A 72,089-nucleotide genomic window follows, 5' to 3' on the forward strand; every position below is an offset into this window, starting at 1 on the left:
CGGATGCCAAGCGATGTGATGTGGAATTCAAAGTTGAATCATTTGAAAAATAAACATATTCGTTCTGTAGCAGATCTTTTACAAGATCAATTTGGATTGGCCTTGGTTCATTTAGAAAATATGGTTAGATCAAGTCTTCCTGAAGATATCTCCTATGAAAGGCGTGAAGCAATTTGGGAAGAAAGGCAAGCTTAGTCCGCTGTTTATAGGTCCTTTTGAGATATTGGCCACAGTGGGAACAGTTGCATATAGACTAGCCCTACCACCAACCTTAGCAGATATCCACAGTGTGTTCCACATCTCAATGCTATGAAAGTATGTGTCAGACCCATCTCACGTCCTCAAGTACGATACGATAGCACTCCTGAAAGACTTGAGTTACGAGGAACGACTGGTTAGCATCCTAGATAGAGGGATGAATCAGTTACGGTCCAAGAGTATTCTGATAGTCAAATTCCTACAGAGTAATAGTTCTGAACGAGAGGCAACGTGGGAGTTGGAGGAAGACATGATAGCCCGGTATCCGGAATTATTTGGTAAGTAAATTTCGAGGACAAAATTCTTTTTAATAGGGGAGAATTGTAGAGTCCAAGAATTTTACATAGCTAGTTAGATAGTAGTAGTAGTAGTAATAGCTATAGTATGTTTATTACTGTGGATTTTGGTTCAAGCCGGGACTTAGTTGAACACTCGTAGCAATACTTATAGATTTTATAAGTTTAACCTATAGTTTAAGAATATTAATTATACCATAAGGTTTGATTAATATAGCTGATTATAAAGATGTTATTTATTATACTATAAGGTTTAGATAGAACTAATAAGATCATGACACTTGTCATGTGCATGTTTATTGAGAAATTAAGTATTTTTGAGGAATAGTTTTATAAGAGAAATATTTGAAAACTCTAGAATCTGCTAGCAGCTTTAAAATCGTTATATGACTCAGTCAAAACTGTGTACTCAATTCAAATTAGGCTAAAAAAGTACAATTACGTGTATAATATTTCATCATATGCCGATATATCGCAGCTCTAGGGGCGATATATCGTCACCCGGGGAATACGAAAACATGTAACTTCGCACAAATGCTTCGACGAGCCTCGGGAATATAATCCCAGGGGATATATCTGCCCTAGGGCAAGATTTTCAAACATTTTTGAAACCGAGCTCATTTTAATCGTTAACCTCTTAGCAAGCCTCTGAATCTTTTGACCGAGTCTTAAGCCTCTCCTGAACGAATATTCAAATGTTTTTCAATTAAATATTCATTATTTTTATTCAAGCTAAAAGAAGATATTTTCATTCTTGAACTCTATAAATAGGACCTAGTACCCAGCCATTTCTTTCATTCTTCAAGCTGAGTTCGGAGCCTTCAAGCTGCTAGGTTTACTTTAGAGTGTTAAACACTTAGGTTGGGGTTATAAGCTTTATCATCTTAAGCTTATTAAACACTTGGGAAGTAAGGTTAATAGTGTGTTTTTCGATATCAAGGTGTAGTTCGGTTATATTGCATTCAAAGGTATTCCTATTCCTAGTTCATTTTTGTATGTTTCATTAGTTTCTTATAGTTTTTCTCTACTCAAATCCTAACTCACTGTTTTCCATTCTTGATTAGGTATTTAAGTTCTTTGAACTTAAGATTTCTTGTCGGTAAGTTTCTTCTCGGTGGTTTAGTTCATTTATTTTCATCTATTTTCTTTTAGAAATACTCATATTCTCATTGTTGGTTTTATGAGTGTTCCAAAATCCCGTCCTTGTTCTCACATCCCGGTATTGGTAAGGAAAATAGGATAGTTTCTATATGCTTATGTGTTATGTATAATATGTTTATGCTATAATACGTTATGTTATGTTTTATCTAGGGCTCATAGTTGCTTAGTGCCCTAGTGTTTATCATTTTTATGTTTATCACATGTATCAAATGCATCACATGTATCACATACTGGGTGTAGTTTTCTTACCTTTGGTCCAAGCACATGTTACCAATAAACGACCCTCGAGCATGATCCTGACTCTGAGCCCCTAGCGATAACCTAGTTGCGACCATAATATAGAATCCCATAAAAAATGAGTAAATAAAGACTTCCAGACCGAGTCCTAGCCTCCGAGATGTCTAATCCTACCACATAGGGTAGTAGGATCGATCCCAAGCCCTTAGGTTTAAGTTCCCACGACTAAAAACCCAACCTGGCCAAAATGCTCAGGCGGGCGGCGACTTGACCCTGGGGGTCGCGGTGCACCTCCCAAACAGATAGCCCTCTACCTGGGCTTTAGGACGTGGGCCATGACTTGCCCCCAAGAGTCATGGTGTGCCCCCCAGGTAGAACCTCTCCTGGGTCGCAGGGCCCAAGAACAAAGTAGCGACCCAACCTTGAACCCAGCCATTTTCTCTATTTTTCCCTTCTCAAAATCCTCCAAAAACCTACCCAAACATAACCAAATCCCAAAAAAAAAGTTCCCAAACATCTCAATGGCCAAAAACCATCAAAACCCAACTCCCAAACCATTCAAAAACTCCTTAAAACATAAAATCCAATCAAAGTTTAAAAACTTGAAAATTCAAACTTAAAACTTGGATGACCTCTAATTGGGTCATTTTCCAGTTAAATCCTCCATCTAATAAGCTTCTAGTCCTCCCTAGAATAGTTATGACTCGATCCTTGCTTGAATCCGAGTCCTAAAACTTGAGTTTCCTTTGAAAATGCTAACGAATGTCAAAAATGGATAACGGAAGAGAGAGAATGTACTGAACGTTCTTTTTTATTTTTATTTTTGACAGGTTACTTCGAGCTTAAGTAACTTCAAAAAAATCCCAAATGCTCGGGGTCCCAAAAATGCCTCCTGGGGTAAAATAGTCCAAATTCTCAGAATTCCCTCCTGATCTCACTAACTCCCAATATATCATCAAACAATCATTCCCACTACCCAATTTCCCGGTAATGTGCTAAATACCCAATATACCCCTTGACTCTCATCAAGTCAAATATTGATCCCGTTGTGACTTTCCCACTAGCTTACTCCCTAGGATCATCTCGTGTCGAGTAACCCAAATATATCCACATAATAATGTGGTCCCACACATATATCACATATATGCCAAATATACCCATAACGAGCCAAATTATGAAAATTGCCCTTTTAATCAGAAATGGGCTCACATGCATATATAATACACCAAACACATGCATATAAAGATATATTATAATATAACTCACAAAATCACATATTGATACACATATATATATCACATAATCACATAATTTCCATAATTTTCCATCCTATCCCCCTAATCAAGGCCCTAAGCCTTGTTAGGAAATTTGGGACGTTACACAGTAGGAGGCATTCCTACAATTAATTTTTGCTTTTGTTTTAATTTTTTATTTGAACAATTTGGTTTGAATTTTTTTTTGAAGTTGTAATGTTTAATTTTTATATAGTTTTAGTGTAGGTTGTATTTGAGAACTGTGCAAATCGTGAAAAGATGAAAAATGGCAGGAAAAATAGCTTTGGGGCCCAAGTCGCGACTTGCTCAAGCTGAGTCGCGACTCCTGGGAGTTACAAAAATCGAAGGGAAAATTAGGAGTCTCGGTAGGAATTAGGGTCGTAACTTGCCCTTATAAGTCATGGCCCTTGAAAAGTCAGAAATCAAAGAAGTTTGTAGGAGTGGAGGCGGGTCACAACTTGGTCTATCAACTCGCACCGCTTGGAAACTAGAGAAGAATCAAGATTTTTGGCTAAAATAGGTGGGCCGCGACTTGCTAAATTTGAGTCGCGGCACCTGCACTTTAAAATTTAGGGTAAAAAGAGGAGGTCCACGAATTGCTTACAACTGAGTCGCGGCGTGCCTATGTCAGGAAGAATAAAAAGGGTTAGAATCACCATTTTACTCAAACATAACCCAAAATTCCTTCTACACTCCAAAAAATTCTCTCCCACAAACCCAACTTTCTCCCACTCTCCCACCTTAATCCTCCCTAAAACAACCATTAATACCAATCCAACCCCTAAACTTCAAAGGTTCATCCTCCATTCCCTTCATTCTTCCAATATCCAAACCCTAGATAGCCTCATATGTGGAATTGAAGGAAAGGGGATTATTTGAAGATTGTGGCACAATATCAAGAACATCAAAGGAAAGTAAGTCTCCTATTTCTTACATTAATCAATTTTTGGAATTGAATTAGTATTGAGATTGGTAGAAAAGAGGATTCATTGGAATTTTAGAAAGAATTGCTTGGATAAATTGTGCTCTTGAATTTGGTATTGTGAATTGTCTATCTCTGGTGTGTTCTTGATTTGTGGGAAGTAAGTAATTTAAGGGGAGGTTCTGCCGGATTTTTATTAGCCAAAAGTGAAAAAATCATTGTCATAGGGCCAAGGAAGATCTTAACTAGAGCCGCCTCATCAAAAAATGCCTCACGACCTTCTTCATCTAGAGCCCCATCACCACAAGCACAACCACCACCACCTCCCCTACAGGAATGTGACCCGACAAAATTCATTAATAAGGATGCTTTTGAGCATTATCAAAGGTTGTGTTTAAGGTCGGTGGTTCAGAAGATAGGGATGGAATACCAGGATACCCCATACCCTCAATATCCATATGATCTCATCCGAGCTAAAATTCAAAGAAGAAATTTGAAAAGTTTTGTGGTTCAGAATATGACGAAGGCCAATTGCTCTTTGGTCTATGAATTCTATGCAAAATTTATGGACCAAGTTGATAGGAAAGTGTTTGTAAGAGGGTGAAGGTGGAATCCGACATTGATAATATCAATGCACTATATGGGTTACCCATGTTGAAAATTTTAGTGAGGTGGATTGGGATGATGTGGATGGGACCTTAGGCATTCTCGGAGCGAGGTTTGTTTATAATGAGGGTGAGCCAAAGCATTTAAGGCGGTATCAGATGAACCAAATGGCTAAGGCTTGGACTCTTTTTGTGAGTTCTCAATTAATGCCTAATACACATTTGTCTGAGGTCGGCCTCGATCGATGTCTTCTAGTCGATGCAATTATGAAAGGTCTTACGATAGACATTGGTCGGGTGATCCATACTAGTATCAAGGTTTTGTGCAAACTCACCACCACCGCAGGCCTGGGGCATGGCTCGATGATCACTGATTTATGTGAGGTGTGGGAGGTGCCTGTATACACTAGTGACATAAATAAGAAAGCAATGAATCCTATATCTTGAGCCACTGTACATAATTTTCATCCACCCTCATTGTTGCCCCCTGTGAGAAGACCCCGTGAGGCAGGAGACGCAGGAGAGAAAGACCGAGGCCATGAGCAAGCGAATGTCCAACAAGAAGAGCCTAGACAAGAAGAGAAAGGGAGGAGAGAAGATTACCCCCAATTTTGGCCATTGAGGCACCACCAAATCCACACATTGCACGGTTGGATCGCAATATCCGACAAAACCAACACACTGATAACTACTTGGACGAACTTCATGATTATCATCGAGCCCAACCTGACCATCAAAATGAGTTGGTTTACCGGTGGTCTAACCAAGAACTACTTTCCGTACCCACCACAATGGCATCCATTCCAAGATCCGCCTCCATTTTGAAATTCATAACAAGGTAAATTTTTTTCCTTAACTTTTATTGTAACATTGGGGACAATGTTTAGTTCCAGTTTGGGGGGAGAGACTTAAAATTTGTACATTTTAGTCGTGTAAGTTTAATTTGTTTTGTGTTTGTGAGTCTAATGTGAATCTATTTTGACAATGACTGTTGGCGAAGATAAAATGAATGTGAGGTTGTATAATTTAAAGAAAATGAATTTATAAAACTTGTGTGCTTGATTAGAGTACTTTTATATTTCACATTAGTTAGTCAACATCTTTGAATACCTTTTCATGATCTTTAAGCATTGCACTTGAGTTGTTTATGCATATTGAATGGGTTTGTGGATTGTTTTGGTGGAAATTTATAAATTCTAGAACTTGCTTACTTGTTTTTTGAAGAGAAATAATATATCATGCTTTCTTAGAAAAATGATTTAGGCCATCAATTGGATCCTTTGAGCCTTTCTAGTCGACCTTGAATCTGTTTATCCTTTGATTACCCTTTTTAGCCGAAAAATTAAGACCTTTTTGTTATTTGCCATGATTTAAGCCTAAATGAAAACCTTGTTAATATATTCATCCCCAGTATATTATAAACATATGATTAAAATTTTTTTGGGCTGAATTGTAATGAGGTTTATTGATTTGAAAATAGTGGGTTGACAAAAAGGAATGAAAAGAGTATAAAAAGAAAGAAAGAAAAGAGTTCAATCAAGAACTACACTCCCAATTTGAATATCGAAAAGAAATAAGTTTTGTGGAGTTTAGTTACTAATATTAAAAAAATATGTATCTCTCTCTCTAAAATAAAGAATAAAACGGGGGATTATTGGGTTGCATATTTCAGGATTGAAGTCGGGATTAGATTGGTCATGTGCTTATGGAATTCTTGAGCCTAAAAATTTTCTTCTCATCTACCCTTACCTAAGCCTAACGTTACAAGCTTATAAATTCCTATTGATTTCTAAGAATGTTTTGATTTATAATAGTGGAGAATGACAAGTGAGTGAGCATATGGAATAATTGGTCAGTTTGGTTTGTTTGACGAAAATTTGGTATGCATAAATGAGTAAACTGTTCTATTTGTTGAGCGTGACTAGGTAATCTTGGATGTGATTAGTCTAAAGTGTTTTAGAGGAGTAGTTTCACTGAAATTCTTGGTTGTGCATAATGTTTAGTAATTTTCTGAGAATTATGTGACATACATTCATGATTTGGAGGCATTAAAAAAAATAAAAAAATAAAAAAATTTGTTGTTCATTGGGTTCACATTAAAAGTGTTGTGTTGTTTCTATTTGTTTGTCATATGAGTTTGTGTCCTTTGCATGAGGGAGAGAAAAGATTGAGTTTGGGGGAATTCGATAAGTCAAGTTTAGGGTAGTTTTAGAGTGTGTTTAGTCTTAGTTTCGAGTCAAATTGTGGGTTTTGTGCGATATTATGCTTTTGTTTGTTTTGTTTTCAGGTTTTTGCAATGAATTTCGGAATGGACAGGAAAGGAGCGGACTTAGTGATCAAATTGGGTATTTTGGGAGCTTTTGGCCATTTTGTGTGAGTTCGGGAGAACAGGGAACATTCAGAATGAATTTGGTGCTAAACGAAGGTCGAAAAGGCGTGAAATCAAGAAATCTGGAACATGGGCCGTGACTTGGCCCATTGAGTCATGGCTGTGAAAGGACAGAGGCATTAAGGACAAAGGATCCCAGGAGCTGTGACTTGGACACTTGGGTCGCGGCGCGCATAGAGGCAGAGGCAAATCAACACAAGGGACAAAAAAGACACGGGCCGCGACTTGGTCTATCAAGTCGGGCACTTGAACTTCCAGAGACAGAGTGAAGCTGCACAAAAATACACAGGTTGCAACTCAAGAATGAGTAAGTCGCGACCCGCCTCACCAAAAGGGAAAACATGTTTTGTTTAAGTGCAAATTTTAGGTCATTTGTCAGGAGGTTTTTCTCATTAAGGGATTAACAACTGTTTAACTCTAATACTCTATTTTTCTTCATTTATCTCAGTTTTTAGAAGCTTAATTCTATGTTTCTGAACATCTATTTTATTGTGTAAGTCATATTTGTTATGAACTAAACATCTTTTCTAGGGTTTGATGTAGTCACTTGGATATTGGTTAATTTTCTATGAAGTTCATATAATTTATTCTTCTTCTGTCCTCTCTCTATATGATTTGTGCTCAATGCGTGTGGATAATTGATCACTATTTACATGATTTATGATTTTGATTCAAGATCGGAGAGGGGAGAGTTGAATATTTTATAATCATATAGACATAAATTGCATATAGGACGAGAGTACCTGTATGGTTTGTGTACCGTTTAGGGTTTCTATGCTTCATGCCTGCTATATGTTAAAACTTATCACTAATACGTAGAAAGTTTTCATGTAGGTTGAGATCTTTTTGTTTTGAAAAATAATTAGGATTGTTTTAGTTAACCCGCCATTATGACAGAAATTGATGAATTATATGTCCTGATCAGTAAAATGAAAGGTTGCAAAGTTGATAAAGTTAATACCCTAGGATTTTAATTATTGAATCAATCTTTATAATTGCACAATTTATTTCAATTTTAAGTTTTAGTTTAAAAATCACTTTATTTTCGATAGCCAAATAGAAAGCTAGAATTGGTTATTGGTACTTGACTGTTAGTCTCCGTGGGAACGATTCTTATTCACTATCTATATTACTTGAATCGATTGCGTATACTTGCACATTATATTTTCGCTATCAATGGGGATTTGGTTATATCTCGAATACCCATCAAGAAAGCAATAATATGCATGACCAGATAAATGCTCAAGCATTTGATCAATAAAAGGTAATGGAAAGTGGTCTTTTCTAGTAACATTGTTTAACTTTCTATAGTCTATGCACACTTTCCACCCTGTTTGTACTCGAGTTGGGATTAATTTATTTTTCTCGTTTTCAACAACAGTGATCCCTGACTTTTTAGGAACTACTTGGACTGGACTAATCCATTGACTGTCAGAAATAAGGTAAATGATACCCACATCTAATAATTTAATGACCTATTCTCTAACTACTTCTTTCATATTTGGATTTAACCTTCTTTGACATTCCCAGGAGGTTTTAGTATTCTCTCTAGATGGATTCTATGCATACATATCGATGGGATAACCCATCTCTTAAAATTACCAATAGGGTACCAAATTCTCATCACATCATAACATAGCCATGTAATCCACATACCAAGTATGTGTCTCTACAAAATGCAACAAGACAAAGAGCAACTTGGCACAAAAACCAATCAGTACAATAAAAGAATCAGAGCTAGGAAGCTGACCTGCCACCACTGAGGAACAAGCCTCAGTCTCAGTCTCTGACTCTGACTGCATCAGAGCTAACACTTAAGTTGGAGTCGAGCTATCTTCCCCCTTTGGTTCATCCTTCCTTAGCCCCGGGAAATCCCCCCTGAGGTGCCCAACCATCTCACATAAGAAACATGCCTTTGCTCAGCATTCCCCTAGATGGCGTCTCTTACACCGAGTGCATTTCACTTATAGTTTCCAATCCTCGTCCTCGGCCTAAAGGCCTATCTGAGCACTTCAAAACCCTTTTCTAATCCAGAGGTATCGAATACATTGAAAATTTTTCCTTTCGGATCACTGGAGCCTCTACCCCTGCCTGATCCAGTAAACGGAGGCATCACTGCCTGAACTCTGCACTCTCTGGCACTCTCCCTCCAAATCTCATTTCCTATGCCCTCAACAACAAGGTCCCTCATGTACTACGGTGATTCCAATGCCCTGAGCTATTCTGGGATTCAATCCCTGGATAAATCTCTCCTTCTGAGCCACATTCGTGGGTACCATATCAAAAGCAAACTTCGCCAACCCATCGAATTTGTTAACATACTATGTTACTGTTGTATTTCCCTGAACCAGGTTCATAAATTCATTTGTCTTAGCACTCTTAATTGCATCACAATAATATCTCTCATTAAACAACTTCCTAAATTCTTTCCAGTTCATTGTAGTTGTATCTCGTGTCTGGGACACCACCTCACCCCATGTCCGGACATCTTCCTACAACATATATGTAGCACAGATCACCCTATCATGACCTACCTATTGGGGTTTTATGCCCTAATTAAAACCCAAATTCTTTGTAATCTCATTTTATTATCAATAAAAGAATAGAAATCATTTTTTGACTTGGTCAATCACTTTGCTCACATGTTTTATTTTCATGATTATTTGTTTAATATAAACTTCTATTAAATCCCAAGCATATAGCTAATCTTATTTATAGTGACGTAATCACAGTGGAATATAAATATGATTATATATTCAAAATAAGTTAGTCCTAAGATTAGTCAGTGCACCGGATTTACACTGACTTGCCAATCTACGATATGATCTACTTACACATTACAATGTTATGTTCTTTCCAGAACATTAGCAAAGTAGATAAGATCGGATGTATTTGTTACATCGGACAGGACCGTTATTGACAGTTGATAAGATAAGTAAACATATCGTTATTATCTATTCTAGTCATATCATATAGTTGACCATAGGTCAATTCAATCTCAATTCTGAGTGGTTAGTATTCTAACTGATTGTATTATTTGAGTTCTTTGACTTGTTCGTTACCAGCTTACCCTACGGACTAGCCCATACTTACATCTTGGGAACTCGGTAGTATAATTGAGTGGGAGTGTTAATCATAGATATGAACATCTATAGCTTCTGATGAAGAAGTGAAATGATGGTTTCCTTTTAGTTTGGTTCAAGGTGTTAAATGATAGAGATCTCATTTCAGTAATTAAATTAGTTTACTGAAATATCATTTACAAGGAACTAAGTGTTTTAAGGATAAAATACAATGAGGGGTAAAACGGTATTTTAGTCTTATCTCATTGTAGACCGTCTATAGAGGATTGAGTGACAATTATGGTTGTAACAATGGATAATTAATAGCGTATCTATATTTGTTATAGAGCATTCTATGAATTCAAGAGTGCAATTCCAAGTCTATAGTGGAGTCACGAGGAATTAATAAGTTAGTAAATTTATTTGTTAGATTTATGATAACTTATTGGAGATTGATTTCATAGGCCCATGGTCCCCATTGTACCTTGGATAAAATCATCTAGATAGTCTCAATTAATTGATTTAATCATCAATTAGAATTATCAAAGTTGACCAGGTCAATTTTGGATAGTTTCACAGAGTTGTGTAATTTTGAGAAGAAAAGAGAAATTATGGCAGATTTATTAATTAAGATAAATTGGTATCTAAATTAATAAATAAGTTTAAATCAAGGTTCAAATTATAAATAATTAATTTGATAAAGGATTTAAATAATTATTTAATTAATTAAATCAGTAGAAAATAATACAGGCCTTGATTTTAAGTCCAATGGGCTTATAATCAAATGGGAAATTTCACGGGCCTATAGCCCATGATAATTTCGACCTAGGGCTTCAAAATAGCTATTATTTTATTGATTTTTTAATTAAATTAAATGGCCTAATTGAGTCTATAAAAGGAGTGCTTATAGAGAAGTCAAAACAAGAAGTTTGATAAGTCACAAGTCAAATTTTCTGATAGTTTTAGATTCTCTCTAAATACAAGTCCTTTTCTAAGCCTCTTTGTTATTTTCTCTTCTTCTCTCTATATCTATCTCATGTGTTGAGAATTGCCCACACTAGTCTAGGTGGTTCTAAGGATACATTGGAAGATCGTGAAGAAAATAGAAGATCGGTTCAGTTTCTTGATAATACTCTGCGACAGAGAGGATACAAGAGTTAGAGAAACTGAAGGAATGACTCTTTAATTCTGCTGCGTATACTGTAAGTATTCTATTTTTTGTTTCTCTTTGAATTCAATTTTAGAAACATGTTTTAGTCTATCTCGTATTAATTTGTTTAATATTAGATATACATGAAAATAAATAAAGATCCTGTATAAGCTTTTTCCAACACTACCACCCTCATACTGTCGTGGATGGAACTAATCATGCCCATCCATTGCTTAGCTCTGAATGGATCTAGGCCTCCCTAAAAAACTGGAGGGTAATATTCCTAAAATCTCTCACATAGAAATTCCCACCTGTTCTCAACCCTAGGTTGAGCCAAAAATGGTGCCACTCGTGGCATAACAAAGGAAGAGGTGTTCCCTGAAAGAACCTGCTATTTTAAACACTTTATCTCTTCCTCTTGACTCTGCAATCTTAATTGCATATCTGTAAACACCTGCTGCCAACTCTGAGGGGCAGGTGGAGGGCTCAGGCCCTGGCTGTAATTCCCAACCTCAGTATAAAAACTATTGGATCCCATCAATTGCCTTGGGTACATAATCGCTTATTTAGTCTACAGTCAATAACTTGACCCATTAAGCATGATGAGCACATCCAAAATCCTTCCCCACAGGAACAATCACACAACACCACATTCAAATACCATAGTAGTGCTAATATACATGCCCATAAAATTCATGCATCAATCAATAACCCCTGCTCTTTTAGTAGAATCTCATGCTCTCAACTCCAGCATGCATAAAACATATTCATGTATCAACTGAGTAGGTAATCACATAATCATATCAATAGTCAAGGGCTAGGCCCTATCAGAATCTCATGCTTCCTAATAAGGTATGTAGGTAAAACATTTATATCCTATTTAAGCAGTTAAACACATAATCACATAAATAGTTTTCGTACCCTGAGTGGAGCTTGTCTATAGTGACGAGTGTACATGCCCAACTTGTCTTCAGGAACCCTTAACCTTGGCTCACTCTGATACCAAGTTGTAACGCCCTACTACCTAGGGACTGTTACCCTGTGTATTTTAAATAGTGCTAAACTCGCTAAACTAGTCATTTGGCCATAATCGTGTATCTAAACGGAATTAACAGTTTAGGGTTAAAAATTTTGGTCAAAGATGCAAATGTTTCACTAAAACATTTACTGTATACATGGGATCCCAAAATACATTTAAAAGTTTAATTACAATAAAATAAAGTTACAACCAGCCGACTTAAGCGACAAAATAGGGTTTCACCCTAGTTCTTCATTAAACCCTCGGCCATGGTGGTCAAGGAGCCGCATATGTACACATTGTCACCTAAGCTCTCCAACTCAATGATGGTCCAACTTTCTTTTCCCTTTACCTGCACCACATAGCACCCGTGAGTTGATGCTCAACAAGAAAATTTAAACATGCTCATAAGCAGTTAATAACATGTTACCAAATCATAATAAGCATGCCTAGCAATAATAATCCTACTCATGCATGCATACCGTTCATATAAATGACTACAATGTCATATTGGACCAATTGCCCTTGATAAATGATCAATGCATCATACCGGGGTCCAATACCCAAAATACATGATTATGGAATCATACTGAGGCTCAACACCTAAACACGTGATTAATAAATCATACTGGCTCAGTTCCCTAGGATATAGGACTAATGAGTCACCTCGGGGCCCTTTGCCATGTCCTTTGTTTAACCAACCTTGTCTCTAGTTTTCTCACGACCAATAGGTCGGTCAAGTGTGTGATACGCTCCTAGTTAGGCATAACCATATTAACTAGCGCTCAATGCGCTATTGCTATCCTTGACTTATGAGTCAATGCTTTACGACCAACATACAACGTGCTAAGGTCATCCTTGACTAATAAGTCAACGCCTTACGACCATCACACAGTGTGCTAAGGTCGTCCTTGACTAATAAGTCAATGCATTACGACCAGCACTCAACGTGCTAAGGCCGTCCTTGACTAATACGTCAATGCCGTACGACCAGTAGTCACAGGCCATCCTTGACTAATAAGTCAATGCTAGGGCCTAACCCTAGGATATGGGAATAATAAGTCACCATGGGGCCCATTGCATTATTCTCTATATAACTAGCCTTGGAGCTGGCCTAGCGTATCTGGCGTTGAGTTTTCTATAACCAATAGGTCGGTCAAGCATATAATGTGCTCCAGGTTAGACATAACCATAACGACCAGCGCTCAGTGCGGTATTGTCATCCTTGACTCATAAGTCAATGCTTTTTGACCAGCGCTCGATACTATTGTCAACCTTGACTAATAAGTAAATGGTTTTCGACCAGTGCTAGGCACTATTGTTGACCTTGAATAATAAGTCAATGCATTTCTCAATTACATAATGCTAACAGACATTCATCATATATCAAATATCCAGATACAAAGCATTCAACATGCTTAACCAACAATCACAAACATAATCATAATTATGCACATACTCAGGCGTTCATGCCCTATTCATGTTCCTGTTCAACAATTTGGGCAGAGCCATAATCACATGTATCATATAATGGGTGTCGTTTTCTTACCTTTAGTCCAAGCACAGGTTACCAATGAATGACCCTCGAGCATGATCCCAATTCCGAGCCCTAGAGATAACCTAGTCACAACCATAATATAGAATCTCGTCAATAACGAGTAAACACAGGCTTCTGGACCGAGTCCTAGCCTCCAGGACGTCAAATCCTACTAAACCGCGTAGTAGGATCGATCTCGAAACCTTAGGTTTGAGTTCCCATCACTAAAAACCCATTTGGGCCATTTTTCCCATTTCGAGCCATGGCCCCAACACTTGAGCCGCAGCCTGCTCAAGACAGGGGCCCAGCCTCTTCTCTGCCTGCGCCTACCAGGAGCCGTGGCCCTAATTGCCTAGCAACCATCACCTTCTCCTTCGGATAACTTGAGCCGCGGTGCCCAAGAACAGAGTCGCGGAAACCCAGCCATTTCCTCTATTTTCCTCATTTCAAAACCCTCCATAAACCTATCCAAACATATCCAAATCCCAAAAACAAAGTTCCTAATCAACTGCATGGCTCAAAACCATCAAAATCCAAGTTCCAAACAATCCAAAAACTCATCAAAACGTAAAATCCAATCAAAGCTTAAAAACTCAAAAACCTAAAACTTAAAGCTTAGATAACCTCCAATTAAGTCATTTCCCAGCTAAATCATCCGACTATTAAGCTTCTAATATTTTCGAGAATCGTTAAGACTCTAACCTTGCTTGAATCCGAGTCCTAAAACTTGAGTTTCCTTCGAAAAAGCTCATTAACGCCAAATAAAAGAATGAGAGAGAGAGAGAGAGAGAGAGAGAGAGAGAGAGAGAGAGAGAGAGAACGAGACTGAACGTTCTTTCTATTTCTGATAGGTTACTTCGAGTTTAAGTAACCTCAACCACATCCAAATGCTCGGGGTACCTCAAAAACGTCCCCGAGGCCAAATAGTAAAAATCCCAGAATTCCCTCCTGATCTCACTAACTCTCAATATATGATCAAATAATCATCCTCATTACCCAATAACCCGATAATACACTAAATACCCAATATACCACTTGACTCACACCAAGTAAAGTATGGGTCCCATTGTGACTTTCTCACTAGCTTGCTCCCTAGGAACGACTCATGCCGAGTAACCCAAATATATCCACATAATGATGTGGTCCCACACATATATCACATATATGCCAAATATAACCATAATGGGCCAAATTACGAAAATTTCCCTTTTAATCAGAAATGGGCCCACATGCATATTTAATACACCTAAAAATGCATATCAAGTCATATTATAATATAACTCACATAATCATATAATGATACACATATATATATCACATAATCATATAATTTCCATAATTTTCCATCCCGACCTCCTAATCAAGGCCCTAACCCATATTAGGTAATTTGGGATGTTACACTTATGACATTAGCATTGAGGGCTAGAGACCTATTGCAAGGTGGTTGCACAAGATTCCTAGCTAGTGTGGTAGATACCACTAAGGTCGTGCCAGTTGGACCGAAAGAGACCATATTAGTTTGTGAGTTTCTAGATGTGTTCTTAGAAGATTTACCAGGTTTTTCCCTGCACAGAAAGATAGAATTTTTTATTGAGTTGACACCAGGAACAGAACCAGTGTCTAGAGTACCTTACGGAATGGTTCCAACATAATTGAAAGAACTAAAGGTACAGTTACAAGAGCTACTTGATTTGGGTTTTATCAGGCCTAGTTTATTGCCATTGGGTGCGCCAATTTTATTTGTAAAGAAGAAAAATGGTTCTTTTAGGATGTGTATTGATTATAGAGAGCTGAAAAAGCTGACTATCAAGAATAAGTATCCACTACTGAGGATTGATGATTTGTTTGATCAACTATAGGGCAAGGCATTGTTCTTGAAGATTAATCTTGGATCTGGTTATCACCAGTTGAGAATCAGGAAGAAGATATACCAAAGATAGACTTTCGTAACAGATATGGGAATTATGAGTTCTTAGTCATGCCATTTGGATTTACCAATGCCCCAACAACTTTTATAGACCTGATGAATAGAGTGTTCAAGGATTAATTGGATAGGTTTGTGATAGTCTTCAATGATGACATCCTGGTTTACTCTTAGTCAGAGGCAGAACATGAACATCACCTCCAATTGGTATTGCAAAGGTTGAGGGAGCACATATTGTATGTGAAGTTCAAGAAGTGTGAGTTCTAGTTACCTTAGGTGACATTCCTTTGTCACATAGTCAGTAAATGTGAGCACCGTAAATTTGACATGATCTTGAAAGACCCAGGCCTCACGCAAGGCCTTTGCGAGATTGACCTGTCTCACCCTACGCGAGGGTCAAGCTCACTTCGCCTTGCTTACCTCACTGAAGGTCCTATGGAGCAACGCACCATCATCTCGTGAGGCCTCACAGGCGTGCCCACCAGCTGCGCGCGTATCTCGCCCCGTCTCGCGAGGTCACCAAGGCGTGCCCACTAGCCGTGCCACCAAGGCCCCGCGAGGGGATGTCTCGCACACTAGGGGCGCACCACTAAGGGCCTCGCGAGGGAGGCCTCACGCCAAGGGAGTTGCACCATCAAGGGGCCTCGCAAGGGAGGCCTCGTGCTAGGTGAGCCGCGCCACCAAGGCCCCGCGAGGGGGTGTCTTGCACACTAAGGGTGCACCACTAAGGGCCTCGTGAGGGAGGCCTCGGGCCACGGGAGCTGCGCCATCAAGGGGCCTCGCGAGGGAGGCCTCGCGCTAGGGGAGCCACGCCACGAAGGGCCTCGCGAGGGAGGCCTCGCGCCAGGGGAGCCGCGCCACCAAGGGCCTCACGAGGGAGGCCCCTCGCCTCGCACAACCAGACATCTGGTGAGGCCACGTCATCTCGAGCCCCCAGGACCGTCTCGCACACCTATCACCTATGTCCGTGGGTGGCCTTCAGGTGCTTCGGGCATCTCGCGCCAAGGACCCAAGAGCCCCACCTCGCGCCACGACCCTTACATGTATCAAGTGTCTCACTCTCTATACCTCGATGCAGTATCTCTTACGAAGACCTATGGAGACCCCAATGCTTAGAAGCTCAAGTACGAATTGAAAGGATCGTACTAGTACGATATTGTACGAGGTACGATCTTCAGGACCCCGTATGCCTGATCCAAATACTCATGCTAGACAAGTAGTGGGAGTACTAGGAGAGGGGACACGACCTGTATGATTCTCACCAGATGTCAGAGCTGACACCAGCACCAGCACCACTACGCCTGGTGCCTCACCTCTGACACTTGTACTAAATGAGTAGTGGAGGCACAATCAAGTACTAAAGTGGAGGTGCTCCCACCAACCCTGATCATGTACTGGAGCAAACACCACTACCCCTGAGACCACTCACCTGACAGTGTACTTGCGTACTACCTGGTCCCCTGGACCACATTGTATCAGGGGCCATTAGAGCCCACTATAAAAGGAACTCCACTTCCACTTGGAAGGGGGTTGGGAAAAAACACTGTAGCACTACACTATAAGAAATACAAATTCAGTTCACCATTTTTCTTCTGCAAGTGTTCTTTGAGTTTCCAATTAGATCTTTAAAGTTTTTCTTTTGATAATCTCTACGTTTATATTTTTCTAACTTAACTTTGTTGATGAGTTCTCACAGTCAACAGTTTGGCGCCGTCTGTGGGAAGGATAGATTGCAAGTCACTGTTCTTCCGTCGATTCCGATAAGAAAAAATGTCGCCACGTTCGAAACGGTTGAGAGAGCCGCGCAAGGTAGAAGTCCACCTTGATGGAGATCAGCTAAAAGCCTCCATGAGGGATCCTCCTCAACCTGCAAACATGGAGGCCCCAAGGGAGCCTAAGGCGCCCAGAGACAAAAGGGAGGCCTCGTCCCCGGCAGTCCCACCTAAGAAGGATCTCCCAAGGTCGGCGATTGCCCCGGCAAGGGGCGCCGATGAGTTCCTCCTTCCAAAGCCGCCGCAGGTGCCAAACCCTGGTCGATAGGATCCAGGCCCGTCGAAGCGCCGGGCTGACAAGCACCCTCGGGTCCACTCTGTCAGCTCAAGCTCGAAGTCTCAATTATACGAAGACGAGATACGAGAACTTCACTGCAAGAATCAGAGGCTAGAAACCACCTTGGAAAACATGCAAGAGGTGCTAAATGGGCTGTTGCAGGGGAGATCAAACGTGACACTCCCTAAGCGCAAAGAGAGAGACCAGAGGGAGGTAGAAACCACTGTCCCAGTAGATGACAGAAAGACGCAACTCTCCACTAGTAACACCCCCCGAACGAAGCAACGCGAACATCCCGGACCACCGAAACAGCTCCAGAAGCCAGAGTCGAAGACCAATGCTGCCCCTCGCAACGATGACGAGGTCACCTCAAAGAGAGAACCCTCAGATTTACGAGAGGTGCTCAACAAAAAGAGGGTGGGTAAAAGGACCACACCCCCTATGGCGCCCCGAGAAGGCAAAGGAAAGGGGGATCTTAACTCGTCCGCTTTGAGAGACTCCCTAAGCAAGAGGAGGCAGGACCTGGACACAGAAATGAGGAGCCTGCGAAGCAAAATCATCATCGCCTCCGGAGGTCAAGCTTTTGAGGAAGAATTCGATCATGAGTCACCCTTCATCAAGGAGATCCAAGCCATCTGGCTCCCAACCAACTTTAAGGAGCTCCATATGACCCCCTACGAAGGAAGCACAGATCCAAAATACCATCTGGACGCATTTAACGATCTGATGAAACTGAGGGGAATTAGTAGCGGGGCCAGATGCCACTGCTTTGCTGTCACATTGAAAGGACATGCGTACAAATGGTTCAAAAGATTTAGACCGGGGTCCATCAGGTCTTGGCAATAGTTTTTTGATGAATTCCTCCAACAGTACCACGCCGTGCGGGACTACCATGATGACAGACACCAGCCTTGCCAATGTGAAGCAAGGAGAAAACGAGAGTCTAAAGGGCTACATTCACAGGTTCAATATGGAGGCAGCTAAAGTGGGGAGCCTGACCCGCAGAGAGCTGAAAATGGCCATCACAGCTGGAGTGCGCCCATGAAGAAAATTATGGGATAACATGCTCAAGAGGGAGGTCACGGACTTGGATGATTTCTACAAGCGGGCGCAAAAGTATATTCACGTGGAAGATGGTTACGAGAGCCTTAAGGCCAAAAAAGACCAAAATTCACCGAAGCCCTCAATCCGGGAGAACTAAGGCAATGCCAAGAAAAAGAGGGTCTATGAGGGGGCAAGGGATGATCGACCCCGAAAGCATCAGCGCTCTGACGAGCGCAGACAAGGCCCCTACACCTATCATGCAGACCTCACTCATGCGAGAGAGCATATTTTCATTACGAACGAAAATCAGGTCCCTTTCAGAAGGCCCCTGCCAATGAAAAAAGACCGGTCTAAAAGAGACCCCAGCAAGTATTGCAGTATCACAAAGATATAGGCCGCACAACTGTGGAATGCAACCATTTGAAGGTGGAGATTGAGGAGCTCATCAGCAGGGGCATTTGGGCAGATATGTGCGCAAGGAGAACCATAGGCTAGAAGAAGGAGCATCCTTGCCGTGGGCGCGAGAAGTAGCCCCAGAAGTGCAAGGAGAGGTCAGGACCATCTTTGGAGGACCAGGATTCGGGGGCGAATCAAGTAAGGGACGAGATAGATATGCCAGGGAGGCCAGGCGAAGTCCACCACCGTGCATCCTGAGTCTAGAGCAGCTCCCCCCAAAGAGTTGCAAGGGTGAAAATGACTCAATAACTTTCACTGAAAAAGATGCTCGAGGTGTACACTTCCCCCACAATGACCCCCTAGTGTTGACAGTCCAACTTGCTAACATGAGGGTACATCGGGTCTTGGTGGATAACGGAATCTCTGTGGACATCTTGTATCACCCAGCACTGGAGAAGATGGGACTAAGCCTCCGTCACCTAAAGCCTTGCACTACGTCTTTGTATTGATTTACGAGAGATTCGATACAGCCCCTGGGGGCAATCGAGTTAGCCCTTACTATGGGAGAACAGCCCAGACAAACCACCATAATGGCAAACTTCGTTGTGGTGGATTGCGCCTCAGCCTTCAACGTGGTATTAGGGAGACCTTCCCTAAGAGAATTGAAGGCGATAACTTCTGTATACCATTTAGCTATGAAATTCCCAACTCCCGGGGGGATAGCATGCATGAAAGGAGAGCAGAAGCAAGCGAGGGAATGCCATAACACATCCCTCCGCACAGCCACAAAGTCGATAACACCTATGGTGATGGTTGTGCATGAAGGCGCGAACCCAAGCGAGTTGGATCCACGAGTCATAGAAGAGCCCAGAGCTGAACCAGTAGAGGAATTGGAGGAAGTAACGGTCATGAATGAGCCATTGAGGAAGTTGAAAGTATGAAAAAACCTTGCCGATGAAGGAGAAACTAGTAGAGTTATTAAAAGCCAATCTTGATGTATTCGCCTGGAGTCACGAGGATATGGTAGGGATAGACCCAGCGGTCATGTGCCACCACCTGAACATCGACCCGAAAGAAAGGCCGGTGAGGCAGAAAAGGAGAGCACTAGACCAAGAAAGATACGCGGCCCTAAAAGAGGAGGTTGACAAGCTGAAGGAGAACGGGTTCATTCGAGAGGCGTCTTACCCACTATGGGTGTCGAACCCAGTGCTGGTCCCAAAGCCCAATGGAAAATGGAGGACTTGCGTGGATTTTACCAGCCTCAACAAGGCCTGCCCTAAGGATAGCTTCCCGCTCCCTAGGATAGACCAGTTGGTAGATGCCACAGCGGGACACGAGCTACTTAGCTTCATGGACGCATATTCAGGGTATAACCAAATACCCATGAACCCTGCTGACGAGGAGCACACTTCGTTCATAACGGACAAGGGGTTGTACTGCTATAAAGTGATGCCCTTTGGTTTAAAAAACGCAGGTGCCACTTACCAGAGGTTGGTGAACAAAATGTTCGCGAATCAGATAGGAAGGAACATGGAAGTGTACATGGATGATATGCTGGTGAAGACAAAGAAAGTGGAAGAGCTCACCAGCGACCTCATGGAGATGTTCAACACCCTTCGCAGGTATAGAATGAAGTTGAATCCACTCAAATGCACCTTCAAAGTTTCGTCAGGAAAACTCCTGGGTTTCATGGTGAATTCCCGAGGTATTGAGGCTAATATTGAAAAAATCAAGGCATTGCTGGAGATGAGCCCACCACGAAGCAAAAAAGAAGTGCAGTGCCTGGCGGGGAGAGTGGCAGCCCTCAATAGATTCATCTCCAGGTCGACTGACAAATGCCTCCCTTTTTTCAACATCCTAAAAGGGAACAAAAAGTTCGCTTGGGATGACGAATGCCAGGATGCCTTCACCAAGCTGAAGGAGCACCTTGGAAGGCCACCCCTTTTGGCCAAGCCAGAAAAAGGGGAGAAGTTGTACCTGTACCTAGCTGTATCTGAGCATGCCATAACTGCCGCCTTGGTCAAGGGGGAGATGAAGCACCAGCACCCTGTCTACTATATGAGTAAGCGGTTGGTAGACACGGAAACCCGGTACCCAAAAATAGAGAAGTTAGCATATGCCCTGGTAGTGGCTTCTCAAAAATTGAGGCCCTATTTTCATGCTCATGCAATTGAGGTGCTCACCAACACCCCCCTGCGTCAAGTCTTGCACAAGCCAGAAACATCAGGAAGATTGTTAAAGTGGTCAATTGAATTGAGTCAGTTCGACATCACTTACACCCCAAGGACCTCCATCAACGGGCATGTACTTGCAGACTTTATAGTCGAGTTCACATACCGACCCCAAGAGGAGGGGGAAATAGAGGAGAAGGAACCGGAACCTGAAGAGGAGAGGCACTCTGAAGAATGGAGCCTCCATGTAGATGGGGCATCTAACGAAGGGGGAGCCGGTGCTGGCATAGTGATGACGGGACCTGAAGGGCACAAGATGTATTGTGCCTTGAGATTTGGATTCGAGGCTTCCAATAATGAGGCAAAATATGAGGCGCTATTGGCCAGCCTGCGACTAGCTAAGGAATTAAAGGTATCCCACTTGCATGTCTTTAGTGACTCACAGCTGGTAGTGTTTCAGGTGAAGGGCGAATACCAAGCTAGAGGTCCAAAAATGGCTGCATACCTCTCCAAGGTGAAGGAGTATTTGGACCAATTCGAAAAATACACGATAGAACAGATCCCCAGGGAGCAGAACGGGAACACTGATGCACTCACAAAACTCGCCTCCACGCGAGATAAAGATACGCTTGAGTCTATACCGGTCGAATATCTCCCCAAGCCAAGCATATCTGAAGAGAGGATCAACACAGTCGAGAGCTCCGAGGAGCCATGGTTTGCCCCCATTAGGAGATACTTGAATAACGGGATCGCTCCCTTGGACAAGAAGGAGGCCCGCAGATTGGCTTATAGAGCCGCCCAGTGCACCCCAGGAGACGAAATCCTGTATAAGAGAGGCTTCTCTACCCCACTCCTGCGGTGCGTTGATAAGGGAGAAGCGTCAAATTTTTTACAAGAGATACACGAAGGGTAATGTGGGAACCATGCTGGGGGGCAGTCCACGGCAAAAAAGGCTGTCCGCCAGGAGTATTATTGGCCTACCATGGAGAAGGACACGAGTGACTTCGTGAGAAAGTGTGACAAGTGCCAGAGACATGCGACTTACCCACGGCAGTCACCAAATGAGCTGGTGAGCATGACCAGCCCGTGGCCCTTTACTGTGTGGGGGATTGACTTGATAGGGGCACTACCAACAGGAAGAGGAGGAGCTAAGTACGCGGTGGTAGCAGTCGAATATTTCACTAAGTGGGTGGAAGCGGAGCCTTTATTCAATATAACGGCTAAGCAGATCACCACCTTTGTCAACAAATATATTGTTTGCAGATTCAGAGTACCTTACAAGATCATCTCCGACAATGGAACGCAATTTGAAGGAGGAGTGTTCGAGGACTACTGTAAGGCAAAAGGAATCAGGAGGAGTTTCTCCGCAGTAGTACACCCCCAAGCTAATTGGAAAGTAGAGGCCATCAACAAGATCCTGAAAAGGAACTTGAAAACTAAGTTGGAATAGTTGAAAGGGGCCTGGGTCGAAGAACTCCCGAATGTGCTTTGGGCCTACATGACCACCCCCCGTTCCACCACTGGGGAAACACCTTTCGCCTTGGCCTACGGCTGCGAGGCTGTCCTTCCGGTAGAAATGAAGGTTAACTCCTTTCGCACACAAACATACGATGACTAGGCTAACACCACATCATTGGTCGAGAACTTGGACCTGCTAGAAGCCAAGAGAGAAAGGGCACAATTAAGGCTGGCTACGTATCAGCAGTGGACAGCGAGGTATTACAATTCAAGGGTGCGGGAGAGAAAGTTCAGGGTAGGAGACTTAGTGTTGAGGAAAGTACTCCCCAACACGCGAGACCTGGGGGCGGGGGTACTGGGAGCGAATTGGGAAGGACCCTACTAGGTCGCTCAGTGCATACCACCAAACACCTATAAGCTGGCGCGCATGGACGACATTGTCGTGCCTTGGGCATGGAATGCGGAGCACCTCAAGAAGTATTACCAGTGAGACTTCCACATCCAATGCAAGAAATATCCATGCTTAGTTTGTTACGTGTTATGTTAGCTCAGTAGACAAGAATCAAGGAGGGTGCCTAGATAACCTCTCCAGAAGATGTAAACTTTTTATATATAAACATATCATTGTAACCTGCCTACTATGAATGAAAATGTTCACATCTTCTCATGTTATTTTCCTCCTTTATGTGAGCATCAATCAATGTGCCTGCCGAAACAAACTTCACTAGACACTTGGGGGGGAATAGTGGCCCGTGAAGGCAAAGCATACAGCAAACAGGAGGATCCTAAAAAGGACCCTCTATCAGGAGGATCCTAAAAGGACCCTCTATCGAGAGGATACTAAAAGGACCCTCTAACAGGAGGACCCTAAAAAGGACTCATCGTATCAGGAAGATCCTATAAAGGACCCTCTATCAGGAGGATCCTAAAAAGGACCCTCTAATAGGAGGATCCTAAAAAGGACCCTCTATCAGGAGGATCCTAAAAAGAACCCCTTATCAGGAGGATCCTAAAAAGAACCCCTTGTATCAGGGCCTTAAACGAATTCTTTAAAAAAAAATGCATGGTAAACCTTAACAAATAGGGAGGAGACCTTGCAAGGCATCTCCTGAAGTTCACAAGGATTAGCTACCCTTATGAACATCAAGGAGGCCAAAAGGTCCACTAAGCCTAGAGCGGCCACAAAGCCGTCTAGCCAAAAAGGGTCCTAAAAGAGGCCCTTGCAAAAATAGTACTATGAATAATGATGAGAAGGACGCTTCTTGCAAAAAATAATAAGTGCGCGCAAAAATATATAAAAGGATAGCTAGAACCCAAGGGGTCAATATATCCTTATAAAAGTAATCAAGAGGCACCAAAAAATGACCCATTGAACCCTTTCACACGGGCTCCAAAGGACCTCTAGCCTGATAAAAAAAAGAGGGGAACCTACCAAACCCCATCATACGGGCTCAAAAAGACCTCAAACACAGAGGAATAAGAGATGAATAACCGCATATGTATATTAAAAACCCAAGGGGTCAATATATCCTTATAAAAGTAATCAAGAGGCGCCAAAAAAGGACCCACTGAACCCTTTCACACGGGCTCCAAAGGACCTCTAGCCTGATAAATAAAAGAGGGGAACCTACCAAACCCCATCATACGGGCTCAAAAAGACCTCAAACACAGAGGAATAAGAGATGAATAACCACATATGTATATTAAAAAAGAGTCTTAGTAACATGGCAAGATAATAAAAAAATTATTACAAGCACAACAAGGCTCAAATGAGCATACACCCACAGCGGGCTAACTGGCAAAAATTATGAAATATCGATCTCAGGGCCTCCTGCCCCAGGCGTTCCACCCAGTCGCCTGGGCGACGGCGTGCTCGCCAAAGGAGGAGAAATCGAAGTTTGGATCCTGCCTCCATACACCATAGAGGGCGCGCTCTATAGACCTATACTCAATGGCTGCCCTGTCCGCCTCTAAGGAGGCAACCCTCTCCTGCGACACAACTACAACAGCCTTAGCAACCTCAAGTTCGGCCTCTAGGGAAGTGACCCTCTCCTGCGACATAGCCACGGTAGCCTTGGCACCCTGGAGTTCGCCCTCTAGGCTGGTGACCTTTTCCTGCAACATCATGGCCTTGACAACCACCTTCTTCTTCATTTTTGATGTGGCAGAAACTTTTTCCAAGGCCTTTTCTAGCCTATACTTGGTTTCATCAAGCTCTCTCTCGAGCTCCTACACCCGGGCCGCAAGACGGTCCCTCTCGGTACTCGACGCGGAAAGGTTGTGAGCCGAGTCGGCAAACCGCTGAGCCATGGTATAGGCCTGCACAAGAAAGATAACAAAAACAATGATAAGTAACAAAAAATAAAATAATAATAAGGCCGACACAAGATGCATGAACTCACCCAAGTAGTAGTGCGCGACAGAGTCTCCCCAAGGTCCGACATGGAGAAACTCCCAAGACCACTCCAATCAGCTTCGGGGAGGTCTGAGGCGATTTGGACATACCGCCGCCCGTAAGAGGCCACCATGCGACCCACCCAGGGTGCCTATTCAGTGTCAAGGGTACCTAGCTGGGTAAGGACAGATGACCCACTTGCCGAAACAGGAGGGGGCGCAGGAAAATTGGAAAAATGAGCCCCGGGTAGATCAGGAGGGGGTGCAAGAAGATCAGGAAAGTAAGCCCCCGATGGACCGGGGTTGAGGGGAGCCTAAGGAAAAGCGTCAAAGTCCGCGGGGTCGGGGGAAACAAAATGCTCCGGTATGGCCTATTGACCTTGGGATTGGGAAGCCATGTCCGGGTCGAAAGGGACAAAGGGAGGACATCCCCCGGGGGACGAGGATAGCTGGTAAGGTTGCCCGTGTCCAAGGGAGACTCCCTCCGACACATCCTTAACCTCACCTTCACCCGGACAAGGCTCAGCCGAGGCAGCCTTCATCCTCTTTGACCCAGGAATAGTCCACAGCAACCTGGGATCTGAAACCAGGGACAACTTGTGAAGGTTAAGATTTTCCATAGTGAATAGGTATGCAGCCTTTTTCACGGCGGGGTCAGCGTTCATAAGATCGTTCACGGCGTTCGCTTCCGACCCAACAACTACAGGTATGGTGAACTGCTCTGCATGATCCACACCATTGTCGACACAAACATAAGTTATAAAATAATAAGTTTCAACAAAAAAAGAAGAGAAGAAAAGGTGGCTCAAGGTACTTACTTGGAGCGGAACGGAAGTGCTCAAGAACAGAAAGAGGGCCTTTCACAAAGAAAAAGTCCTGCTTCCAGGACCCCGGGTTGGACACTGCGCCATCTATTAGAGGGACTTCATATTGGCTTTTTGCTGGAAATAAAAGCCCTTGGATTTGGGAGAAGGCATGAGATTGTACAGGAAGTGCACCTCTAGGGCCGTAGGAGCATATTCGACAAGTTCCATAAACACGATTAAGAGGCAGCTCAAGGTCAGCCAACTGTTGGGTGCCAGGTGAAGTGGAACGAGGTCAAAATAGTTGAGAACCGCAACAAAGAACAGGTGTAATGGGATGGTACCACCCGCCTTCAGGATATGCTCGCTAAGGGCCACGAAGCCAGGATTAGGGCAATTAGCCCGACACTTGTCCGAAGGGGTGTATAATGCATACTCCGGGGGAACACGGTAGTGCTCTACAATTTCCCTCAATTTATTTTCAAACACGTGGGACACCAGAGTGGATGCCAATAGGGGGGCTTCGTCCCGTTCATTAATGGACACCCGTCGTCCTCCTCCCTTCGGCATATCTACAAAACCAAAAGAAAAAGGTGAGGAAGAGACAGAACACTTGACCCTCCATTTTCTCTTCATAGCAAGAGTCTTCCACCGAGGCACTGGCTGCGGAAGCAATAAGGTAGGGAAGATCGAAAATAAGAGCTGAAGAGAAGCGGAAGCGGCCCCATGACAGTCATCAGGCAAGGATGGGCTAGAAGGCTCAGGCGAAAGATGTCCCTCCATAAACTCCAACTCCCCCTGCAAATATAAAAGGGTCACCCTAAGGCTCGCTACATGGTCACTAAGGTCAGGAGGGAAAGGTGCTCCGTCTCCTCTCAACACCGAGTCAATTTCGCTCTCTACCACCCAAATTTTACGCCTAAGTTCAGCCATGTGCTCAAGATGACGAATACGGGCCTGCCTTAAGGTGTCATGGTCTTGGTAAGGGTTTTCCTCAAGGGACTCTGAGTCTGAAGACAAATCAACAAACTCAACCCCCGGAGGAATGCCGAATAGACCTTCACTTGCCATGAGACCTCGTCCCGAAAGCAAAAAGGGTTCACGTATAAATGAGAGGATTGCTACAAAACATAAAGAAATGGGCTCAAAACCTCTAGGCACAAATGCTCTAAATGACCCGCTACGGGGTGTGAATAAAGGGGCATGCATCAAGGCTAACTCACGACAAGCTCAGGCCAAAGTACCCCATTCCGAGTGGTGCTAATGTGGATCCAATAAACATAAGGGAGAAAGAAAATATACCTCAAGCAAGTAAAATGGGGCGTTGACGTGGTCAAAAGGAGGTCGAGGGCCAGAAGCGCTGTCACGGTCAAATAGAGGCAAGTGGTCAAAAATACGTGTTTGCGAAAATAAACAAAAAAGATGTGTTAGCCTTCAAATATACGAAGGGATATAAACATACCAAAAATTAACTCGAATATATATAAAAAAGGAGGAAACTATAGCAAAAGTGAGGTTGTGGGGGATTGAACCCCTTACCTCTTGAAAGGAGCAAGGATCTAAATACCACTAAGCTAAGGAGATGAAGTGTAAATAATAGGCTTGGCATGGGGGACTATTTATAAGAATTAAAGAGAAGAGTCTACCAGAGCACCTAAAGGTCCTCTCCTAGACTGGGGGGCAAGTGTGAGCACCGAAAATTTGACATGATCCTGAAAGACCCAGGCCTCACGCAAGGCCTTCGCGAGATTGACCTGTCTCACCCCACGCGAGGGTCAATCTCACTTCGCCTTGCTTACCTCACTGAAGGTCATATGGAGCCACGCACCATCATCTCGCGAGGCCTCACAGGCATGCCCACCAGCTGCGCGCGCATCTTGCCCCATCTCGCGAGGTCACCAAGGTGTGCCCACTAGCCGCGCCACCAAGGCCCCGCGAGGGGATGTCTCGCACACCAGGGGTGCACCACTAAGGGTCTCGCGAGGGAGGCCTCGCGCCACGAGAGCTGCACCATCAAGGGGCCTCGCGAGGGAGGCCTCGCACTAGGGGAGCCGCGCCACCAAGGCCCCGCGAGGGGGTGTCTTGCACACCAGGGGCGCACCACTAAGGGCCTCGCAAGGGAGGCCTCGCGCCACGGGAGCTACGCCATCAAGGGGCCTCGTGAGGGAGGCCTCGCGCCCGGGGAGCCACGCCACTAAGGGCCTCGCGAGGGAGGCCTCGCGCCAGGGGAGGCGTGCCACCAAGGGCCTCGCGAGGGAGGCCCTACGCCACGAGAGTCGCGCCTCCAAGGGCCTCGCTAGGGGGCATCTCGCCTCACACAACTAGACATCTAGCGAGGCCACGCCGTCTTGAGCCCCCAGGACCATCTCGCACACCTATCACCTATGTCTGTGGGTGGCCTTAAGGTGCTTCGGGCGTCTCGCGCCAAGGACCCGAGATCCCCACCTCGCGCCACGACCCTTACATGCATCAAGTGTCTCACTCCCTATACCTCGATGCAGTATCTCTTACGAAGACCTATGGAGACCCCAATGCTTAGAAGCTCAAGTACGAATTGAAAGGATCGTACTAGTACGATATTGTACGAGGTACGATCTTCAGGACCCCGTATGCCTGATCCAAATACTCATGCTAGACAAGTAGTGGGAGTACTAGGAGAGGGGACACGACCTGTATGCTTCTCACCAGATGTCAGAGCTGACACCAGCACCAGCACCACTACGCCTGGTGCCTCACCTCTGACACTCGTACTAAATGAGTAGTGGAGGCACAATCAAGTACTAAAGTGGAGGTGCTCCCACCAACCCTGATCATGTACTGGAGCAAACACCACTACCCCTGAGACCACTCACCTGACAGTGTACTTGCGTGCTACCTGGTCCCCTGGACCACATTGTATCAGGGGCCATTAGAGCCCACTATAAAAGAAACTCCACTTCCACTTAGAAGGGGGTTGGGAAAAAACACTGTAGCACTACACCATAAGAAATACAAATTCAATTCACCATTTTTCTTCTGCATGTGTTCTTTGAGTTTCCAATTAGATCTTTAAAGTTTTTCTTTTGATAATCTCTACGTTTCCATTTTTCTAACTTAACTTGGTTGACGAGTTCTCACTGTCAACAGTAAAGATGGAATAAAGGTGGATCTAGCCAAGAATGAGGTGATTAGATATTGGACAAGGCCAAGAAGTGCTTTAAAGATTAGAAGTTTCCTTGGATTGGCAAGGTATAACTGATGCGTGTCGTATGCCGTATAAAATTTAAATATATTTTTTTTCACTTACACCAGTTACTTCAGTATAGTGGTAAATAATGGTCGAACCCACGAGGACTATGATCAAATTATTATTCAAAATATTAACTAAACTAAAATTAGAAAGGGGTTTTAGTTTTAACAGCTGAAAACATAAAATAAAATAAATATCAAAGTTTGAATAACTAAGGATATAACGATATTAAATAAATAGTCAAGAATTACTCTCCACCTGAAATAATCAATCTATCAACAATGACAAATAATATTCCCTATTCCCAATTAAACTATTAACCCTGCAGATAACACTTAAGTAGTCAATTATCCCAGTTTCCCTATTATACTTAATTAAAGCAAAGCGCTCTTAATTAACCCTTTTTATCCAGTAATAAACCCATAATGCATGCGATCTATTTAACCTAGTAAAATCATTACACTTTGTGGAAACAAGTTAATCTAGGCAACAAATTCATTAAGCATGCAATTCATTTAACCTAGGTTCTATTTTTCATCACAATCAAAATACCCGTCACAATACTCTAATTGTAATTTATCATTCTACTTAGAATCCTAAACTATTAGGTGAATAGAAATCCTAAGATGGTAGTAGAATAATGAAAAACCCTAATCAGCGGCCGTCTAAACAAGATTTTACAAGATCCGAGAAATTCAAATAAAAAAATAGAAGCAATTTAATATAAGGGAATAGAAGCAATAAAATTCACCAATGCATTCAAGATCTCATGTCTAGGGTGTTGAAATAACCCTCAACTATAAAGAAAACTACTCCATAATCATATTCATACTCATAAACATAAATATTCAATGAAAATAAAAGAGTTTTGAGAAGAAAGAAAAACTATATTGAAGAATTAGATGATGATGTTTTTTCTCCTCCTCTGCTGCTCTAGCCTCTAAAATCCGCAATCCCCAGTTCAAAAAAGTTAACCCTAATCCCTTTTATAGCCCCTCAAAAATTACATTTAAAATTTGAATTTTAAAGAAAAAATTGTCGCACAGCCGCGACCAATGATTCTTGGTGGCCGCGGCCACGGGATGTTTTTGGGCCAAAATCGCACGGAGGCCGTGGCCACTATTCCCTGTCTCCCAGGCCGCGGCCAGTAAATGCTGGTGGCCGCGGCCAGAGGTCATTTTCTGCTCGCGTGCTTTTTCTTCATAATCTTCAACTTTATGCTTGAACCTCGGGTTTAGGGACTTCTAAAACACTTCAAACTCATTCCAAACTTCATTTTCTCGAGTCTTATCATTGCACATTCATTCCTGACCACAAAAATGTATCAAATTCATCAATAATACCTTATAAAATATTTTATGACTTAAAAATCAAAAACTCGTAAAACAAAGCTAAGAACATCTAAAAACACTTGAAAGGAACATTATCTAAGTGTGAAAGGATAAAAAAAATATAATATCCAAAATACCCTTATCGAATTCCCCCACTCTTAAACTTTGCTAGTCCCTTAGTAAAATCACTAATAAAAACTAAAAACTAAACAAATAAACATAAGCAATGATTTTGTCGAAAGTGTTAGTTATCTCAAAGATTGATCAACCAATATGAGTTATAATAAAAATTCGAATTCCACATTCCTCAGAATTTCATCTCAATGCCTAATTACCACTTAAAACATGATCTTATTTATAATTATGCACAATTAAACAAACCAAAACACATACATTTTAATCAATTTATGTATGCCATAATATGTTTTAAAGTCTCATAGATAATAATATTTTCATGAAAAACATCCACTCCATAGACATTAACCAATTGTTCTCCACTACTGTAAACACACATAATCAAGAATCATAAGGTCTTTAAAAGCTTGTAATGTAATGTTAGGAAAACTTTTATAGGATCTTTATTTATTTTCATGTAGATCTAATATTAAACAAATTAATATGAGATAACGTAGAACATGTTTCTAAAATTGAATTCAAAGAGAAATAATGATAAAGAATACTTACATTATACACAACGCAATGAATGAGTTCTTCCTTCAGTTTCTCTAACCCTTGTATCCTTTCTGTCGCAGGGTATTACCAAGAAACTGAACCGATCTTCAATTTTCTTCACATCCTTCCAAAGTATCCTTAGAATCACCTAGACTAGAGTGGGAAATTCTCAACACAAGAGATAGATACAGAGATAAGAAGAGAAAAATACAATAAGGCTTAGAAAAGGACTTATGTTTAGAGAGAATCTAAAACCTATCAGAAAACTAGTGTCTGTCATCTGTCTGACTTCTGTTTTGAATTCTCCCTTAACATTCCTTTTATAGGCTCAATTAGGTCAATTTGAACCTTGATTTAAACTTATTTATTAATTTAGATACCAATTTATCTTAATTAATAAATCAACCATAATTTCTCTTTTCTTCTCAAAATCACATAACTCTATGAAACTATCCAAAATTGACCTGGTCAACTTTAATAATTCTAATTGATAATTAAATCAATTAATTGAGACTATCTAGATGACTTTATCCAAGGTACAGTGGGGACCATGGGCCTATGAAATCAAGCTCCAATAAGTTATCATAAATCTAACAAATAAATTTACTAACTTATTAATTCCTCGTGACTCCACTAGAGACTCAGAATTGCACTCTTGAATTCATAGAACGTTCTATAACAAATATAGATACGTTATTAATTATCCATTGTTAAAACCATTATTGTCACTCAATCCTCTATAGACGGTCTACAATGAGATGGGACTAAAATACCATTTTACCCCTCATTGTATTTTATCCTTAAAACACTTAGTTCCTTGTAAATGATATTTCAGTAAACTAATATTAATAATTGAAATGAGATCTCTATCATTTAACACATTGAACCAAACTAAAAGGAAACGATCATTTAAATTCTTCATCAGAAGCTATAAATGTTCATATCTATGATTAACACTCCCACTCAATTATACTACCGAATTCCCAAGATGTAAGTATGGGCTAGTCCGTAGGGTAAGCTGGTAATGAACAAGTCAAAGAACTCAAATAATACAATCATTTAGAATACTAACCACTCAAAATTGAGATTGAATTGACCTATGGTTAACTAGATGATATGACTAGACTAGATAATAACAATATGTTTACTTATCCTATCAACTGTCAATATCGGTCTAGTCCGATGTAACAAATACATCCGATCTTATCTACTTTGCTAACATTTTGGAAAGAACATAACACTACAATGTGTACGTAGATCATATCGTAGATTGGCAAGTCAGTGTAAATCCTGTACACTGACTAATCTTAGGACTGGCTCATTTTGAACATATAATCATATTTATATTCCACTGTGATTACGTCACTATAAATACGATTAGCTATATGCTCAGGATTTAATAGAAGTTTATATTAAACAAATAATCATGAAAATAAAACATGTGAGCAAAGTGATTGACCAAGTCCAAAAATGATTTCTATTATTTTATTGATAATAAAATGAGATTACAAAGAAATTGGGTTTTAATTAGGGCATACAACCCCAACAAACTCCCACTTGCACTAATTGGAACTAATGCCTTAATTCTACTAATCCCATTTCCTTGATATGCTTATCAAATGTAGCTTCTGGCAGTATCTTTGTAAACGGATCTGCAAGATTGTCTTCAGTTGTAATCTTCATAACCTTCACATCTCCCCTGGTCACATATTCTCGAATAATGTGATACTTCCTTTCTATATGCTTACTCCTATTGTGACTTCGAGGTTCTTTTGAGTTGGCAATCGCTCTTGTATTGTCACAAAACAACACAAGCGATTTATCCATTTCTGGAATAACACCAAGATTCGAATAGAACTTCTTTAGCCAGACTATTTCCTTAGCTGCTTCTGACGCGTCTATGTACTCAGCCTCCATTGTGGAATCTGAGATTGCAGACTGCTTTATGCTTCTCCAAATCACAGCTCCACCCCCAAGAGTAAACACCATTCAAGAAGTAGACTTCCTGTCATCGACATCAGTTTGAAAATCTGAATCGGTGTAGCCTACAGGGTTCAGAACACCACCCTTGTAGACTAACATATTATCCCTAGTCCGCCTTAAATACTTTAGGATATGCTTAACTGCTATCCAATGTTCCGGTCCTGGGTTTGACTGATACCTGCTCACTACTCCCATTGCATAAAGATATCTGGTCTAGTACACAACATGGCGTACATCAGACTTCCAACTCCAGACGTGTAAGGAACTTTTCTCATTGCATCTTCCTCTTCAAGAGTCTAGGGAGACTGCTTCTTTGAAAGATGAATTCCATGGTGGGACGGTAAACGTCCTTTCTTGGAATGTTTCCTTAAGAATCGTTCAAGCACTTTATCTATGTAAGCTTCTTGAGATAGAGCTAAGAGTCTGTTCTTTCTATCCCTGATGATCTGGATAACTTGCTTCACCCAAATCCTTCATCTGAAATTGAGTGCTCAGCCAATTCTTCACATATGATAATTTCTTAACATTGTTTCCAATGAGTAAGATATCATCTACATAATGAACCAATAATACCACTATTTGATTTGCCTTCAGTTGGTAAACACAAGGCTCTTCAATATTTTGTTCAAAGCCATAGGTTTTGATTATTTCATCAAACCTAAGATTCTAGGAACGAGAAGCTTGCTTAAGTCCATAAATGGGCCTATTCAACTTGCAAACTTTTCCTTCTTGTCCAGCTACTTTAAATCCTTCTGGTTGATCTATATAAATGACTTCATCAAGCTTCCCATTAAGAGAAGCTGTCTTGAAGTCCATTTTCCAGATCTCATAGTCGAGAGCAGCTGCTATGGATAGGAGGATGCGAATGGACTTGAGCATGGCAATCGGACTAAAAGTTTCCTCATAGTCCACGCCTTCTCTTTGGGTATAACCCTTTGCCACTAATCAAGATTTATAAGTCTCGATATTTCCATCAACACCTCGTTTCTTCTTGTAGATTCACTTGCACCCAATGGCCCTAAAGTCACTAGGTGCTTCCACAAGATCTTAGATGGAATTTGAGTACATGGACTCCATTTCCTGTTTCATGGCTTCAAGCCATAGTTTCTTTTTAGGGCTAGCCATTTCCTGTTTGAAAGATAATGGATCATCATCACTAGTGTCACCAACAACCATATTGGTTTCACCATCCAAACCATATCAAACTGGGTTCCTAGAAATCCTCCCACAACGACAGGCTCCATGACTGTTTGCTCTGGAACAGTGGTACTTTCTTCATTTAAATCGACTTGCGTCGGTTGGACATGAAGAGTGAGAATTTCATCATCAACTCGCGTTGATGATGATGGAAATTAGTTGGAGTCAATTCTTCAACCATCTCCTCTAAAACTACTTTGCTGAGTGGTTTGAAGTTTTGGACACTATCATTTTCCAGAAAAGTAGCATTCCTAGAAGTAAAAACTTTCTTTTCTGAATGACTATTGAAAATTTCACCTCGAGTAGCTTTAGGATAGCCAACAAACATGCGAACATCAGTTTGCAGTTCTAGCTTTCCTTCCTTTTTCCTCAGGACGTTGGCGGGACACCTCTAGATTCTATAATAGCGTAAACTATGTTCACGACCATTCCATCGTTCTAAAGGTGTTTTGGGGATTGATTTAGACGGCACAACATTGAGAATGTCGTTCCCGGTTTCAATTGCATGTTCTCAGAACGAAGTTGGTAGAGTTGAGTAACTAAGCATACATCTAACCATTTCCAATAAAGTTCTGTTTCGGTGTTTCGCTACACCATTTTGTTGCGGAGTACCCGGGGCAGTAAGTTGTGATAAAATCCCAATTTCAGTTAATTGATCCTAGAACTGCATATCCAAATATTCTCCACCCCTATCAGATTGCAAGATCTTGAACGTTTTACCTAATTGGTTCTGAGCCATCGCTAGGAATTCCTGAAACTTTGAAAATGTTTCTTATTTCCTATGCATTAGGTAAATACATGAGTATCTAGAGCAATTGTAACGACCCAAAATTTCTATTAAGGCTTAAGGGCCTTGATTAGTGTGCAGGGATGGCATAATTGGAGGTTAAGAGAATTAATGGTAAGAATGAATATGGGTATTGGATAAGTAGGTGGGCTCTGTTTGGCTGGTAAGGGCATAATTGTAATTTTGGCCCGTTAGGGCGTAAACGTGATTGTGTGTGTGATAAAATTGTTGAGACCACATTATTATGTGGATAGGGGGATATATATATGCATATGTGTGTGTTTGTAGCTTTCGGCACGAGGCGATCCTAGAGCTTGATAGCGAGATAAGTCACAAAGGGGTTTAACAATTGACTTTGGACAGGTCAGGGGTGTTTTAGGTATCGGGTAGTTATTTAGACTATCGGGTTATGGAAATAAATATATGGAGATATATTTGAGGTTAGGAAGTCTAAGTGTAAATATTGGGGAATTTTACCATTTTGCCCTCAGGGACGTTTCCGACACCCCGAGGCTCGGGATTGACTTAACGGGATAAAGGATAGACTTAGTTAAAACAAAAGTTAGTGGAAAGGAAGATTAGACCGAATTTCATTCTCTCTCCCTCTTCTCTCTCAAGGAAACTAGAAAAAACACAAGGAAAACAGAGGAAACTTGGAGGATTTGGGCTGGGATTTCAAAGGGTTTCAGTGGGGATCTAAAAGCTTAGCTCAAGGATTATCCAAGGAACATTTAATCAAAGCCAAGGTGAGAATCAAACTGTGTTTTTGAGGTTAGAAGCTCTGAGTTTTTTTTAGTAGTAAGATAATTATAACTTTGATGTTTAAGGTTGAATTGAAGCTAGAAACTTGGGAACTAGCTGAGATTCTGCTTAAAGAAGGGGTTCAGCTGAGGAGGTAAACTTTAATTTATGATTTAGAAGCTTAAATTTGAGTTCTGTATGGTTGGTTTTAGTGTTTAATGTTCTTGAGTTTCAGAGATTGAAATATGGATTGCAATGAGTTTTAGGTTGGGTTTTCTGTTGAATTTTGATGTTAAAGTTGTCTTGAAAGTGTTGGGAATGATTGATATTGAAATAGGGAGCTTTGGTATGATTTTGGGTAAGATTTGGAGGTTGGAAATGGTGGAAATTCTGGGTTCGAAGGGAAGGGTCGCGGCTCTGTTCTAGAGCGCTGCGGCCCTAGGATGAAGATGAGCCAAGAGGGCTCGCCCAAGGGGGAGCGCCGCGGTGCCCAAGGCAAGGGCCGCGGCGAGTGTCTTCTCTCAGGGAGGGCCTTGGTTCTGTTTAAGGGCAGGGCGGTAGCTAAGCTTTAGGGGCCGCAGCCCTTAGACGCATACTTGAACGTTCAAGGTTTTAAAGTGTGGGGATCGAGCCTCGGGTGCTCGGGATCAATCTCACTACCGTGCTTGGTGGGATTCGACTTCCCGGAAGCTAGTTTTGTACATGAAAACCTATATGTGAATATTAATGGAATCCATTATCTTGGTTGTGACTAGGTGATAAGCTAGGGCTCGGGAATGGATCGTGCTCGGGGGTCGTCCTTTCTAATTAAAGCACTTGGAATCAAGGTAAGAAAACTGCACCTGTGTAGGTGGATAGGATGGGACTATGTGTTCCCTATATTTGAATGTATTGCTATGTGAATATGTTGGGACTAAGAGTTCCCTATAATTGTATAAATGTCATGAGGTGGTATTATGCCACGGGGACAAGAGATAAGCGGCCTAAGGGTGCCGAAATCAATATTTGCGCACATGGCGCGGCTCGGACACTGGTATCCGAGGATAGCTTATTAATCACTGAGCTCGGTTAAGCTGGCCAGAGTCAGTGGGTATGTCACTGGGCTTGGCCTAAGTGAGCCAAAGGCAGTGAATTAAATAGAGGGTGCGACCTGCGGGCATTAACCCTAGTTATTCCTTGACATGTTTCTATTGTGGATTATTGTCTATAATTTGATGGGTGTTTGGAGCTGAATTATTGGTTAATGACCAGTGTGCAGCCTTGAGTGTATTTTATAGCTTGATGGAACTGATTAATGCTTTGTGATTATTGGTTTATGATCTGCGAACTGTTTAGCTGCTAATACTGTTATGTTATGATATTATGTTTTCTTGCTGGGCTTCAGCTCACGGGTGCTACATGGTGCAGGTAAGGCAAGTTTACCATGGGTTGGAGAGCTCTAGGGGCGAGGTGTACATTTTCAGCTGCTCGGCCACCACAGTCGAGGATTTGTACAGGAACAAGGACCTAAAACGTATATTTTGCCATTAGAGTGGCTGGGTTACTTATTTGTGATTAAGAATTTTGTATTTACGTCATTTAAACCCTGATTTGGGATCCCATGTATTAAACATCTGTTTTTGTAACGCCCTGGATAACCAAGACCGTTACACTGTGTGTTTAAAGTAGTGCAAGACTTGCTAATCAAGTCATTTAAACAAAGTGTGAATTCAATGTCATCAACAGATTAGGAATAAAAGATTTTGGTCACAAACAGGCTATTTTCATTAAAAATGACAGTTTAATACATGGAAACTCAAAACATGATTTAGACGTCTTAGTTACAACAAATTCCAAGAGTTACAAATAATTCAAGCCACTCTAATGGAAAAATATACATTTTAGGTTTCTGTCCCTGTACAATTCCTCGACCATGGCGGCCGAGCAGCTGACAATGTACACCTCGCCCCCAGAGCTCTCCAACTCATGGTTGATTCAGCCTACCCTTGCCTTTACCTGCACCACGTAGCACCCGTGAACCGAGGCCCAGCAAGAAAGCATGATAACATAGTAAGATCAACATCATTTATCAAATATTTCACAATGCACAACCAGGAATTCAGCATTTCATAACATTTATCCAATCAGTGATGTCACACAATAGATTAACAGTTTTTCATCCAAACAGCCAATAAATCACGTTCATAACACAATATTCACGATCAAAATCAAATGATATTCAGGGTTAGCGCCCTTAGTCGCACCCTCTATTTAATACACTGTCTTCGGCTCTCTTGGGCCGCCCCCAGTGTAATACTCACTGACTCCGGCCAGCTTAACCGAGCTCAGTGATAGATAAGCTGCCTCAGCTACCAGTGGCCGAGCCGCGCCCTATGCGCACATATTGATTCCGACACTCTTAGGCCGGTTATCGCATGTCCCATGGCATAATAATACCATCTCATGACATGATATACAAGTGTAGGGAGCTCTTAGTCCCATCGTGTCCACATGGTTAATCACATTCACATAACAATGCATACAAACATAGGGAGCACTTAGTCCCAACCTAGCCACATAATCAGGTGCAGCTTTCTTACCTTTGGCTTTCAAATGAGCTAGTTATAAGTGATGCTCCTTGAGCGCGATCCGATCCCCGAGCCCTAGCTTAGCACCTAGTCACAACCAAGATAAAGGATACCATTAACAATCTTAAATGAGCTTCTAAACCAAGTTCTAGTCCTCGGAACATTGAACTTCACCAAATATGGTAAAAGACTCAACCCCGAGCACCCTAGGTTAAATTCCCAAGCCTAAATTCTCAAAATCCCAAAATCCCTTAAGCGCCCCGGCATGGCCCCTGATAGAACCCTCCATGGGCACAAAAATAGGTAAGGGCCGCGGCATTGCTTGGACCATGCCGCGGCCCGCCCTCCTTCCTCAGCATGCCACAACCTCGAAGGGCCGCGGCTCACCAAGAATCATGCCGCGGTCCGACCCTTCGAACCCAGAAAAATCCACCATTTTCAATCTCTAAACCTCATCTTAAGCCATCCCAAATCCCCCAACTCAAAATCGATTAATAACAACATCATTAGAATAATTTAAACAACGCAATCCAACCAGAAATCCAGCCTAACACTCACCAAAATCCCAATTCCAATTTATGAGATTTCAAACCCACAAACTCAAAACCAGCCATGGTATTTCTAGAATTCGACCATTAAACTTGAAATTGAAACTTACCTTAGCTGCAGTATCACCTCTCCACAAGTTTCCCTGACCTAGCTTCAAAGTTCCAGCCTTAAATTCCACCCTAAATGCCAAAACCTCAAATATTCAAAACTCAACCATTTTTCTTAAAGTTCCTAACCACAGAACAAAAATCAATGCTTACCTTGGCTCTAATTCAGTCATTGATTAGTTCTTGAGCTAATCCTCTAGCTTATCCCCTTCAATTCCCAGAAATTAGCTGGTTTCCCTTTACAAAATCAGAGTTTTTCTTCCTTAAAAGGGAGAGGAAAGAGAGAGAGGGAGAGTAGGCTGAGAGGTCGGTTTACATTTTCTATCTAGTATTTTCTAAGTCTTTCCAAGTATATCCTTAGGTTGTTAGACTAATCCCAAAGCTTGGGGTAATAGAAACGTCCCCGAGGGCAAAATAGTAAAATTCCCCAGTACTCCCGCCTAAACATTCTAACCTCAAATATATCTCCATATATTTATTTTCATCACCCGATATTCCAAATCACTACACGATACCTAAAGTACCCCTGACTTGCCCAAAGTCAAGCATTAAGCCCCGTTGTGACTTTCCTGCTATCTAGGTCCCTAGGATCGCCCCAAGTCACCGGCTGCATATTTATCCACATACTAATGTGGTTCTCACATATTTCACATATATATATATATCTACCTATCCACATAATAATGTGGTCTCAAGAATTTATCACACACAATTACGTTTATGCCCTAACGGGCCAAAATTACGATTAAGCCCTTACCAGTCGAACAGGGCCAGCATGCTCACCCAATACTCATAAACAGGCATTCTCACACTATTGATTCACATAACCTCCAATTATGCCCTCCCGGCACACTAATCAAGGTCCTTAAGCCTTATTAGTAATTTTGGGTCGTTACAATTTTTAATAAAATTTAATCGTTTATAACCAAAATTCTTTTTAACCTAATCTGTTTGTGTCATTAGAAACACATTTCGAATTAAATTTCTTGATTTGCAAGTCTTGCACTATTTCAAACACATAGTGTAGCGTCTTGGTTATCCAGGGCGTTACAGTAATCGTCAATGAAAGTGACGAAAATACCCAAAACCACCCCTGGCTTGTACATTCAAAGGTCCACAAATATCTGAATGCACAAGTCCACGTGGTTCTTTGGCCCTATCACTTTTTGCAGAGAATGGACGCTTGGTCAGTTTTCCTTTAGACAAGATTCAAAGACAAGTAATTCACCTAAGGTGAGTTCCCTTAAAGGCTCGTCCATTGTAAGTCTTTGAATCATATCATAGCCAATGTGACCTAGTCTCAAGTGCCATAAATACATCATATTATCGTTATCGTTGTTTTGACGTTTATTGGTCCCAGGTTTAGCTACTTTGAATAAATCATTGTTAAGAGCGAGGGGTTCGTTAGGTCGCATAATATAAAGCATGTTTTCCAAACATGCAGTACACAATCGTGATCCATTGAAGGAAATAGATATATTAGAACTTGTGAAAGTCATAACAAATTGTTCTAATTGTAACATGGAAACTAAAATTAAATTTCTACTAAAATCTGGAATAAAAAATACATCATTTAAAATTAAGTATTTATTTCCGAATTTCAGACGAGCTCTTCCTCTTGCTTGGACCGCAACGAACGCTCCGTTCCCAACTCTAAGCCTTTAAGCTGCCTTCGTCCACTTCCTCCCACGATTCAAGAAGTTGTAAAGAGTTGCAAACATGGTTGGTAGATCCAGAATCAATAATCCAAATGGATTTATCATTCTCTAAAACACATGTTTCTAAGATAAATGAACTATAATCCCTACCTTTGTTTTTCATTGCTAGAAACTTGGGGAAATCTTGTTTCTAATGCCCCTTCTCTTTGCAGTGAAAGCACTTATCTTTACCTTTCTTGTTTTTCTTATTTCATCCCCTTAGGTGTCTGTGCATTTGGTTGTGCACTCGTCTTTGCAGCCTTTGCAGGCTTGAGGTTGTTGTTATGTCCATCTTTCCTCTTGTTTCCAGCTTTCGAAGACGAAGCTTGGTTAGCTTCAACCTTAGCTAGATCAGAAGCAACAACAATAGTATTATTTTCTCCTCCCTTACTAGGTCCACCCATGATAGGCTCAAAAATATGAAGCTCGTTCATGAGCTGCATCAGACCATAGTTGAGTTGATCACGAACGTGCGGACACAGTGCCATTCGAGCATTTATGGTGTCATCACGTATGTGCGGAGACAATGTTATCCAAGCATTTATGGTGCCATCATGAACGTGCGGACACAGTGCTTGTTATGGGGATTCTTCAATCATGATGAACTCTAAGTTGTCACCAATCAACTCTATGTTGATATTCTGCTTCTAATTAAGGAAGTTTTCTCTAGTGAGTTTCTCCATTGAAAGTTGAGAAATTATGGGAGTAGACACAAACACTACTTAACTTATAACTAAAAATTATCAATAAAATAGAAATCAATCACATTTGCTCAATAATACTCCTATTCACACAAATTCAAGAAATAGCACAACATATATAAAAAATATGTAAGATATGAGAAAAAATACAAAAAACAATCATATCTCTATTTCTTTAGGTTTTCAACTAATCTATGATATCGTTGTCCCGGTTTGCGAGAGTAAAAAAATACCATTAGGTAAATAGAGTTGTAAACTCATTTAATAATTGACACCATTATTAACAACCTACTATTCTATCAAAATAAGAAAATAAAATCTCATATTTTATGAGCTAGACCCACAGTTTCGATAATCATAGATTTAGTCCTAGTAATCACCGTAAGGGTAAGTCTAGTAGAATTTGACCTATAATTATCTATCTTTCGAAATTTGACCTTGTCAAAATAACTAATGAACACCTTCCGTAGGGGGACGAATCAAAGCGTCTCGAGGCCCCATTAAGTTATTAAAGTTGTTAAACCAATGGTTGAGATCGAATGTAATTCATAAAATAAGCTTATTATAAAATAAAATAAATAGTATTTTTACTATTTATTTTTAGAAAATTAATGACTATTGTTCTCCAAAAAATTGAAAAGATTAGAATTTTTAAAACCAAAGTCCTATAATTTCCTATTAATTCTAAAGTGTCACATTGAAACAAATTCAATTAATTTAGAATTAATTGGTTGCTAATCAATATTTAGGTTTAACTAATGTAATGAACCTATGAAATTAAGTCCAACTCAGGTAAATGAGCCTTAACAATTGGGCTTGTATGGAGGAGGGCTGGATACACTATATCATTCCCACTACAAAGGCTCCCAAACTTCCATACAAGGTCCAAAAGACATGAATTTAAACATTCATTTTATTAATTGTTATTAATTGATTAGACCCACTATAGTCATGCAAACCAAATGGGCCTTCACAAGTGGAATCACCCACAAGAGAGGAAATTAAAGTTTACATTTTCTAATGGGCCCAAATAAAACCTATCATTTTATGAATATTTTATTTCTCTAACAAACATATGGGCCATTATATGCATCTATGCTCAATTGCAAAAATACCACATATAGTGCAAATAGATATGTTATAATTGGATGAGCCTAATCATGTTACTATATGAGCAAGTCTATGAATTTATGCAAAAATACCACAATTAATTATCTAGAATTTATCAAAAAATTCTAATTAATTAATTTTTTACAAAAATAAGTCAATTTAAATGAAAATTGATCAACAATTAACAATGGTTAATTTAAATTTCATTTATCAACAATCAACTTGGTTTAGGTTAATTTGAAAAAATATCAATTTAATTTAAATAGGATTTATGAATAATTAACAAAAGTTAATTTAAATCTCATTTATTAAAAAATATTTTATTAATTGGTTGAAAAACAATGATATTTTTCAAAATTTAACCAATTTTAAATTTTAAAATCAATATCTTAACTGTTTTTCAAAAAATATCTTGTGTTGTTACAACTATAAGCTAATATTTTAACATTTTTAATAAAAATAAAATACTAGTAGTTATTACAACCCTAAAGTATTTTAAAACAATTAAACAAATTCAAATATCCATAAAAATATCTAACTAACAAATTTCAAATTTCAAATAATTTAAATATTAAAAAATATAAAATAAATAGATATTTATATTTTCAAATAAAGATTTAATAAAAATATCAAGTATTTAAAAGAATATATCTTAAATATTTGATATCTTAATTATAATATTTTAATATATTAAAAGATTTAAAATTAAGTTGTTAGTCTATTTTAAAATTTTAAATTGAATCTTGTAGAAAATATCTAATTATTTAAATCTCAACCAACAAAAATATCTTATTTGAAAAAACATTTTTAAATACAAAAACAAATATGATATTTTTTTGCTTTGATTATAAATAATTAATTTTCACAATTTTATTATTTAAAAAAAAAAATTGGGATGAACAGTTCCTGATTTGGGTACTGTTCACCGTTGCTTGGCTTCAGGTGTGCCCGCGTGCGGATGGTGTGGCTGCTGAGGAGACGCGCACAGGTGGGTGCTGGTTGCCGAGAAGACGCGCACGCGCGGGTGCTGGGGTGTGCCCGCGGGTGCGCGCACGCATGGGCAACCAGGCCAAAATTTTTTGGAAATTTTTTTTGTGCAATTTTTCAAACCAAAAATGTTTTCTAATTAATTTTTAACGTGTTTTACACAAAATAAAGCATACATAAAAATTAATGGGATAGAAACACAACAAAATAACCTAAAAATTGCTAATAATCACATAAAATCAATATGCTTCATAAAAACATGAAAAACCATCCAATTATTCAACACATCAAATAATTCAATATTTAACATGTTCATGCATGAAAATAAAGATTACCAAAGGCTATGAGGCCAGTTGTAAGGAAAACTTATACAAGATCTTTATTTATTTTCATGTAGATCTAATATTAAACAAATTAATATGAGATAACCTATAACATGTTTCTAAAATTAAATTCAAAGAGAAATAATGATAAGAATAGTTACATTATACGCAGCGAAATGAACGAGTCATTCCTTCAGTTTCTTTAACCCCTGTATCCTTTCTGTCGTAGAGTATTACCAAGAAACTGAACCGATCTTCAATTTTCCTCACAACCTTCCAAAGTATATTTGGAATAACCTAGACTAGAGTGGACAATTCTCAACACATGAGATAGATACATAGAGAAGAAGAGAAAATAACAATAAGGCTTAGAAAAGGACTTATGTTTAGAGAGAATCTAAAACCTATTAGAAAACCAGTGCTTGCCAGTTGTCTTACTTCTGTTTTGACTTCTCTCTTAAAATTCCTTTTATAGGCTCAATTAGGTCATTTATTTAATTAAACAATAAATAAAATAATAGCCAATAATCAGCCCTAGGTCGAAATTATCATGGGCTATAGGCTCGTGAAACTTCTCAGTTAATTATAAGCCCGTTGGACTTAAAATCAAGGCCTGCATTATTTTCTATTGATTTAATTAATGAAATAATTATTTAAATCCTTTATCAAATTAATTATTTATAATTTTAACCTTGATTTAAACTTATTTATTAATTTAGATACCAATTTATCTTAATTTATAAATCTGCCATAATTTCTCTTTTCTTCTCAAAATCACATAACTCTATGAAACTATCCAAAATTGACCTAGTCAACTATGATAATTCTAATTGATAATTAAATAAATTAATTGAGACTATCTAGATGATTTTATCCAATGTACAGTGGGGACCATGGGCCTATGCAATCAAGCTCCAATAAGTTATCATAAATCTAACAAATAAATTTACTAACTTATTAATTCCTCGTGACTCCACTAAAGACTCGAAATTGCACTCTTAAATTCATAGAACGCTCTATAAAAAATATAGATACGTTATTAATTATTCATTGTTACAACCATAATTGTCACTCAATCCTCTATAGATGGTCTAGAATGAGATGGGACTAAAATACCTTTTTACCCCTCATTGTATTTTATCCTTAAAACACTTAGTTCCTTGTAAATGATATTTTATTAAACTAATATTAATTAGTGAAATGAGATCTCTATCATTTAACACCTTGAACAAAACTAAAAGGAAACAATCGTTTCACTTATTCATCAGAAGCTATAGACGTTCATATCTATGATTAACACTCCCACTCAATTATACTACTGAGTTCCCAAGATGTAAGTGTGGGCTAGTTCGTAGGGTAAGCTGGTAATGAACAAGTCAAAGAACTCAAATAATACAATTAGTTAGAATACTAACCACTCAGAATTGAGATTGAATTGACCTATGGTCAACTATATGTATGACTAGAATAGATAATAACAATATGTTTACTTATCCTATCAACTGTCAATATCGGTCCTCTCCGATGTGACAAATACATCCGATCTTATCTCCTTTGCTAATTTTTTGGAAAGAACATAACACTACAATGTGTAAGTAGATCATATCGTAGATTGGCAAGTCAATGTAAATCTTGTGCACTGACTAATCATAGGACTAACTTATTTTCAACATATAATCATATTTATATTCCACTGTGATTACGTCACTATAAATACTGTTGACCCTTAATTTGGTCAACGACATGGAGTCAAATAAAACAATAGAAATAAGATGAATTCAAATCAGGAAGATAAATGACACAAGGATTTATACTGGTTCGGCTCCAAATGATGGTAATGACCTACGTCCACTTAGTGTTCTTATTAATGTATGATGAGAACTTGCGAATAGTAAACAAGGGTTTACCAATTTTTACAAGCTCTAATTGTAGATACAAAGAATTGTGCAAAAACACTAATTTTATCTCTCAGTCTAAAGATCCCTCTCATGAGTCTTATTTCTAGGTTCAATGATATATCTATGGGTCGATGGGCCTTGTCCATATTTAATACAAACATATATGAATAATATTGGAAATTGCAATTTTTAAATAAATATAAGATCAAATGTCTTTAGAAAATATCTGATATACTACGACTAGCCCTGGTCGCCTATGAAACACCCTCTATCGTATGAATTCTCCTTTGGTCGATGGTCGACCAGAACGTAACCACTTAAATAGTCATGTGCATCCCACGTGTGTACTAATCTTGCCACGTCAACAAGTGAATCTTTTTTGGGTAAACATTTGCCCCCAAGTTTATTTTACTGCGGCCAACATTTAATAAACTTACTCGATCAGCTACTCATCTGACTTGTCACATCCGTCAGCACCTTTTTGAAAAAGTAAGCAATCATGACCTTTAAGTTTCCCAAAAATGTTTTGACGGTTATTGCAAATCCCCATGCATCGAAATCTCATTCCCATCATTACTTTTTAATAGCACCACGATCAGTATAAATGTATTACCTTTTCAACTTTCACTTTTTACCGAAGCTTTATCTCTCGTCAAGAACGCAGAAAATTTGTCAAGAAAAAATCCAGAAAACCTCTGTGACCCGAGACGCCTTCGACCAACCTCGAGCAAAAATCTTCTTGACTTTTCTACAAGTCGTAATTCAGGTAAGTGTCGAACCCACTTCTCTTTTATGCAATCTAATATAGATTTCGCGAGTTTTATTGTTGCATCTCCATTGTTCTTGAGAAAAAGATTTTCGGGTACTCGGGTTTAGTCAAGGACATATAGAAACATGTTAGAATAGGGGTTTTAGGTAGTAAAAACTACTTGGTATGGCTTAGAAATCAATGTGGGACATAGCAGTACTGATTTAGGATCCAAAATCGAAGTGAAAATTCAATTTTAAAGTTTTTGGAAAAATTGGGTTTTTCTCGCCTCTTTTCAGAGTCGAAAAGTTTTCTCAAAAATCCTTTTCACATTCACTTTATGATCTGCTTTTCAAACTACTCGCATATTTATAGTGTTTATACTAGGATGCTGCTGGTCATATAAAAGCTTAACTTTTATACACAAGCAACGTTATCCTTGTTATTCTCTTTCTTCTATCTATTGGTCGTAGATTCTCACTTCCCCTTTGATCTTCTCAAATATTTATGCATGATCCTTGGGGAGGTGAGAGACCAATAGACGACGATCTTCTCGCATTGCTGTTCGAGGATCAAGAACAACCTTCTTTACCTTTTCCTGAGACTTCATCCTCACAAAAAAACCCTACACCCAACTCTTCAGCTAACAAAACAAACATGGGTTGTGTAAAATATACTGCTTGTAATAAAAGAAAGCTACCAATTCACCTTCTAACCATCCTACAACCAATACCGAGGGTCCATCAAACGACCCTCAATCTCTAAATTTTTCACCACCAAACATTCTGCCAAAAGCCTGTCCTCGCGATGGCCCTCAAGCAGAAACAGACTGGTATGTTGCCCCTCCTAGTGTCATATCGACCAGGATGGTGGCCAAGTATTCAAAGAAGTATGGGCTTCCTGGTATCACCTTACATAAACCCACACCCGAACAAAGGGAAAACATGCATGGAGGCGCATTCAGTGCTTGGTCGTGATATCATATTGAGGCAGGGGCAATCTTGCCTGTGCACGATTTTTTCCAAGGGGTGGTCAATTATTTTGAGGTCGCCCCTTTTCAAATAACACCCAATGGGTATAGAGTACTATCAGCACTCTATATCCTTTACAACCACAAAAAAAGGCATGTGCCTACCCCACACGAGGTCAACTACCTGTTCGATCTTAAATCCAACCTTAACCAAAACAACACAGGGTTTTTCCACTTCTGCCACGAGGAATCTGCTTGCATATTCCTGAGCGATGTTATCCATTAATCCAACATAGGAATATACTTCCAGGAGTACTTCCTCACTACAGACTTGGTTGCTGACAGCTTGGCCTTCACACGAGGAGGTAACTTTTCACTCTCTGGTCAGAATTTTTGGTCGTTCATTTTTGTTAGTTTTTCCTCTCCTTGCCCTTAGAAATTTTGGTGTTCCACCTAGGTCCATGGCACCGACCAGACCCCACTCCAGAGATGGAGATTGTATTGACCCAAATCTGCTAATAAGGCTTAGGGCCTTGATTAGCATGCCTGGAGGGCAATAAGTGCATTATTGTTATAATTTGTGAATTTGTATGAATATGTGATAAGTAATTCATGTTTAGGTGAATTAAATATGCATGTGGGCCCTGTTTGGTTATTAGGGGCATGATTGTAATTTTAGCTCGCTGAGAGCATAAACGTGATAAATGTGAATAATTGTGATATATTTGTGATATATCTGTGTTGCACGATCCGAGACAGTCCTAGGGAGCAGTTAGCTAGAAAGTCACAACGGGGTCGAAAATCCGACTCGGGGTGAGTCGAGGGGTAATTTGGGTATTAGACGTTTTATGGGGTTATCGGGTTATGAAAATAAATATTTGGAGATATATTTGAGGATAGAATGTCTAGGAGGGAACATTGGGGAAACTTTATTATTTTGCCTCGGGGACTTAATGGGATTTGGGAAATGACCAAATTGCCCTTGGGATTACTTGAGGGTTAATGACAGATTTAAGGGCAAAAAGGGAAATTGGCTTAAGGGATAAGTTAGAATTGGTAGGGGTAAAGTGCTTCACGTTTTCTTCACTTTGGTTTATGCTGGAATTTTCTTTGGAGCTTTAGTGGAAAGCAAGAGCCAAGAGAATAAGAGGAGAAAGAAAGCTGATATTCTTGGAAGTAAAGGAGGAACTCAAAGCTGGGCTTTAAAGGACTAATTTAGGGATGTAATCAATCTCAAAGGCAAGTGTTAAACTTGTTAAACAAGCTGAATTTTGCTGATGTTGGGTGTTAGGACTTAGACATGCATGGTTTGGTTTCTAGGATTGGTTTTGATTACTTGATGGGTGTAGGAACTAGTTCTTGAGTTTGTTGGTATGTTTAGGTTGCATGAGAAAGAATTCTGGGCCTAATTCTGAGGTTGGGGGTAATTTTGGATGAGATATGTGGGGTTAAGCTTGGGGAAAACTTGAAGGAAAGGCGGGATTTTTCTGGGCTTGCAGGTAGAGCCGCGACCCTAGGAGGGGAATGCCGCGACCCATGTGCACGCGAGGCCTGGGGAGGCCATTGAACTCAAGGCGTGCCGCGGTGCTTGGCCAAGCATGCCGCGGCTTGTATGTTTTTCCAGGGAGGTGCTTGGCCTCTGTTTTGAGGCAAGCCATGGCCCTAGTTCAAGATGTAGGGTGTCTTGTGGGTTTTGACTTGGGAACTTAATTGTTAAGGCTCGGGACGAATTTTATCACCAGGGTTGGTAGAATTCAAGGTCCCGGAGACTAGAATTATGACCCGAAGCTATTTGATGAATTAGAACTTGATGGGTGGATATTGTTGGTGCATTGTGACTAGGTTTTCTGCGAGGCTCGGACTAGAGGACTATGCTCAGGACATCGATGCTTGGAAGCTCGGGACATAGGTAAGAAAACTACTATTCCCGTAAAGCTTGTGTTGCAGGGCTCGACCCTATATGACTGTGTTGCAGGGCATAGCCCTTTGATTGAACTTATACGTGTTTAAGTATATGCTTAATTATACTATGTGTACATATAAATGAATGAATGGCAAGAGCTGGGAACGATAACGGTTGGGAACAGCGAGGGTCGGCAACGACGAAGGCTGAGAACGGCAAGGGGCTGGGAGCAGCGTTTAGCACACGGAGTGTGAGTTGCCAGAGCGAGACCCTAAAGGATACGTGGGATATCCTTATGGTGTAGACCGTGAACCCAGGGCCTGGTAAGCGCCTAGGATAGCATGGTTGTATGTGTTTAGCCTAATGGTGGCTTGTTTATATGTTAAGTGTTTAATATACATATGTTATCTCCTTGTGAGGGTTTTTCTTGCTGGGCTTTGGCTCATAGGTGCTCTATGGTGCAGGTAAGGGTAAGGGGAAAGTCGACCAACCATGAGTACGGAGAGCGTGAAGCGGCGCGTACATGTTTGGCCTGCCTGGCTGCCACGACCAGGGGTATTTTTGGAGATGATTGTACTAAACTTAAATTTAGTCATTTAGTCGACTTTGGTTATATTTTTGAGTTGTAAATATTTCTAAACAGTATTTTTGGATCCCAAATGTTAAACGCTTTATAATTTTCAGTAAATGGTTTATTTTCAAAGTTTATGACTTTGATTATGGTTTAATTGCACTTTTGTCTTAAAACCTTGATTAGCGAGTTAATTGCACGTTTTAAACTCACTTAGTAATGGCGCTAAGGCAGTAGGGCGTTACAACTTGGTATCACAGTGAGCCAAGGTTTATGGTTTTTGGAGAATGACTGAACATGTACGCTCGCTGTCAGTGACAAGCTCGACTCAGGGTTAGTTGGTAATGATTGACTTATATGCTTGAATATGTGCTTGAATGCCCTATTTGCCTGCTTATTTCATATAGAGCATGATGGATGATTTAACATATGCATGATGCCAGGGCATGGCCCGTTGTGTGTTATATGTTATCTGTATGTTATGTGGATTGTTGTTTATGGTTGGCTGGTGTGATTGGGAGATGGTTTTGGATGTTGTTATCACGCCTGATGAGCGGCGTCGTTGATTGCAGGCATATTTGTTCAGATGCCTCGACAATCATCTAGGCTCCGCGGTAGTAGGGCCGAGGATGACAACCAGGGTTAGGACCCTTCACCTGCCCCACAGAATTGGCAACAGATGTTTGCTGAAATGGAAGAAAGATTGCAATGAACAGAGGAAGAGCTTCGATAGTTGAGGCAGCAGGCCCCTCCACAGGTCACTGGGTTGCCAGTTCAGTAGGTTTTGGCGCTAGTGCCGGTTCAATCTGTTGTGGAGAACAGGTGGGAACCTTTATATGAGAGGTTTAGAAAGCAGCATCCTCCCACCTTTGAGGGTGGACCAGACCCACTGCGGGCAGAGCAGTGGATGAACATGATTTCCTCTATTCTAGATTTTATGAGGGTTGAGGGGAACGAGAGGGTAGCTTGTGCAAGCTACATGTTCAGAGAGGATGCCCGCATCTAGTGGAATATAGTAGTTCAGAGGAGGAATGTGACTGTTATGACTTGGGAAGAGTTCAGGAACATCTTTAATAAGAAATACTACAATGTTGCAGTCCAAGCTACGAAGGTTGATGAGTTCATCAACCTGACTCAGAACCAGTTGATTGTGACAGAGTATGCTCTGACATTTGACCGATTGGCGAAGTTTGCGCCAGATTTAGTGCCGACTGATGCGGCAAGAAGAGACAGATTTGTTCGTGGATTGAACGTTATGATCGCCCGTGATGTAAATATCACTTTAGTCCTAGAGACTACTACCTATGCTCATGTTGTAGACAAGGCCCTTACAGCTGAGGGGGCCGAGGACCAGATTTGGAGAGAGAGCGCTGTTAGGCGCGATGCTAGGAGGACGGTGCCTTCTTTTATTGGATCCAGCCAGAGTAGTGGCTCCAGTGATCAGAAGAGGAAGGCCCCAAATTCCTTTGTTCCTCCTAGTTCGGATAGGAGGGCACGGGGTGCTTCTAGTGGACATTAGGGCGAGGTGACAACTGGAGGAGTTTTCAAGTGTGTCCCCGGTGCAGACGACAACATCAGGGTGAGTGCAGGATCAGGGCCTACTTTGTCTGTGGGATTGCCAATCATCTGAAGAAGGACTGCCCACAAGTCAGGAAAGAGGAGCTGAAGTAGAGCGACAGTCTCGCTCCTGCCAAGGTGTTTACTTTGACTTAGACTGAGGTGGAGGCTATCCCCTCGGCTGTGGCAGGTCAGATTTCTAGTGCTGGTTCTTCTTATACTACATTGTTTGATTCAGGAGCTACTCATTCATTTGTATCTCCTAGAGTGGTAGATCAGCTATGTAGACCTAGTGTTTTGTATGCTAGGGGTTTTCAGACTTTGTTGCCGACTGGGGAACAGGTAGTCTCTAGGAGGTGGATTAGAGCTTTACCAGTAGAGGTAGATGGTAGGGAGTTGTTTGTTGATCTGATTGAGCTTGCGATGGATGACTTCGATATGATCCTAGGGATGGATTTGCTATCGAAGTATGGGGAGACGATTGACTGCAAGCGCATGATGGTGATTTTTGAACCACAAGGGGAGGTACCCTTTGTATTTGTGGGAACAGCTAGTGGACCGAGAGTACCTATGATCTCAACACTAAAGGCTAGAGACCTGATGCAGGAAGGTTGCATAGGATTCCTAGCGAATGTTGTGGATACCTCTAAGGTTGTGTCGGTTGGACCGGGATAGACCAGATTGGTATGTGAGTTTCCAGATTTATTTCCAACAAATCTGCAAGAGCTGCCACCGCAGCGGGAGATTGATTTTGTTATAGAGTTGGTACCAGGGGTGGAGCCAATATATAGGATACCTTATAGAATGGCTTCAGCGGAATTGAAGGAGTTGAAGATTCAGTTGCAGGAGTTACTGGATTTGGAGTTCATCAGACCGAGTTTCTCGCCATGGGGTGCTCCAGTGTTGTTTGTCAAGAAGAAGGATGGATCTCTTAGGATGTGTATTGACTACAGGGAGCTGAACAAATTGACCATTAAGAACAAGTATCCACTGCCTAGGATCGATGATTTATTTGACCAGCTGCAGGGAAGGACAGTGTTTTCTAAGATAGATCTCCGGTCAGGTTACCATCAGTTAAGGATTAAAGAGAAGGACATACCAAAGACTGCTTTCTGCATGAGGTATAGACACTATGAATTCTTGGTTCTGTCCTTTGGATTAACCAATGCCCCCAACAACTTTTATGGTTTTCAAGGACTATTTAGACAAGTTCGTGATTGTGATCATTGACGATATTCTGGTGTACTCTCAGTCCGAGATAGAGCATGAGCAACATCTACATTTGGTGTTGTAGCGGTTGAGAGAGCATGGGCTATATGTTAAGTTTAGCAAGTGTGAGTTCTGGTTACCGCAAGTTACATTTCTGGGCCATATTCTCAGTAAGGAGGGGAATCTGGTTAACCCAAGTAAGATTGAGGCAGTGAGAGATTGACCTAGACCGAGAAGTGTTCCTGAATTGAGGAGTTTTATTTGGCAGGGTATTATCAGCGATTTTTTGAGGGGTTCTCCAGGATAGCTACACCATTGACAGAGTTGACAAAGAAGAAGACAAGGTATGTATGGACAGATAGATGTGAGAATAGTTTCAAGGAACTGAAGCGGCGACTGATCACCGCGCCAGTGTTGAGTCTACTGACAGATAATGAGAAGTTTATAGTTTATTGTGATGCTTCCAGACAGGGTTTAGGGTGTGTGCTAATGCAAGCTGGGAAGGTGATAGCCTACGCATCGAGAGAGTTAAAGGAGCATGAGCAGAGATCTCCCACGCATGATCTAGAGTTGGTAGCGTTGGTATTCACACTTAAGATTTGGAGACATTATTTGTATGGTGAGAAATATGATAATACACCGACCATAAGAGTTTGAAGTACTTATTTACTCAGAAGGATCTGAATATGCACCAGAGACGGTGGCTAGAGTTGGTTAAGGATTATGATTGTGATATCCTATACCATCCTGGGAAGACTAATGTAGTTGCTGATGCATTGAGCCAGAAAGGCCCAGGACAGCTATTCAGTTCGAGACAGATATTTGATAAACTAGCGGAGGAGATGACTAGAGCGGGTATAGAGTTGGTGGTTGGTCGGTTAGCCAACATCACTCTTCAGTCTACGCTCCTTGAGAGGATCAAGGAGGCGCAGGGGAAAGATTCCCAGTTGAAGGGTCATAGGGAGAATGTCTTAGTTGGAGCGGCTAAGGACTTCTCTTTCTCGGAGATGGAGTTACTAAAGTACAAGGGTCGAATCTGTGTTCCGATGGATTCTGATATCCGATGAGAGATCTTAGATGAATTGCATACCACTCACTATTCCTTACATCCAGGTACGACGAAGATGTATCAGGATCTGAGAACTTTGTATTGGTGGTCGGGCATGAAGAGGGATGTGGTGGATTATGTGGCCAAGTGCTTAACTTTCCAGCAGGTCAAGGCTGAACATTAGAGGCCAGCAGGGTTGCTACAGCCTCTAGGGATTCCAAAGTGGATGTGGGAAGATATTACCATGGACTTTGTGGTTGGCTTGTCGAAGACCGTGGGACAGCATGACTCGGTGTGGGTGATTGTGGATAGGTATACCAAATCTGCCCAATTTTTACCTATCAGGACGAAATATACTATGGAACAGTATGCTGAGTTATATGTGAAGGAAATTGTTCGACTTCATGGGGATCCGAGGTCGATAGTTTCTGACAGAGATCCCACCTTCACCTCCAAGTTTTGGGAGAGTTTGCAGAAGGCTATGGGCACGCAGTTACGGTTTAGTACCGCTTATCATCCTTAGACAGATAGACAGTCTGAGAGGATGATTCAGATATTGGAGGACATGCTACGAGCCTGTGTGCTAGATTTTGGGGGATCTTGGAGTAAGTATCTCCCTTTGATTGAGATCTCATACAACAACAATTATCAGGCGACTATCGGAGTGGCTCCGTATGAGATGCTATATGGGAGGAAGTGCAGATCACCTATTCATTGGGATGAGACGGGTGAGAGGAAGTACTTAGGTCCTGAGATGGTTCAAAGGACCAATGGGGTGGTTGAAAAGATTAGAGCTCGAATGCTCGCCTCCCAGAGTCGCCAGAAGAGTTACTCAGACCTCAAACGCAGGAGCGTGGAATTTCAGGTTGGTGACCATGTGTTCCTTAGGGTTTCACCTTTGAGGGGAGTGCAACGATTTGGTGTTCGGGCAAGTTGAGCCCTAGATTTTTTGGCCCCTTCGAGATTCTGGAATGAGTTGGAGAGGTAGCTTACAGATTGGCGATGCCTCCAGCCTTATTAGGGGTTCATGATGTGTTTCATGTGTCCATGCTCCAGAAGTATGTGTCAGATTCGACGCATGTACTGAGTTATGAGAATTTGGAGCTGGATCAAGATTTGTCTTATGAAGAGAAGCCAGTTCAGATTCTTGACCGGAAGGACATAGTCTTGCGGAGCAAGAACATCACCTTGGTGAAAGTGCGGTGGAGGAACAGAAAGGTTGAGGAGGAAACGTGGGAACTGGAATCAGAGATGCGGGAGCGGTATCCCGAGTTGTTCAGGTAATTTCAAGGACAAAATTTCTGTAAGGAGGGGATAGTTGTAATGACCTAAATCTGCTAATAAGGCTTAGGGCCTTGATTAGCATGCCTGGAGGACAATAAGTGAATTATTGTTATAATTTGTGAATCTGTATGAATATTTGATAAGTAATTCATGTTTAGGTGAATTGAATATGTATGTGGGCCCTGTTTGGTTATTAGGGGCATGATTGTAATTTTAGCTCGCTGAGAGCATAAATGTGAATAATTGTGATATATTTGTGATATATCTGTGTTGCACATTCCGAGACAGTCCTAGGGAGTGGTTAGCTAGAAAGTCACAACGGGGTCGAAAATCCGACTCGGGGTGAGTCGAGGGGTAATTCGGGTATTAGACGTTTTATGGGGTTATCGGGTTATGAAAATAAATATTTGGAGATATATTTGAGGATAGAATGTCTAGGAGGGAACATTGGGGAAAATTTATTATTTTGCCTCGGGGACTTAACGGGATTTGGGAAATGATCCAATTGCCCTTGGGATTACTTGAGGGTTAATGATAGATTTAAGGGCAAAAAAGGAAATTGGCTTAAGGGATAAGTTAGAATTGGCAGGGGTAACGTGCTTCAAGTTTTCTTCACGTTGGTTTATGCTGGAATTTTCTTTGGAGCTCTAGTGGAAAGGAAGAGCCAAGAGAAGAAGAGGAGAAAGAAAGCTGATATACTTTGAAGCAAAGGAGGAACTCAAGGGATCTAATCAAGCTCAAAGGTAAGTGTTAAAATTGTTAAACAAGATGAATTTTGCTTATGTTGGGTGTTAGGACTTAGACATGCATAGTTTGGTTTCTAGGATTGGTTTTGATTACTTAATGGGTTTTGGAATTGGTTCTTTAGTTTGTTGGTATGTTTAGGTTGCATGAGTATGAATTCTGGGCCTAATTATGAGGTTGGGGGTAATTTTGGATGTGATATGTGGGGTTAAGCTTGGGGAAAACTTGAAGGAAAGGCTGGGTTTTTCTGGGCTTGCAGGTAGAACCGCGACCCTAGGAGGGGCATGCTGCGGCCCGTGTGCACGCAAGGCCTGGGGAGGCCATTGAACTCGAGGTGCACCGCGGCACTTGGCCAAGCATGCTGCAACATGTGTGTTTTTCCGAGGAGGTTTGTGGCCTCTGTTTTGAGACAAGCCGCGACCCTTAAGGGGTTGTGCCGCGGCCCTAGTTCAAGATGTAGGGTGTCTTGTGGGTTTTGACTTGGGAACTTAATTATTAAGGCTCGGGATGGATTTTATCACCCGGGTTGATAGAATTCAAGGTCCCGGAGACTAGAATTATGACTTAAAGCTCTATGATGAATTAGAACTTGATGGATGGATATTGTTGGTGCGTTGTGGCTAGGGTTTCTGCGAGGCTCGGACTAGGGGACTGTGCTCAGGACATCGGTGCTTGGAAGCTTGGGACATAGGTAAGAAAACTACTGTTCCCGTAGAGCTTGTGTTGTAGGGCTCAACCCTATATGACTGTGTTGCAGGGCATAGCCCTTTGATTGAACTTATACGTATTTAAGTATCTTCTTAATTATACTATGTGTACATATAAATGAATGAACAGAAATAGCTGGGAACGGCGACGGCCGGGAACGGCGAGGGTCGGGAACGGTGAAGGCCGAGAACGGCAAGGGGCTGGGAGCAGCGTTTAGCAAGCGGAGTGTGAGTTTCCAGGGCGAGACCATATAGGATACCTGGGATATCCTTACGGTGTAGACTGCGAACCCAGGGCCTGGTAAGCGCCTGGGACGGCATGGCCGTATGTGTTTAGCCTTATGGTGGCTTGTTTATATGTTAAGTGTTTAATATACATATGTTATCTGCTTGTGAGAGTTTTCTTGTTGGGCTTCGGCTCACAGGTGCTCTATGGTGCAGGTAAGGGCAAGGGGAAAGTCGACCAACCATGAGTACGGAGAGCGTGAAGCGGCGAGTACATGTTTGGCCTGGCTGGTTGCCATAGTCAGTGGTATTTTTGGAGATGATTGTACTAAACTTAAATTTTGTCGTTTAATCGACTCTAGTTATATTTTTGAGTTGTAAATATTTCTAAACAGTATTTTGGGATCCCAAATGTGAAACGCTTTATAATTTTCAGTAAATGGTTTATTTTCAAAGTTTATGACTCTGATTATGGTTTAATTACACTTTACTCTTAAAACCTCAATTAGCGAGTTAATTGCATGTTTTAAATTCACTTAGTAACGACTCTAAGGTAGTAGGGCGTTACAGAGATAAGGGCCACAACCCTTGCCAGCATGACGAACATAGAAAATAGCATCAAGGATCTGGTTACAGAAAGCAATTTAAGGCTGGTCGACCTTTTGGAACCTCATCAAGAAGTGAGGGAATCCACTACAGGGAGTGCCACTGGAGAGGAAATCCCCAAGCAACATCAAGATGTGTCACAACCCCAGAGGCGACGACCGATGGGAGTGACCATCCGAGAACCATCTAGCAACCCTCGGGCTGCTGCTGCCCCTGCCCACCATGGGAGGGGAAAACAGAAACTACCGAAGTATACCAGCCCTATACTTGAATCCTCTGACGAGAATGGTATAGAACTCTAACTCTTAGATAACTTGCCCATCCCCTATCACTTATTTGATGGGGATGGAAACTTTAAATTTACGACCAGTAATATTAGTTCGAACTTCTTCGAGGCAGAGAGTGAGTGTAGCTATAGTTCTATAGATAATATATCGACCAGTAATAATAGTTCAGGTATACTACTTAGATTTTCTCTTTACATTATTTCATTATCACTCCAAACTATTTTGTCTGATCGTTTGTTTTTGTTTTGTAGTCATGCCGTCTGAAGATGCCTTTGCCATGTACGCCTTTGTTGAAGCTCCTTCGGGCAAGAAGAAGTAGAGTAGAAAGCATCCTGGGGAGAGCAGCAGTGAACCTTCTAGAAAAAAGGTTTGACCAGAAGATCTTCGGTGCCCACTCCATCCAGGACCACAACCCCCTCCCTCCTCCTCACAATACCCCTCCCTCCTAGCAAACAAGAAGACCTTCAGCTGAAGCCCTACTGAGCATCGCCTATAGCTCTGCTTACGACAAGCTGCAAAAATTGTCAAAGCACCGCCGCAGCCAGGTAGCTTTTGCTAGCGTTCCCACAATGAAAGCCAGCCAAGTTCTTAGACGTGGGCTGATTGAAGTCCTCAGTGTAAGTTTTACTTGTGTCGTGCTTTAGTCGAGAAACATTTTCTTCAGTTGTCACTAATAGCTTCACTATTTTCTTGTTCACAGGGTATCTTGACCATGAGTAATGGCTGGCACCGCACTGAGGAGATTGATGCAAAACATACCGAGGAGATCAAGGTATGAGAGGAGAACGTTAAGGCCACCGAAAACAAAGTCGCCAGTTTAATCGAGGAGTTGAAGAGGAGCCAAGAAGAGCTGGCCAAAGCTATTGCTGCCAATGAAAACTTTAAGGATGCTTCAGAGAACAACTTCAAAGAAGCAACCAATCTCCTAGAGGACCTGGCGACTAGCATGAAGGAGGCTATTGAGCTAGAGGAGCGAGTCAAACTGCTCGAGGAACAAATTCCCAAAATTTTGAGTGGTTCAGAGGAGCTACTTTCAACTGCTTCTACTTGTTTTGGAAAAACAACCCAGGGGCGAACTTCGATTACATTTCTAAGCAGATGAGGCAAGTTGAACTTGCAAAGTGCGCTGCTCGCCTAGAATAGGAAAAGAATGCTCAGGAATCTCCTGAAATTTCCTTGGCGACAAGAATCGACGGTGCTGAACAGGATGTGGGGACAATAGTCGACCAGCAATCTCAACAAGACCCTCCTTCAGGCTCTCAATAATTTGTTTTAAATTGTAATTAACTTTGTAACTAAAATATGCGAACATCGGTTCGTAATGTTGAGACAATTTTTCTGCGTAAGGTAACTTTTCTTTTAAATTTTAATTACATCCGAGCAACAATTGCTCGTGGTGTAAAGACATTTTGTTATGATATTATAATAAATGGACAAAAATCGTGTCTGTACGAGTGATCAAAAACTGATCTTGCACTTGTAAGCGACCAGTCATTTAATCTGACTAGCCCTTATTCATAAACTTTAATACAAGCCAATTCTTTAAAAAGAATTGTTCATTGATAATACTTGCGCATGTGTTCTCCATTCCAATAGCGAGGAATGAGATCTCCATTTAAGCGAGCAAATTTATATGTGCCTGGTTGAAGGATTTCTTCAATCTATTACGATCCTTCCCAGTTTGGCTCAAGTACTTCAGCAACTTGATCGCGGGGGTTGAGGAAAACTCTTCTAAGTACCAAATCCCCCACATTAAATTTTCTTTCACACACTTTAGAGTTAAAATATCGAGCGACCTTTTGTTGGTAAGCTACTACTCGAAGTTGAGCCTGCTCGCACCTTTCATTGACCAAGTCCAAAGACTCCATCAATTATTGGTCATTAGTGCTCTGGTCGTATGTTAGCCTTCTATGTGATTGTGGATTTAGCTCAACAGGCAACATGGCTTCATACCCATAGGCCAAGGAAAATGGTGTATGGCCTGTTGCTATTCGATGGGATGTTCTACATGACCAGAGTACTTATGGTAATTGTTCTGGCCACACACCTTTTGCTTCTTCGAGCCTTTTCTTCAATGTGTCCTTTAGAGTCTTGTTAACGTCTTCAACTTGTCCATTTTCTTGTGGATGAGCCACCGATGAAAAACTCTTTATAATTCCATGACTTTCGCAGAAATCTGTGAAAAGATCGCTATCAAATTGTGTGCCATTTTTTGAGACAATTTTCCTTGGCAACCCATATCGACATATGATGTTTTTGACAAAAAAGTCTAATACTTTCTTGGTCGTTATTGTTGCGAGTGGCTAAGCTTTAGCCCACTTTGTAAAGTAGTCAACAACAACTACTGCATACTTGACATTCCCCTTTCTTGCAGGCAAAGATCCGATCAAATCAATCCCGCACACCGCGAATGGCCATAGGCTTTGCATCTATTTGAGCTCATTTGGGGCTGCTCGTGGTATCTTGGATAATCTTTGGCACTTGTCACATTTTTTAACGGATTCCATAGAGTCCTCATTCATGGCAGGCCAGAAATACCCTTGCCTTAGAATCTTTTTCGACAAACTCTGCCCCCCAGCGTGATCTCCACAAAAACCTTCGTGGACCTCTTGCATCAGTTCCTTGGCCTTCTCCTTAGAAACACACCGTAACAAAGGAATTGAGTATCCTCTTATATACAAAATTCCGTCAACCAGAATAAATCGAGCTGATTATCTTTGAAGCATCCTCGCTTTGTTTCTTTCTGCTGGCAACAATCCCCGTTCGAGATATTCGATGATGGGTGTCATCCACGTGTCTTGATGCTTGGATCACTAGCGAGGATTCTTCCATTTGAATGCTCGGTGTCTACAAATTTTCAACTGGTACTATGCTCATGGTGTCGACATCTTTAGCTTTTGCCAACTTGGCCAATGCATCAGCATTCGAATTCTGATCGTGAGGTACTTATTGGAGAGTATACTTTTCAAATTGTGCCAATAAGTCCTTTGTTTAGTTCAAATAAGCAACCATCCTGAGGCCCCTAGTTTGATAGTCTCCCATGATTTGATTAACTACTAGCTGGGAATTGCTATATATTTCTAGTGATTTTATATCCATATCTAGTCTTAATCCTGCGAGCAGAGCTTCATATTCGGCTTCATTGTTGGACGTTGTAGAGTTGAATCTAATCGCACAGTGGAACCGATATCCCTCGGGTGTGATCAAAATCAAATCTGCCCCTGCATTGTGCTCGTTGGAAGAGCCGTCAACAAACAACTTCCATGTAGGAGATTGATTTTGGCTCTCAATTTCTATCATCGGTTCGCTGAAAGGGAGGTGAATTCTGCAACGAAATCTGTTAGAGCCTGTCCTTTCCTACCCGCTTGTGGAGAATAAGAAATTTTGAACTGCCCTAGTTCGATTGCCCATTTTAATAACTGATCAGCGGCTTCTGGTTTTTGTAAGACTTTCCATAATGGCTGGTATGTGAGTACCGTGATTGGGTGAGCTTGAAAGTAGGGTCACATCTTCCTAGAGGCCAGAATAAAGGAATATGCCAACTTTTCTATGGGCGGATACCGTAACTCTACTCCTACTAGCCTCTTGCTTACATAGTATACTGCCTTCTGAATGTTGTCTTCTTCTCTGATCAAAACAGCACTAGTAGCATACTCTGTGATTGCCAAGTAGATGAACCAATTTTCTTTTTTGACCGGTTTGGACAGAATTGGTGGTTGCGACATGTGGAATTTTAGCGCTCGAAAGGCCTCCTTGCATTCTTTTGTCCATTCAAATTTCTTGTTGCCTCTGAGTAGATTAAAAAATGGGGCACACTTGTTCGTTGATTTAGATATGAATCTACTCAGGGCGGCAATTCTTCCAGTTAGGCTTTGCACATCTTTAATCTTGGCAAGAGATTGCATCTCAATCAGTGCCTGGATTTTTTTTTGGGATTAGCTTCGATTCCTCGCGAGTCTACCATGAATCCAAAAAAACTTTCTTGACCCAACACCAAAGGAACACTTAAGAGGGTTTAGCTTCATCTGATATTTATTCAAGATGTTGAAGCATTTTTGTAGGTCCTTGACGTGGTCTTTAGCTTTTTTCGACTTGACCAGCATATCGTCAACATATACTTCCATGTTGATGCCGATCAGCTCTTTGAACATATGGTTGACTAGTCGCTGGTAAGTCGCACCAGCGTTTTTCAAACAGAAGGGCATTACTTTATAGAAGTAAAGCCCCGTATCTGTTCGAAAGCTAGTGTGATCTTCATTAGGTGGATGCATACTAATTTGATTATAACCGGAGTATGAATCCATGAACGATAAAATTACATGCCCTGATGGAGCATCGACCAGCAGGTCGATTCTTGGAAGTAGGAAACAATCCTTTGGGCAGGCTTTATTAAGGTCTGTGAAATCCACGCACGTCCTCCACTTGCCATTCAACTTGGGAACTAGTACGGGATTAGAGACCCAAGATGGATAAAACGCTACCCTGATGATTCCCTTTTCCTTCAGCTTCTCGACTTCTTCTTTTAGGGCCTTAGATCTATCTTTGTCCAGCAGCCTTCTTTTTTGTTGTACAGGTGGAGAGTTTTTGTCTATGTTCAAGACATGGCTGATCACCGTTGGATCTATCCCAACCATATCTTTATGCGACCAGGCAAAGACCTCCTGGTGCTCCTTCAAAAATTCCACCAATTTGTGTTTCGTTGTTGTCTCTAAGTTTTTACCGACTTTCACAACCCTGGTCGGATCTGTCTCTTCTAATTGGACCTCCTTGAGGTCCTCTACGGGTCCAACGTTCTCTTCAAAATCCCCAAAGCGAGGATCTAAGTCTCTGTCCTCACTTTAGGCAACACCTTATTTGGTGACTTGTTCACCAGATTGGGCATGCGTTCCATTTATCGCCAGCAACCTTTTTTCGACTCTTTCCCCCAGTCGCCCTTTTTTGCCTTTGTCATTGAGGAGCTATAACATTCTCGTGCTTCTCGCTGGTTTCCCAACATGCACCCAATTCCTGTGTCTGTTGGAAACTTCATGGCCAAATGCCATACAGAGGTCACAACCTGCAGATCGACGAGAATGGGCCTTCTAATAACAACATTATACACGGATGGACAATCAACTACTATGAAAGTAGCGAGTAATGTTATTTTTGCGGGTGTAGCCCCTGCTGTGACTTGGAGTCTGATTGATCCCACTGACGCAAGCCCTTCGCCAGAAAAACCATAGATGGTTTGGTTGCATGGCTCTACATCTTGCACTGACAATTTCATTCTTTCTAGTGAAGATTTATACAAAATGTTGACCGAGCTTCCCGTATCTATCAATACTCCTTTTACCATCATGTTGGCGATTTTAACATCCACAACTAGAGGATCTGAATGGGGAAATCGAACATGCAGAGCGTTTAGCTCAGAGATAATTATTGATTCTTCCTTTGTTCGAGCTTTTTTGGGAGTTCTCTCCTTGACGTTCAACATTTCAATATCTTGATCATGACGTAGGGTTCTGGCGTATCTTTCTCTTGCCTTCCCACTGTCACCTACTATGTGTTGTCCTCCACATATGGTCAACAATGTACTAGCTCTCAGAGCTAGCTATAAAGGAGGCGAGCATTGGCGTATAGGTGCCTGCTCGTTGCCTCTGTGAGCCTCCTGCTGAGAACCTCCAGCTACTCGCACATACCTCCTCAAATGTCCTTGTCGGATAAGAAAATAATTCTCATCCTTGAGCTGGTTACACTCGTTGGTGTCATGGCCATAGTCGTTATGAAAACGATAGAACTTGGTAGTAACCCTTTTGGATATATCTTTCCTAATTGGGGCTAGTCACCTAAAGGGAACAGTAGTGTGACTGGCCTGGTATACTTCCGCTCAGCTCTTGACCAAGGCTGTGTAATTGGTGAACCTTGGTTCATACCTTTTCTATTTTGGGTGCTTGCTATCAGATGTCGTCGGCTCGTTGTTTGCCCTTTCCCCCTCATTTTTTCCATTATTTTTGTCGTTGCCATTGGTTTTCCCATATCCATTGGTGGCTTTGGTGGGGTCTTCTTTCTGGCCCTAGTCGTCTGTAGGAGACTTTCCTTCATTGGTGATAGCATCCTCGAGCCTGATATACCTATCTGCTCGATCCATAAATTCCTAACTGCTCTTGACTCCATTCTTTTGCAAACTATTCTAGAGGGATGAATGGCGCCATACCCCAGCAGTGAGATCCATCATCTTTCCCTCACCCCCAACTGTTTTGGCCCCAACAGCTGCTCGCATGAATAGTTGGATATACTACTTTAGGGTCTCTCCTACCATATGAAGAATTTCGACCAGTTGATTGGCCTCGGTCGGGTGTATTCGACCAACATAGAATTGTCCATAAAATTATTTTATGAATATCTCCCAAGAAACTATATTGGCCGGAGGGAATTTGAAATACCACTCCTGAGCGGTTTCAGATAAAGTGGCAGGAAAAATTCTACACCGAGCATCGTCTGACACCTTTTGGATGTACATCTGTATCTCGAATTTGTTAACGTGGATACAGGATCTTCCAATCCTGTGATGTTGGGCAAAGTTGGCATCTTAAATTTGCTTGGAGTTTCTGCCACAACAATTTTATGCACGAATGGCGTGCCCTTTCTCCGATCAAAATCTATATGGGATACCATGTTCCCAACCAGTTGTTGGACGACCTAATTTAGGGCATCTATCTGGGCCTGTACAACATCTGGTATTGCTGGAGCGACTAGTGCTGGGGGGAAGTACTCGTCGTGCCTTTCCCTTCGATCATTGAGTACATCCCTCATATCTTCTTCCCTATGCCTTTGATCGCTTACACCTAATCGGTCATAGATATTTGGCTGTTTAGGTTGCCCCCCAACATTATGGCTTATTGGTCGATTCTCCATTGGCAGACGGTTTTGTCCTTCAGCCCTCTCTCCCTGCCGTCGACCAGCATTCCTCCTGCCAGAGTCCGCTTCGTTATAATAATGGCCATCTCTAAATTGTGACCTATGACGGTGTGACCTGTTGTTCACACTATTTCCCTCTCTCCCTACTGGCACGTCCCGATGCACAGGGGGAGGCTTGCATTGGTCGGTAGGTCCCCTGACTTTACTATGTCGCGGGAGACCTCTGACCACAGAGCCTGTCTCCATCTGTCTTCTGCCTCCCGAGGGATGTGGTCCTCTGCTGGAAGGGTTTTTTTCCACAGCTGTCTGGCGTCTAGGGCTCCTGGGATTCTGCTCGGCCCTATTCTGCCTCTATTACTGGGAGTTATCTTGCTCAGGATCTTGGACCGGCCTCTCCTGTTGAGCAGCAAGGGGTTCCTCTGGTCTTTGAGGATTCCTTGGTTGTGGTGGATTATGGTGATACTGGGGATGCTTTGGATGCAAATTTTATTGTGAGTGAGTACTAGGTGGGTGATCCAGTGAGGAGGCAGGTGCAGGCTGTCCTCGTGCCAATTGAATGGCTGCCTCCAAGGCTACAGTGGCAACCCTTTGTTGGTAGTCCATGTCAGCTTGCCGCTCATTCAGCTCTTGGCGCTGCCGGTCAATGTCCCTTTGCTGCAACACCATTGTTCCAATCACATTTTCTTGATTAGCACTCAAATTAGCTAATTCTTCTTGCAACACAATCAAAGTCATCTTCAAAGTTTCAGAATCCATCTCCCCCTCTTCCAATTCCACCTGTGGCTCATCCTCAGCTACACCTTGTGGAGGAGGTTGATTTGGCACATTCCTAGAGGTTTGCCTGGTTTTCCTAGTCATTTTTGTCATTCGGTCTTCCTGAAGATCTTGAGTTCATCTCTCAATGAAAGCACCAAAATGTTGACCCTTAATTTGGTCAACAACACAGAGTCAAATAAAACGATAGAAATAAGATGAATTCAAATCAGGAAGATAAATAACACAAGGATTTATAGTGGTTCGACCCCAAATGATTGTAATGACCTACATCCACTTAGTGTTCTTATTAATGTATGATGAGAACTTGCGATCAGTAAACGAGGGTTTACCAAGTTTCACAAGCTCCAAAAATAGATACAAAGAATTGTGCAAAAACACTAATTTTCTCTCTTAGTCTAAAGATACCTCTCATGAGCCTTTTGAGTCTTATTTATAGGATCAATGATCTATCTATAGGCCGATGGGCCTTGTCCATATTTAATACTGCCATATATGGATAATAATGGAAATTACAATATTTACATAAATACAAGATCAAATGTCTTGAGAAAATATCTGATATACTATGACCAGCCCTGGTCGCCTATGAAACACCCTTTGTCGTATGAATTCTCCTCTGGCCGATGGTCGACTAGAACGTAACAACTTAAATAGTCACGTGCATCCCACGTGCGTACTAATCTTGCCATGTTAGCAAGTGAATCTTTTTTGGGTAAACAAATACGATTAGCTATATGCTCGGGATTTAATAGAAGTTTATATGAAACAAATAATCATGAAAATAAAACATGTGAGCAAAGTGGTTGACCAAGTCAAAAGATGATTTCTATTCTTTTATTGATAATAAATGAGATTACAAAGAAATTGAGTTTTAATTAGGGCATAAAACTCTAAATAACTCCCACTTGCACCAATTGAAACTAATGCCTTAATTCTACTAATCCCATTTCCTTGATTTGTGAAAAAAAATTGATGATTGATGATCAGAATTAAATGATTTTAGGGAATAATTTGAGTGGAAATGAGAGAGAATTGATTAAATTATGTGTAAAAATGAGAGTGTTTTTTTGGTGTATGGTCTTTGTATGTGTGGGAAGTGGAAAAAAAAATGAAATGGGGTCTTTAAATTTTTTTTCTTCTGAAAACGCACAGTGGTCGCGGCCACTACCCTCTGTTCTCCAAGGCGCGACCTGGAATAGGGTTGGCTGCGGCCACAGGCCATTCGGCACAATTTTTTTTTATATATTTTTTTATTTGAAGGAATAAAAATGTCCAAAACAATAAAAAAATAAAATTAAAACACAGTTCAAAAAGAAAAAAAATTAAACAAAAATGCCTTAAAAATAAAATACATAAACTTTAGCAAAGTTTAACGTCGCTAGCTCGATGTAAAACCTTTTCATACTTGATCAACTTATTCTGGATCAAAGAGGTGTGTTGACACGGTTTTTTGCCAACAATGAATCAAGAAAATGACAAAGTTGAATTAGTGCTTGATGGTAAACCGACATAAGAAAATTACTCCCAATAACAGTGGTCTTTTTAAGTGGTTTAGTGGTTAAAATCCTCATAGTCCACGAGTCTATATCATAACTATTTCTCTCTCTCTATTTTGACAGAGTTTTGGTATTTCAGAATAATTGTCCCCTTTTCCTGTCCAATATTCTCAACATTTATAGAGAAATTCCTTGGACAGGTTTGGGTAACCGCGTGAGTCAATCACAAATTTGCATATATATTACATTTATTATGAAATATTCCCATTTATACTAGGATATGATCTAATCATGAAATAAATAATCTCCTAATATATGGGACATTAACTATCACAAGCTGGCCATAAATGATCGTATAAAGTATCCGAGTCTTTGGGGATCCGTGGACACGCCATATCTCTAAGTTACCACGAGCTGAATGCACCGCCGAGCTCGTATCATGGAGGTCGTGCCTTATAAATATTACAAGCTCGCGCTTTTCAATTTATGCATCCCTAGCTCGTGCAATCGTCATGAGAACAGTGTTGTCAACGTGGAGAATACCTGGACTTATAGGCTATTCCTTCCATACAGTTACCTACCAGCTGTACACGATCTCAGTAAAAGACTCGTATTGAAATTAGGATACACATTTGCCCCCCAAGTCCCTGCTCGTGGTTTACAATGTCATCTTCTGACCTACACAGTAGGGACTTTTTGACTTCTATTGCAATTTCCCATACTTGTCCACTACTTTAGTACTGGACACGTGGAACACTACCATTGGCATCTGTTCGGGTTTTGAAGATTGCGATAATGGTCTTGTCAACTTTTTGTCACCGTTTCGTCCTTTGAAACACAGCCCTCAGATCTTGTACAGACCAAATCATATGGCTCACATTGATTTATTTTGTTTACGTATAAATAAGATAGATAATTATCACAGTTCATCACCTTTTATTTGAAAACTTTCTCTATCTTATCTCTTCTGTGCTTTCCAACCTTTTTCTTTCTCAGAGAAAAGAAACCCCAAAAAATCTTCATTGCAAGATCTCTCCGACATCCAGTTGTGCAATTACTCAAGAGTGAGTCTTCCAGGCCTTGCAAAATATACTTCTTCAACCAACGAACACATTGTAAGTCTTGTCGTTTCAAATAAACTCATTCTTTACGAATTTCTGTGTTTTATTTACCATGCTCATCCATGCTTCACTGTAGTTGATATTAGGGTGTTTTCTCGATGTTTTTTTCCCTTAGGTTTCAACTTTAGGTTTACTGAGAAGGTTTAGAATATCTCTTAAAAACTATGACATTCACGAAACTGGGTATTTTCTAGGTAAATTTTAGGAAATACCCATTCGCGGTATAGAAGATGAAAGGTTAGGGTTCAAATACCAGATTACTTTGGGAACACGTTTCTTGGGTGATTTTTCTCTAAACTGCCCCCCAAGGACATTAGTGGCTAGATTTTCAAATACACTGATCCCTAAACATTAGGGGTTTATTGGGGAAACTGAGGCGCATAGCATAAAGTAGCGTGTGACATCACACAATGGGTTGAGACTAACTCAGCTCGTATATCAGAGACACCATTTTCCTCCGTACTTCCGTGTCTTTACCTTTACAAAATCTTAGGTCGCCTACTAAGTGACTTTTCATTCTTGTTTGTTAGACAATCTAATGGCACCCAAGAAGAGCGTACACAAGAAAAATGCACCTGGCCCATCGGCTCAACAAACGAACAAGGGAAAAGAGATCACCTTTGAATTTCCTCTTCCTCATTTCGGCCCTGTGGTGGAGAAGGAGATCGTGATTGACCCTAACGCATTCTTCGAGGCAGAGAAAATTGTCTCCAAGATCACAAACTAAGGAAGGGTCAATAAAATAATGCTAAGTCACAATATAGAGGTTGGGTCCAATGTCCTCATTGCCCGACCTCCGTTCGAAGGAGAACGGAACTGCGCGCCCCTCCAGGACGACTTCGTGGCCTGGAGTGATGAGCACTTAAAGGCGGGGGCCTTCATTCCCCTAGATCAATATTTTGCTGACTTCCTCAACTACATGAAGTTGGCACCGTTTCAGCTCCCCCCAAACTCATACCGACTTCTGGGGGGTTGAAATACCTCTTTTTAAAACACCAGTGGGAGGTCCCCACTCCGGCAGATATCCTCTACTTCTTCTACCTTAAGGTCAACCCAGAGCAAAGAGGGCAAGGTGACAGATTCTATTACCTCACCAGATTCCCGAAATCAACCTCGGTTATCAAGCTCCCCAGCCACCCCCAATGAATACAAGGATCAATTCTTTATGTCGAATGGGTTCCGCAACTGCGAGCATCGATACTTCAACCGTCCTCATAAGTCTTCTTTCTTTTTCTCAGCTCACAAAATCATTCTCTCTTTCTAATAGACATACTCCTTGTATTTATACTAATTGAGTTTACTATTTTTTATGCAGCCATATTCGCAAGGACGAAGAAGTCTGCGACCCTCGGGGGTTAGTATGACACATTATCTGGGCTTCCGTCCCACGAGAAGGATTACTGCCAACTCGTGAATGATGTCACAATGCTGGCGTGCAAATTGATCGGTGAAGGCCAGACTTTGGCCTTAAGAAGGACACGGGCTACCCTTCCGGTAGTCCACGAGCTCTCGCCTCCCCAAGAAGGAGACCCTGAGGTCGTTGAAGAGGAGGAACTAGAAGAAGGTGAATTTCCTCTTGTGAGAAAGAGGCGGGCTCCTGAGGCTGCTCAGGACCCTGACCTAGAACGAGTTGCATTGGGGGCAGCAGCCAGCCCCTCCAGCCAAGGTAACCCATACCCTTATAGGGAATTAGATAGGGCTGTCGCCGATTTTAGGCTAGTTAGATTTAACCCAAACCAGCTCATCCACCGCCACCCTAGCAATCTAGACCATAACATAACCCTGCTCCAGTGTGTGGACCATCTAGTCTTGCATCATGATATGGGTTATCCTAAGGGAACTGTTGTTGTAGATAACACCTCATCCTTTAGGTCAGCCATTTTTGAGGAGTATGGGACCAATCGTAGGTCCTGGCCTTCTTTGCTCCAGGGCGCCTTTGCCCCTGGATTTAGGCAATATGTAGATGAGTCTAGCCCCGAGGTAGAACTTGAACCCAAACCTCCTATAATCTAAGAAATTGTAGACTTAGACTCCCCATCTCCTCCAGTAATCCCAAGGCCAAAGGCCATGATAATAGACTCATCCCCCAGCCCGGAGGGTAGGACTTTCATTTATTTCTTTCATGCAAATTTATGACTTTACTTGTGTATTAAATCCCTTCTTGTTCTTTTCAAGTGAAGAGATGGAATGATCAGGAGCTCTTGACCTCCACAGAGCATTCCAGGGGGGAAAAACCAGCTCGGGTCCTGCCATAAAGAAGCCCCGATTTACAAAGAAAACGCCTCCTGCAGCAGGAAACACCTCCAAATCTCCTGCTAAGGGGAAAGATACGAGCTCAGCACCTCTGACTTCCTTCGTGACGGGGAAAAGGATTCCTCCTCCTCCTCGATTTCCACTTGCTCCTGCTCAGGATCAAGTTATACAAGCTGATCCCCCAGCTCTTTTTGTCCCCACCACTTCTGTGCACATCCCAGTCAATCCTCAGGATTTGAAGAAGATCCCCGATACTTTTCGGGGGACTCTCTACGAGACAAAAAACCACATGGTGGAGCACGTATATAAAGCCAACCCGAGGGATTTGAGGACGATAGAAGAACGGAGCCCGGAGAACGTCCTGGAGTTAGCCTTGGGGATGACCCTCACGGTAAGATATCGTTCCTTAGTGAATTTCTTCTTTTCATTTTGCCCAAGTATGTGTCTAACTTGTCTCTTTATTTTGCAGTCGGCCCTGGCTCAGCACTGCAGTATAGCCCAGGCTAGGGCTATGAATGATGAACTCCAGACTGAGCTCCAGGCTGCCAAGACCGCCCTAACCACTGCTCAAGAAGGCGAGCAAACTGCCAAAGCTGCCTTCGCAGCTTCTCAAAAAGGCGAGCACGATGCAAAGGCTGCCCTTGCATCATCTCAAGAAAGCGAGCAGGCCACAAAGGCCGTCTTGCCTGCTCTTCAGGTCGAGGTGTTGAGGCCAAAGCCAAGCAGCTAGAGACTGGGGTCACTGTTAAAAAGGAAGCGGCCTCACTGTCCTCCACGGAAGGCATGTTGTACCATTGCTGAGCATTTAACCAGGATGGAAACTTCTCTTTCATGGCTCCCGAGCTGTGGGATCCATACCTCAAGAAATTTAAAGCCCGGATCTTGGAAGAACAGTCGGAGACTAGGATGCTTCCACTGCTGGCGAGAAGGAGATTGAAGAGGTCACGTCCTCAGAACGCCCTGGAGGGGCTTGATGAAGTCTTTTTTATTTTTATTTTATGTGTTTGTAAACAATTTCCCTTGGGCCATTTCGAGGTTTTTTGTCCTCGGGACAACTTGAATTTTAATTCATATGTCTATTTTTAATCTATTTGTCTTTTCCTTGATTATCCCTCATGTTTATGCTTTTCTTTATACTTGCACATTCGGGATTTTAGGAATCGATCATTAGATCGGGATAGATATTTTGAGTTTAGTTATTTCCAAATTAAATGTGTTGATTTATATCGTACCTGTTATATGTCAGGCCTTGGACCCAGTTATATCCGGGGTTTTAAATATTTCAAACTTAGTTCGCGTTAGGTTTATTGACATCTCGAGCGTTTAGGAAAGCCATCGAATATTCAATTTTGCTAACTTCTAAGTTTTGGGCCTGATTGTATCCAGGGTTTTAAGTAATTTGAGCTTAGTTCGTGCTAGGTTTATTGACACCTCGTGCTTTTGAGAAGCCGTTGGATAATCAATTTTCCAAGCTTCTAAGTTTTCGACCTGGTTATATCCAGGATATTTTTGTACCTAGTTGTATCCAGGATTTTAAATTTTAAATTGACAACCTTGCTCTGATTCATCTCGGGTTATATGCCCCCCAAATAAACGAAATGTGAAGACTTTCTTGGTTGCTTTTACAAATATTATACACGAACTAATTTATGAATAACC

This window comes from Humulus lupulus, chromosome 5 (assembly GCF_963169125.1).
Source record: "Humulus lupulus chromosome 5, drHumLupu1.1, whole genome shotgun sequence".
NCBI lineage: Eukaryota > Viridiplantae > Streptophyta > Magnoliopsida > Rosales > Cannabaceae > Humulus > Humulus lupulus.